The following is a 72,089-nucleotide window of genomic DNA, read 5'->3' on the forward strand; positions in this document are numbered from 1 at the left end:
CAAAAACTTTGTGATGATGTACATGGCGATCTCTTCCTATTTCCACAAGGAATGGGTAACGACTGCATCTTGTTATGGGGTATAAGATGTTCGGCCTTGACTTTCTGACAAGTCAAGCACCGCTCCACAAACCATGCTCCATCCCTCATTATACAGGACCACCAATAACTTAACTTCAGATCTTTATACATCTTCGTGACCCCCGGGTGGATCGAAAACTTCAACTTATGAGCCTCCTCTAGTACTACCTGTCTAACCCCTACAGTAGTCGGGACCCAGACCCTACCACACCAAGTCAACAAGCTCTTACTATCTCTGAAGAAAGATAGAATATGTCCTCTGATTCGCTCGGCCTTCCAATTTTCCTTCTTTAATCCTTCAACCTGAGCCTTCTTGATCATATCAAAAAGAGGAGAAACAACAAGCATCCTCAGACATCTATCTCCAATAGGTGCACTCAATACCTTGTGGCTCAAGCCATCAACCACAACATTATGTTGGATTAGGTGTATAAGTTAATAACTAAATTGGTATATACTTGAACTATTAGCAAAGACATTTTGGGTTGCCGCTAAAACTAGTAATTGAATAAGAAGACTTCGGAGAGAGAGATCGATTTATTAATTTGTTATATGATTAATAAATAGAAATAAAATATTTGTTAACATATTATAAGACTAATATATTAATTAGAAAATTTATTATTTAATTAAGAATTAATCAGAAATTAATTAGAATTAATTTTAGGATTAATTGGTTTAATTAAAAGTACAAGGGCTAAAGCTGTAATTGTTCAATAGTTGAACAAAAGGGATTTCAAAACCTTCCAAGGTGGTGGACGGTTTTAAGGAACTATATTAGGGTTTCTAGAATATTTCATATAGATAATATGGATAAATAGGAAACTAGATAATTACCCGATTTGAAATAATATTATTTTAATTAGTAAGGGTTATCTAGGGTTTTCCTATCAGCTATAAATAGGGTCTTTAGCCTTCATATTTTTAGCCACTAGAAGCTTAAAAGGATAGCCGAAATTTACCTTTTCTCTTCTTGCTCTTCAAGTTTCCTTAGTTGCTAGGATTTTGATGTGAACCATCAGAGGCACGAGGTTTCTGGTGCTTGCTTCCAAGAGCTATTGAAGAAGGAATTCATTGGTTATTTACAAGAATAATAAAAAATATATGTAAACTCTAACTTATTTCTATTTTTCAAAAATACTAGGGTTTCCATAGGGTTCTTTGATGTTCATAGATTATAGCTTTTAATAGTGAAAACATAGATCCAATCAGGTTGCATGTGAACTTAAAAGTTAAGTTATTTTCACCATATGATTTTTGTAACCTATAAAAACTATCATTGGTATCACAACCCAATGTTTTCAATTGCACATGCATAATAGTTGAATAGATCAAATTAAGGTTTATGGAAATTAAACCCTAAGGCAAGGGATTTTCGACTTCGGCTAGGGTTCTTGAAATCCTATCCTCCTCCCTAATTTTCAAAAATATGGTAGGGATATTAGGGTTTTTATTTGATAATTATTGTTTTAATTAGTTAAAATAGAATAATTAAAATTGGATAATCCATATACCCTTAATTATCGAAAATCCATTAGGGTAAGGATTATAATTAAATTCAAATTATTTAATTAATAGTTTAATTGTAAATAATTACTTAATCCTCATATGATTTAAATTAATTTAATTAATAGTTAATTAAAAGATAAAGATTAAATCATATTTGGTTTGTTTTAAATTAAATTGATTTTTTATATTAATTTAAAAAATTAAAATTAAACCTAGTATTTTAGAAAAGTTTTGAAATACACCTTATACTTATGTTATTAAAAGTTTAATATACTATATGTATAAGAAAAGTCAGTCAAATCGCTTGTACACCTCTTTCATGAAACCATGCTATAAAGAGAGTATAAGGAAGCGGACTATAAAATGGATGTTGAATGGGTGTCCACTCTCACCCACCGCTCTCCTGTGTGGTAGATGGTCATTAGCCAAATGGATATGATAGAACATATACACTAACTAAACTATTTTTTAAAATCTCACTCTTAGTTACTTTATAAAAAATGTGAAAAGTATGATAATACATGAAATTACACATTATGCTTTATATGTAGTTAGTGGAGCGTGTGTGGTTATACGACACACTAATAGTAATGGAGAGCGTGTGGTTAACCGACACATTAACTAGAGATGGTAAATGACATCGACGTGTCAATCATATTTGAATGGTTATTTACATTTGGTTTATGATCCTCAGCATCCCAGTCACAAATAAAAGAGCAAAATATCATATTAAACATGTCATTGATAAGATTCAATGAATCTTAAAAGATCTAGGAATTTCATTTTTATTGAAATTGATAAATTGCCTTTACATACCTTCATAAATGCACGATAACATTACAACATCCCTTTTCTTCATTGTGAATTGTTATTTTGGATCCTAGCCTTAAATATTTATTATGGGTTAAAATATTAAGGATTTATTGTCATCTAACTAAAACTTCTTTTTCTATATAGATGTCTACTCCTAGTGATGCTTTTGCTTCTCAAAGCTTTACCCACAACTTCTTGTTACTCTCTATCGTGTCCAAGGTGACATTAGATGACACTAACTACAATGATTGGATGCGCAACATCAAGATGGCTCTTCGATATCAGGGCAAAGAGTATGTCCTTGAAAAATAACTTATTGAGATCGATGAAGCCACTAATAATCCTAAAGAAGTCCTCTCTTATAAGAAACACTACGATGATGCAATAAAGGTTGCTTACAACATGGTCGCCACCATGGTTCTTGAATTGAAAAGGTTCTATGAGGAGTATTAGCCGTACGAGATGAACTTGGATCTTGTGGAAAAGTTTCACAAGAGATCTCATCAATAAAAGTATGAGTTTGTGAAGGCCCTCATGGCTTGCAAGTTGAAGGAAGGAGAGTCGGTCTGTAACCACATGCAAAGGATGCAAAGATACGTGGAGCACCTTGAAAGGCATAATGTGAATTTTGACAAGGAGTTAACCATTGACATGGTCCTCAACTCCTTTTCACCTTGTTATGATCAGTTCATTCTGGCTTATCATATGAATAATATTGAAACCACATTGTCCTAACTCCATAACCTATTATAGACAACCAAGTCAGGTTTAAAGAAAAATCAAAATTATATGCCTACTAGTGCTCATGTCCTTTCTATTTTGGAAAAACAAAGGAAAGAATAAGAAAGGTGCTCCTAAGACAAACTGGAAGCGCAAGACCCATGTTGGATCATCTAGCAATGGCCCAAAAGCAAAGCCCAGTTCTGACATTCCTTGTGTTAGTAATCTTAAGGAGGCCACTTGCTTCTATTGCAATGAAAAGGGCCATTGGAAACGAATTTTCCCCACGTACTTCCATGACATCAAGGATGGAAAAGTGAAGCCATCTTCGTCGGGTATTTACACTATTCAAATTAATAACTCACAATCTACTCGTTCTTGGTCCTTGATATAGGATGTGATTTTCACATTTGTTCTGATTTTCAGGGGCTAAGAGAAAGTAAGGAGGTAGAGCATGGAAGGATGAATCTGATCATGGGAAATAGGTGATTTCTCTTATTACCAATATTGGAATTCATAGTCTTGTGCTTGGTGGTGATGTTTGATTAGATTTAGCTGATTGTTGCTATTCATCAGAAATGACGCGAAACATTATTTCTTTTCATATACTATTTAGACTAGGTTTTCTATATTCATTTAATGATGTGAATGGTTAAATTTTGGTTTATAAAAATGGTATTTTTATGCTTGAAGCTTTACCTTGTAATGGTGTGTATGAAATTGTGATTTATGTTGATAACTTAGGTAATTGTGTATTTCTTATTGATTCATGTAATGGTTTAGATAAGGCATGCTTGTTGAATTGTCATCTTGGGCACATTAACAAGAAACACATTTCCCAACTCCAAAAGGATGGAGCGTTGGAATCATTTAACTTAAGGCCAGATGATGAATGTGAATCTTGCCTTTTGGGCAAGATGACAAAACCATCTTTCACTAGATCGTGTGAAAGAGATGAAGGTTTGTTGGATCTCATACACATAGATGTGTGTGGACCTTTCACCTCCACCACAAGGGATGCTAATCGATTTTATATAAAATTTATAGATGATTATAGCAGATAAGGCTATATTCACTTAATCAAACATAAATCAGAAACCTTTGAGAAATTCAAAGAGTTCAAACATGAAGTCGAGAATCAATTAGGAAGGAAGATAAAGATTATATGATCTAATAGAGGTAGAGAGTATCTTAGTATCTAGTTCGACAACTATCTCAAGGAATGTGGAATAGTTTCACAATTAACTCCTACTAGGACATCACAACTTAATTGGGTGGCTGGGATGCATAATCGGACCCTGTTAGACATGGTTCATTCCATGATGAGTCAAGCTTCTCTTCCTATTTCTTTCTGGGGGTATGCCTTAGAGACAACCACCCATATCCTAAATTTTGTCTCTACTAAGAAGGTTTCCAAAACACCTCCAAAATATGGATAGGGAAGGTTCCCTTGTTAGCACTTATCAAGGTCTGGGGTTGTGAAGTTTTTGTTAGATGAAAGGCTCATGAAAAGTTAGAACCTAGAACTGAGAGATGTATTTTCATTGGCTAACCACAAAATTCTTTTGGATATTTGTTCTATAGACCTAGTGAGAACGTGGCCTTTGTATCACAAAGGGGAGTCTTTAGCGAGAGAGAGCTCATATGCAAATACGACAAAGAGAATACAATTGACCTTGAATAGATTCAAGAGTCAACAAGTGAAGGAACCTTAGAAGATACTAGAGCTCAACCAGAGGATGACACTCCTATTGAACCCATTGATAATTCATTACCTCTTCGATGTTCTAGTATAGTTAACATACCACATGAGTTATATGGTTTCCATATAACTACAGATGGTGACACATTTGTTAGTGATCGTACACTATTAAATTTGGATGATCTAGCTAACTACAAGGAAGAAATGGCAGACCCTGAAGCAGCCAAGTGGAAAGAGGCAATGTATAGCGAGATCAAGTCCATGTATGATAACCAAGATTGGAATTTGGTTGATCAAGAACCTGGTCGAAAAGACAGTGGATTGCAAATGGATCTTCTAGAAGAAGACCAACATGGATGGAAAGGTACGCACTTATCAAGGTATGGGGTTGCCAAAACACTAAATCTTGTCCCTTCTAAGAAGGTTGCCAAAACACCTCACAAAATATGGATATGGGAGGTTCCATCATTAGCACTTATCAATGTCTGGGGTTGTGAAGCTTTTGTTATACGAGAGGCTCATGAAAAGTTAGAACCTAGAAATAAGAGATGTATTTTCATTGGCTAACCACAAAATTCTTTTGGATATTTGTTCTACAGACCTAGTGAGAACGTGGTCTTTGTATCACAAAGGGGATTCTTTCACGAGAAAGAGCTCATTTGCAAAGAGGACAACGGGAATACAATTGACCTTGAATAGATTCAAGAGTCAACAAGTGAAGGAACCTTAGAAGATACTAGCGCTTAACCAGAGGATGACACTCCTATTGAACCCATTGATATTTCATTACCTCTTCGATGTTCTAGTATAGTTATCATACCACATGAGTTATATGGTTTCCATATAACTATAGACGGTGACACGTTTGTTAGTGATCGTACACTATTAAATTTGGATGATCTAGCTAACTACAACGAAGCAATGGCAGAGCCTGAAGCTACCAAGTGGAAAGAGGTAATGTATAGCGAGATCAAGTCCATTTATGATAACCAAGATTGGAACTTGGTTGATCAAAAACCTGTTCGAAAAGCCAGTGGGTTACAAATGGATCTTCTAGAAGAAGACCAACATGGATGGAAAGGTACACACTTATCAAGGTCTGGGGTTGCCAAAACACTGAATCTTGTCCCTTCTAAGAAGGTTGCCAAAACACCTCACGAAATATGGATAGGGAAGGTTCCCTCGTTAGCACTTATTAAGATCTGGGGTTGTGAAGCTTTTGTTAGATGAGAGACTCATGAAAAGTTAGAACCTAGAATTAAGAGATGTATTTTCATTGGCTAACCACAAAATTCTTTTGGATATTTGTTCTACATACCTAGTGAGAACGTGGTGTTTGTATCACAAAGGGGAGTCTTTTGCAAGAGAGAGCTCATATGCAAATAGGACAACGAGAATACAATTGACCTTGAATAGATTCAAGAGTCAAAAAGTGAAGGAACCTTAGAAGATACTAGAGCTCAATCAGAGGATGACACTCCTATTGAACCCATTGATAATTCATTACCTCTTCGATGTTCTAGTATAGTTAGCATACCACATGAGTTATATGGTTTCCATATAACTACAGATGGTGACACGTTTGTTAGTGATCGTACACTGTTAAATTTGGATCATCTAGCTAACTACAAGGAAGAAATGGCAGACCCTGAAGCAGCCAAGTGGAAAGATGCAATGTATAGCGAGATCAAGTCCATGTATGATAACCAAGATTGGAATTTGGTTGATCAAGAACCTGGTCGAAAAGACAGTGGGTTGCAAATGGATCTTCCAGAAGAAGACCAACATGGATGGAAAGGTACGCACTTATCAAGGTCTGGGGTTTCCAAAACACTAAATCTTGTCCCTTCTAAGAAGGTTGCCAAAACACCTCACAAAATATGGATAGGGGAGGTTCCATCATTAGCACTTATCAATGTCTGGGGTTGTGAAGCTTTTGTTAGACGAGAGTCTCATGAAAAGTTAGAACCTAGAATTAAGAGATGTATTTTCATTGGCTAACCACAAAATTCTTTTGGATATTTGTTCTACAGACCTAGTGAGAACGTGGTCTTTGTATCACAAAGGGGAGTCTTTCGTGAGAGACAGCTCATATGCAAAGAGGAAAACAGGAATACAATTGACCTTGAATAGATTCAAGAGTCAACAAGTGAAGGAGCCTTTGAAGATACTAGCACTCAACCAGAGGATGACACTCTCATAGGATCATTTTATGCACCTATTTTGCATGTTATTTCTGTCATTTCATAGCATTCTACTTCATAATTCTTGCATTTAGTTAATTATTTGGGCAATTGCATATTTCATTAAGAATGCCTGCTACTTCACCATTTTTTATTTATCTTGAAGGCATTATGGAGCATGGAACGTGGAGCTTGGATGCATGGATTCTTGGATGCTTGGAGCTTTGGATCACGAGGAGAAGATGAACCGCTCATTCCATAGCAGAAAACATGAAGATGGAACCCGAGTCATTGTGCATTATTATCATAGCAAAGGACTATGTTTGAAACACGATTTTTGTCACACCGACACGGATCGTGTTTGTCCTTTGTCATCTTATATTTGAGCAACGTGACTTGTGGTGAAGTTAGATTGAAGATGGACCCAATAGTGAAGACTTTTTGGAATTCTAGAAAAAAGCATGGGACATGCCAAAAACACATGGTCAAGACAAATGGTCATGCCAAAAACACATGGGCAAAAGGCATGGCCATGCCAAAAACGTATGGTCTTATGGAAAGCATGTGAACTTTAATTAAAAACACAAGAATGTCATTTTGAAGGGGATAACGGTTTATGGAGCAGTTTTGGGCGATCTTGGGCGATTTTGGGAGAATTCTTGGAGCTTTTGAGAAGACCTAATCATTGCAAACACTTTTGATTTCATTTTTGTAAGCATTAAACATTTCAATTTCATCTTTATTCTTGTTTGATTTGTTCTTAGCCATGTGTGGCTAAGAAACCCTAGTTTCTAGTTCTTGTTCAAAACATGTTGATTGCTTGACTTGAAGCATATGATTTGTTGTTTGATTTGTTATTCTATTCTAGTGATTATGTTTTTGTTTAAACTAGAACCCTTAAATTTGATTTATGTTTGATTGGCCACTTTCATGAATTGAATTTTTGTGCAGTTAATTTACTTTTAGGGCACCTAATCATTCTATTAAGTTAATAATCTGTAACAAGAAATAAGTTTTCTTAATGTAAAACATATATCACATGTTTTCACACTCCCGAGCGTATGAGAAGAAATGAACATTGTTAGGAAGCTTATACGAAACTTAATGCAGTTTTTCAATACAATCTAAGAGCATGTTTACGTTGAATTAGTAACGTTAGGTCTAGTCAAAGAGCGTGTTTTATTAGATAATTTGGCAAGCGAGAGGTATTAGAGCGTGTTAATATCTTTCAGTACCAACTTAGAATATCAATCTTGAATTACATCAAGTCATAATCAAGTTGAACAACAACATTGAGAACTAGAACTGGAAACACTTTTACAATTTGTTTACCAATCTATTTCATTTTGTGCATGTTTTTAAAGTAGATTGTTATTTTCATTATTTGAATTTTTCAAATAAATCCCCCTTTATGACCAAAGTACCTTGCGCGAAGAGGTATAGACTTTTATTTCGGGTCTCTGTGGCTCGACCCTACTTGCCTTGTACTACTCTTTAGTGCATTAAAGCAGTGTATTTGGAGTTTGTTGTACCCCTATTATTTTTTGGGTTTGACACACCTAACACGCTCCTATTGAACCCATTAATAATTCATTACCTCTTCAATGTTCTAGTATAGTTAGCATACCACCTGAGTTATATGGTTTCCATATAGCTACAGATGGTGACACATTTGTTAGTGATCGTACACTGTTAAATTTGGATGATCTAGCTAACTAGAAGGAAGCAATGGCAGACCCTGAAGAAGCCAAGTGGAAAGAGGCAATGTATAGCAAGATCAAGTCTATGTATGATAACCAAGATTTGAATTTGGTTGATCAAGAACCTGGTCAAAAAGACGGTGGGCTGAAAATGGATCTTCAAGAAGAAGACCAATATTAATGGAAAGGTACACACTTTCAGGGCATGACTGGTTGCAAAGGGCTTTAATCAAACCCAAGGGATTGACTACGATGAAACCTTCTCACCTGTGGCCAAGATAAATTCTATTAGGATAATGCTAGCCTTAGTTGCCTTTCATGATTATGAAATACACAGATGGATGTCAAAATGCTTTCCTTAACGGGGAGTTGGCTGAAGATGTTTACATGAGTCATCCAGAGGGTTTTGTAGATGCAAAGCATCCTAATAGAGTGTGTAAGATTGAGAATTCTATTTATGGATTAAAACAAGCATCTCACAGCTAGAATCTTTTCTTACATAAGAAATTCAAAGAATTTAGTTTCTCTAGGAGTGAGGATGAGTCATGTGTGTATGTCAAGGCTAGTGGGAGTATAATAACTTTCCTAGTATTGTATGTTGATGACATAATCCTCATAGGAAACAACACTCCGACCTTGTAGGGAGTGAAATATTGGCTTGGGAAGTGTTTCACCATAAAGGATCTAGGGGAAGATGCTTATATTCATGGGATAATAATTTTAAGGGATAGAAAGAAGAGACTAATTGGTCTTAGTCAGAGTACATACTTGGATAAGGTACTTAAACATTTAGTATGGAAAATTCCAAGAAAGGAGAGCTACCTATTTAAAGCAATTCAAAGTTGAGTAAGACTCAAAGCCCTAGTACAAATTATGAGATAGCGAAAATGAGTCGAGTCCCATATGCTTCGGTTGTAGGATAGGTCATGTACGCTATGAAATGTACTTGCCCAGATGTGTCTTTTGCTTTAAGCATGGTTAGTCGCTTTCAGGGAATCCTGGCGGAGCTCATTGGATAGAAGTGAAGTACATAATCAACTATCTACGAAGGATAAAGGACTTAGTTCTAGTCCTTGGTGGAAGTGATATGTTCAGAGTGAGTAGGAATAGTGGTGCCAGCTTTCAAACAGATATGGACAACCTTCGCTCCCAATCTAGCTGGGTGTTCTTATTAAATGTAGGAGCAGTTACTTGGAAAAGTTCCAAGCATGACATGATGGATGGTTCTACTTGTAAATCAATGTAAATAGTAGCAAATGAAGCATCAAAGGAATCGGCTTGGCTGAAAAACTTCATCGTTGATCTCAAAGTAGTTTCGACCATTCAGGAGCCAATGGAACTTTTTTGCGATAATGAAGGAGCAGTTTCTTTCACCAAATAACCGAGACATCAAGGTAAATCCATACATATCAACATAAAGTACCATTATATCAGACAGAGTTGAAGAAGTTCATTTCATAGTAAAGAGAGTGTCATCAGAAGACAATCATGCAGATCCTTTCACAAAGTGTCTAAGTAGGGTTAAGCATAATCAACATGCTAGTATTTAGATGATTAGTTTGAAACTTGTAACAAAATAAATGTAATTGATTTTGGTGATTGAATAATATAGATTATTTATGAGTTTGTTTACTGGCTTTGTCAATTATTTATTCTTGTGTTTCGATTTGCATGTTTTACTTCCTGAATAATTTGATTATTCGAAACTCCACAGTCGCTCATACTTTAGGAAGTAAGTAGTGAATGAAGACTATCATGAATTGGATTGTAAATTTTCTAAGCACATTAGACATAACAATTGTGTTGCTGCAATGTTCATGAGTACTTAAAAATCGAGATTTGAGTATTGGATAAACCCACGCTTAGAGAATTACTTCATGTATTCTATCATTAGTAATTCTGAGACAATAATATCTTCTATTGTTAAAATGGATATATATGAGTTGTAATTTACAAGTCAGTTGTGCATTGGTGTTATGTAAATGCATTAGTAACTCAATGTTATAAAACTTAGTGTCATGCATGATTTGGCGAGTAAAGGATACAAGCATGTGAGTCAAAGTTTATTCGTTTCTTTTTCCCCAACAGGAAAAGAGATATCTTTAGGCCTCTCGGAGATTTGGTGTTAACTTATGGTGTTGGGCCCATCCAAGACTAAATTGATGTGTTCAATTAGTAAGTCTTTTGAGGTCATCACAAATCAGGAAATCGGGAAATAGAATTTTGGACAATGAGATTGATTCTAATATATGTCTTGTGTCCATACGATATCTGGTAGAACAAAGGAATGTTTGATCACTTATCTTAGGATTATTGTCTGATCATATCAGAGTCTGGAGTTGCTTTGGGAAGCACCATTTATTGTTTAATTTAGAAGTTATACTGGAAATTGTAGTTATAGACTTATCTAAGTTGGAGACTATTAGGCTAGGTGTCTAAGCTAATAACTAAATTGGTATATACTTGAATTATTAGCAAAGTCTTTTTGGGTTTCCCTCAAACCTAGTAATTGAATAGGGTTACTTTTGGAGAGACGGACTAATTTATTGATTTATTATATGATTAATAAATAGCAATAAAATATTTATTAATACATTATGAGAATAATATATTAATTAGAAATAATATTATTTAATTAAGAATTAATCAGAAACTAACTACAATTAATTTTGACATTGATTGGTTTAATTAAAAATGCAACGACTAAAGCTGTAATTGTTCAATAGTTGAACAAATAGGATTTCAGAACCTTCCAAGGTGGTAGACGGTTTTAAGGAACTATATTAGGGTTTCTAGAATATTCCATATAGATAATATGGATAATTAAGAAACTAGATAATTACCTGGTTTGAAATAATATCATTTTAATCAAGTAGGGGTTATCTAGGGATTTCTTATCATCTATAAATAAAGTCTTTAGCCTTCATATTTTTTGCCACTAAAACCTTAAGAAGGATAGTCTAAATTTACCTCCTCTTTCCTCTCTCATCAAGTTTCATTAGTTGTTAGGGTTTGGGTGTGAACCATCAGAGACATGAGATTTCTAGTGCTTGCTTCCAAGGGCTATTGAAGAAGGAATTCATTGGTTATCTACAAGAATAATCAAAATATATGTAAAAACTAATGTATTTATGTTTTTTGAAAATATTAGGGTTTCCATAGGGTTCTTCGATGTTCATATATTATAGCTTTCAATAGTGAAAACATAGATCCAATTAGGTTGCATGTGAACTTAAGAGTTAAGTTATTTTCGGCCACATGAATTTTTTTAGCTATAAAACCTATCACATTGGACTTCCCGGGTTGATATAGAATCTCTTTGTCATAATCATGCATTCACCACATCCAACCACCTCTGATGCCTCATGTTAAGATTCTAATGATCCATCAGATATCTAAAGCTCTTGTGGTCAGTGTAAATAGTGCACCTAACCCTATACAAATAATGTCTTCATATCTTGAGGGCGAAAACCACCGTCCCCAACTCCAAATCGTGTGTAGGGTAATTCGCCTCATGAGTTTTCAACTTCCTTTAAAAGTAGGTGATCACGTGACCTCTCTACATGAGTACAACCCCCAATCTCGAGATACACGCATCACATTAACTACAAAATCATCCATGTCATAACGTAGCGGTTGACTAAAGTCAACATGTAATGTCCTGTTCTTGGTACGCATTTAATCTATTTAAATATTTATTTTTTAGAGCTACTCAACGATTTGGTAGCCCTAACTCGTCAAGTAGATGCCAGATTGAACGCGGACCTTAAGTGGTCTACTCGACGAGTCGTAAGCCTTGACTTGACAAGTAGGTCCATCAGGAGGAAACCCTAATCTTTAGGGTTTGCACCCTATTTAAGCATCATAAAAGGTCTCCACCCCAGCCTCCATCACCTCTACAACCCAATCTCGAAACCCTAATCTACCTTGAGTGATCTTGAGCTATTTCTTGCCATTTTGAGTGTTATTTGTGCCTTTTGAAGCATGTTCAAGAAGAAGAAGAAAGAAGCCTCAAGGGGAAAGGAGTAGATCTAGGAACTACACTTCATTAGCTACATTTTCTAGTAATCAAATCTCTAACTTAATCCATCTCCTCTTAGATCTATTTGTTTCCATTTTATGAAGGTTTTAGTCCAAGAACCTTGATTCTTGGGATTGGAACGTCCAAAGTGACTTATATCTTAGATCTGGAGTCTAGGAAGGGTTCCATGGCATAAAGGTGCAAACTTTATGACCATGGAACCCCCATGCAAGCTTATATGCAAGAACATGGCCTTCTTAGCCCTAAAAGACCATGCATGGAAGGAAAGCTCGGAACTTTACGTGTCTAACATATGATATTAGCCTATATCTAGTACATTGTGCCTTAGTTTGGGGAGTTATAACTTGTGGATCAAGATTTATGTCTTAAAGAAGTTAGGGTTTGGGTTGAACCCATTAAAAAGGACTAAGGACGGGTAAAGTTGGAAACTTTACCCTTAAGAGTGGATTTCCAGTATGTAGAGGAAGTTTGGAACATAGATCTGAAAGGTAGGAGCTTAATCCTTTAGGATGGCTCATTCAGACAGGGGAACTCGGCGAGTCCAGAGAAGGACTCGACAAGTTGAAGTGGGTTGTCCCGATGACTATGACAGGAAGAACTCGACGAGTCTGTAAGGGACTCGATGATTTGACTCAGTCAACCACGAGTTAAGAATTATAGTGACTCATCGACTTGAGAGATAACTCAACGAATTGGGTTGACAAGGAGTTGACCTTGACTTTGATTTTGAACAGGATGTTAACTTTAACCAAGTGTAAAATGGTCATTTTACCTTAAGGAGGATTATCAGATTTTTGACTCATTATTATTATGATTTGATAACCGAGGAGACATGGGAGCAGTTATCAGATATTCCTTACCGTGAGATTTCACAGACAGCTTTGCGAGGTGAGTTGTCCTCCAGTAGGAACGGTTTGAAGGCACCAATGTCGGCCCATTTATGTATGTAGAGTATGCCAGACCTCGGTTCGGTGTTGGGGTTAGCCCGATACAGATTATATGTTTTCGGACTTCGGTCCTATGCCGAGGCGGTCCCGAGAAGAGTATATGTATGCTTGATGTCTTTTTGGTTCATTCATGTTATGTGTTATATGTTTCGGGGCAATCCCGATGTATGTTAGTTAGATATTATATGTTATGTGTTATATGTTTCGGGGCAATCCCGATGTATGTTAGTTAGATATTATATGTTATGTGTTTTGGGGAAAGCCCGATGCATGTTAGTTATATGTTATATGTATGTTATGTGTATATGATATATGATATGTTGTGTATGTCCCGGGGTAAGCCCGATACCAGGGTGAGCCCAATGCCAGACGTAGTCTGATTTCGATCAGGAGTCCGATGTCTGGTAAGCCGATGTTAGGTTCGTCCCGATGCAGTTGGGCGGTGTCCCATAGTTATATTATTTGTTATTTGATATATGTGTATGGTATGTGGTAGTTTGGGGGAGCTTACTAAGCTTCATGCTTACAGTTTTCAGTTTGGTTTCAGGTACTTCAGCTAGCAAAGGGAATGGCTCGGGATGATCGCATGACACACACCATAGTATTCATTTTGGGATATTCTAGACTTTAATATTTGATACATGATTTTTTCTAGTATTCTGGATATGATGTTTGAGATACATGGCATGTGATTTTATTATGATGATTTATGACTTATGTGTTTTTGTTTAATGATTAAAAAACAAAACTTTTGGACTATATTTTTGGGATGTTTCACAACATTGGCCGTTGATTTTAACCATTGACTTATGACTTAAGTTGACTTTTGGTCAAACTCCTTGTTTTGGAAGAAGATCTAAGGGGTTATCTGGTATAACTATATAGGTGGTGCATGGTATCAGTATTTCTGGCAGTGAGAACGGTAGCGATTGAGTATTAATTGAGAGTTGAGTCTTCTCGTTGTGCTTGTGGGTTGAAGGCACCAATACTAGCCCACTTGGTTATGTTATGTAGGATGCTATTTGTCTTTGTGACTCTTGCATGTTTGTATGTTGAGTTTAAATAAACCCCAGGGTTGGGCCCATAATTGTATGCTTGAATTGGAAGAAACCCCAGGGTTGGGCCCATTATTAAATGTACGGGTTGGAACAAATCTCAGGGTTAGGCCCATGATTTTATGTTGGGTTAGAATATACTACAGGGTTGGGCCCAACTATTTGTTTGGTATGTGGTACTTTGGGGAACTCACTAAGATTTGTATTTAGAGTTTTATGTTTATGGTTTCAAGTAGTTCTGATATGAAAGGGAATGGCTCGACATGATCGCACAACATCCCCTCATGATTGTTGGATATAGTGTCTAAGTCCATAACTATATTTGGTATGCACTTGACCCGACCCGGCATGGTCCATTTGGGTTGCATGGCATCATGCACTTGGATAGACTAAATGAGAGAAATAAGACGCTTATGGTTTATTAATATATTATAAGCTCTAATATATTAATAATAAGAATAATAATATTTAGTTAGTATTGATCAATAATTAATTTAGAATTAATTATGTGATCAAAAGAAGACTAATTAAATATATGGGTTGATTGTGTCAATCATCCATAACTTATATAGTAGGCCAAGGCTCCATTGATTATCAAGTTGGGTTAAACTCATAAGATGCTCCATGGGGGTTACATAACCCATGGGTCATGGAAATGAAAGGTCATGACAATTAGGGTTTACATGGTGCAACCCTAATTGTAACATACTATATAAAGAAGTTGTTCTTCACTATTTTTGGCTATTAGAGTGAACAAAAGAGGGCTAGCCGAAAATACTAAGTGTTATTATTCTCTTAAGAGTTTATTCCAAGTGTACTTAGTGTTGTGTGAAGCATTTGAGGCATCACACTTGAGGTGCTAGGCTCACAAGGCTTCAAAGGAATCCAAGCTACAAAGAGGTATGTAATTCTTACTAACTATTAGTATAAAAGATCCCCATGTATGCTAGATAGGATTATGAACCTTGGAAAATCATTTTGCATGTATCTTAGTCAAGCATAGATCCAAGGTTTCTAGGGTTGCATGTACACCATAGGAGTGTTAGAATGCTCAAAACCCAACATTGGTATCAGAGCCTAAGCTTGTTTGTTTGCTACTTGATGCAAAATAGCTGAAAAACGAAATTTTTTGTTCACTACCCGCATGAACTCACCGAGTCCAAGGGGAGACTCAACGAGTCCATGAAGAAAAGCATGCAACTCGTCGAGTCAGTTCATGCACTCGATGAGTACATGCTGCAGTTTTCAGATTTTCGAGTTATGCTGCTGGAAATAGACTAGAAACATTACCCTAAACTGTTTTGGTGTTTTAAAACTTGTTTTAGTTGGTGTAATGTTTATGCTAATCCATTTACAAAGGCTATTATCAAAAATTACAAGTTTTATATAAGTTTGTTATGATTCTTGAAATTCTTGATAATCATGTTCTTGAACTTATAAATTTAGATGATCATAAGAATTATTTGTAACCTCCATGTTAGTTAATTCTTGATCATTATGTGTTTTAATGGAGTCCATAACTTGTCCTCAAGTTATGGAAAACCAAGAGTCACACTTGAATTAAAACCATTAAAAGAGCACAAGAGTTATGAAAATGAATAGTCTTCATTTTAATACTCTAATAAACTCATAAGTTATGAGAAATGAAAAGTTTTGAAAGTTTACAAAACTTACCCTCAAGTTTTGGAACAAGTAAAGTCATAATTAAAACTTTAGTTCCAACCCTTAGAATTTTAAATTTTAAAAATTCAACCCTTATACTTTATAATATTATAAGTGAATAATAATTATATATGTATAAGATAAAAGTCGTTTTACTATTAGTAGGCCTCATTCACGAAGCCGGTCTATAAGGGGGTATAAGGTTGTTGCCTATAAAGTGGCAACTTAATGGATGTCTATTCTCACCCACCGCTTCCTTGATCGGTGGAGGGTTGTTAGCCGAAAAGGTAGAACATGGACTATAATTCTCATAATAAGTATTATGAATATACTAAAGTAATTAAACTTTTATTAATTCCCAATCTTAGTTACTTTAGGAAAATGTGAATAAGGTGCTAATCCATGAAGTAACACTTTGCACTTTGATTAAATCGTTAGTGGAACGTGTGTGGTTAACTGGCACACTAACTTGGACTTATCAAGGTAGGCAAAGGGTGACTTAATGTTTATCATAGTATCGTTGGAGCGTGTGTGGTTAACCGGCACTTCAATTGAGGGGTAATACATTAAGTGTACCAAGTAATCTGCATGGTTACTTCACATCTTGTTTTGTGATCCTCGGCATCCCAGTCACAAAACTTGAAGGGCACACTCGAGATTGAAACATGTCATTGAAAAGTTCAATGAATCTCAAATAACCTAGGAAATTCTAAACCAATTAAAACCTAATAAGATTTATTACGTTTTACGGTGGAAATTGGTGAATCGTCATTCACCTACCTTCAAATATTTTATAGCTTGGATTACGGCATCCCTCTTCTAAGTTATAAAATATTGTGTTGGGTCCTAGCCTTAATATAGCATTTGGGTGCTTTATTAAGGACTATCCTGAAATCTAATCTAAACTTATTCTTTCATTTCAGATGTCTTCCAAAAACAATGCTTCTGGCTCAAACCCTACTGGCTCCTTCTCTCTCATGAACCTTTGTGGGAGAGTCATCTTTGATGGTTCCAATTTTGTGGATTGGATCAGAAACATCAGGATGGTCACTCACTATGAGGACAAAGAATATGTCCTTGATAGGGAGCTGAAGGAGATTGATGAGTCAACTGGTACCCCAGAGGAGATTGCTGCATTTCAAGCACATGAATGGGATGCTACCAAAGTAGCATGCATCATGATTGCCACAATGACAGCTGAGCTCCAAAAGTCCTATAAGGACTATTACCCTGTTGAGATGCACATGGACTTGATGGAGCGATACCATCAAAGTGCTCGTCAAGAGAGGTATGAAATAATCTCCTCCATGATAACCACCCAAATGAAGGACAATGAGTCCCTCACGACCCACTTACAGAAAATGAAAAGGTATGTGGATCGCTTGAAGAAACTGAATGCTGACTTTCCTAAGGAGTTAGCAATAGATATCATTTTGCACTCCTTACCTTCATGTTATGATCAATTTAGAATGACATACCACATGAATAAGGAATAAAGTTACACTTAGTAAACTTCAAGGACTCTTAAAGACTGCAGAAAGTAGTCTTAAGGGTAAGTCGGGTGTAACTACTCCTCCTACTCCCACTGCGGCCAATGTCTTGGCAATCGGGCATGGCAAAGGTAAGAAGAGAAAAAACCCTTCTAAGGGTACCAAGGGTAAGACCCTTGAAGGCTCCTCTTCAATCAAAACCAAGAAAGGTTTTATCACTCCTTCTGCTAACCTTAATGAGGCTGAATGCTTCTATTGCCATGAAAAGTCACACTGGAAGCGAAACTGCCCTAAATACCAGCAAAATCTTAAGGATGGGAAAGTAAAACCTAACCATGCAGGTATATACACTATATTGTCTAATAACTCACCTCATTCTAAGTCTTTTGTCCTTGATACAGGTTGTGGAATTCATATATGTTCTAATCTGCAGGGACTAAGAAGAAGTGAGGATTTGGAGCATGGAAAGATAAACCTAATCATGGCGAATAAGAAAGTTTCACCTGTCACCAAGATTGGAGTTTATTCCTTGTTACTAGATAGTGGATTTACATTATACTTGAATAAATGTTGTTATTAGCCAGAAATGGCAAGAAATGTTATTTCCTTTCATGCATTGTATAAACAAGGGTTCACCTTTTATTTTGATAATAAAAGTGGTGGCATTGATGCTTTCTATAATAGTGTTCTTTACTTTAAAGCAATACCTTGTGATGGTGTGTATGAAACTGTATCTGTTGCAGATAACTTAGGAAATAATGTATTGTGTATCGATTCTTCCACTAGCTTAGATAAAGCATCTTTATGGCATTGTCGTCTTGGACATGTAAGCAAGAAATGCACAGGCCAACTCCAAAAGGATGGAGTCTTCGAATCATTTAACCTAAAATCGGATGATAGTTGTGAATCTTGTTTACTTGGAAAAATGACAAAGTCACCTTTTACTGGCACTTGTGCTAGGGGTGAAAGTTTGTTGGATCTCATACACACAGATGTGTGTGGACCCTTCAGAACCGCCACTAGAGATGTTAATCGCTTTTATGTGACTTTTATTGATGATTTTAGTAGATATGGATATGTCTACTTAATCAAACATAAGTCGGAAACCTTTGATAAATTCAAAGAGTTTAAGCAAGAAGTGGAGAATCAGTTGGGCAGGAACATTAAGATGCTTCGATCCGATCGAGGTGGTGAGTATCTTAGTACCGAGTTCCTTTACTATCTTAAGGAATGTGGGATAGTCTCACAATTGACACCTCCCAGAACACCACAGTTGAATGGTGTAGCTGAGAGGTGCAATCGAACCTTGTTGGACATGGTTCGTTCCATGATGAGTCGAGTTTCGCTACCAATCTCATTTTGGGGGTATGCCTTAGAGATTTTCGCCCATATCCTTAACCTAGTCCCTACAAAGAAGGTTGCTAAAACACCTTACGAGATGTGGACTGGAAAAGTTCCAAATCTAGACCACATCAAGGTTTGGGGTTGTGAGGCTTTCATGAGATGCGAGACTCATGAAAAGCTCGAACCTCGAAGTGAGGGGTGTATTTTCATAGGCTACCCACATAAATCTTTTGGTTATATCTTCTACAGACCCAATGACAATGTGGTCTTTGTAGCAAGAAGAGGAGTCTTGAGAGAGAGAGAACTCATAAGCCAAGGAGACAGTGGGAGGCAAGTTGAACTTGAAGAAATTCAATAGTTAAGCGGTGAAGGAACCTCAAACCAGCCCTCAACCTGATGAGGAAACTCCTGTTGAGCCGATTGAAGAGTCCATACCTCTAAGGCGTTCCACCAGAGTTAGGAATGCACCTGAGCATTGTTATGGTTTCCATATTACTGCAGAAGGTGATACCCTTATCAGTGATAATACACTAATAAATATGGAAGAGCCTAACAGCTACACGGAAGCCATGGCAAGCTCTGAGTCTGTTAAATGGAAAGAGGCTATGGATAGCGAGATACAATCCATGTATAACAATCAAGTTTGAAACTTGGTTGACAATGTACCAGGTCGTAAGACAGTAGGGTGCAAATGGATCCTCAAGAAGAAGACTGATATGGATGGTAATGTACACACTTATAAGGACTGGTTGCAAAGGGTTATTCTCAAACTCCAGGAGTTGATTACGATGAAACCTTTGCACCAGTAATCAAGATTAAGTCTATTAGGGTTCAGTTAGCCATTGTTGCATTTCATGAATATGAAATATGGCAAATGGATGTCAAAACCACTTTCCTTAAATGGAAAGTTGGCTGAGGATGTTTACATGGTTCAGTCAGAGGGTTTTTGTAAGTACAAAATACCCTAATAGGTTGTGTAAGCTTGAAAATTCCATATATAGATTGAAACAAGCACCTCGCAGATGGAATATTTGATTAGATGAGAAAGTCAAAGAGTTTGGCTTTTCGAGATGTGAAGATGAATCTTGTATATATGTCAAGGCTAGTAGGAGTATAGTTAGTTTTTTGGTACTGTATGTGGATGACATACTGCTCATAGGAAATGACATCCCAACCTTGCAGGAAGTGAAATCCTGGCTTGGGAAGTGTTTCGCTATGAAAGACCTAGGAGAAGCTGCCTATATCCTTGGGATTAAGATTTTGAGAAACAAGAGTAAAAGACTAATTGGACTTAGTTAGAGTACCTACTTGGAAAAATTGCTGAAGAGGTTCAGTATGGAAAATTCCAAGAAAGGATATTTACCTATTCATTGTAATGTCAAACTGAGTAAAACTCAGAGCCCGAGTACAGATGAAGAGATAGTTGAGATGAGTCGAGTCACATATGCTTTCATTGTAGGCTCGATCATATATGTTATGACTTGTACTCGTCCTGATGTTGCTTTTGCTTTAAGCATGGTTAGCAGATATCAGAGTAATCCTGGCAAGGCTCACTGGACTACAGTAAAGAATATTCTCAAGTACCTACGAAGGACTAAGGACTGGGTCCTTACCCTTGGTGGGAGTGATGACTTGAAAGTGGCAGGGTATAGTGATGCTAGCTTTCAGACTGATAGGGATAATTCCCGCTCTCAGTCGGGCTGGGTCTTTACCCTAAATGAAGGGGCAATTACTTGGAAAAGTTCCAAGCAAGATACAATGGTTGATTCCACTTGTGAATCAGAGTATATAGCAGCAAGTGAAGCAGCAAAGGAGGCTATATGGCTAAGGAACTTCATCGGAGACCTTAGAGTCGTACCAGCTATTAAGGAGCCCATGGAAATTTTATGTGATAGTGAAAGTGCAGTTGTCTTAGCAAAGGAACCAAGGGATCACAGGAGATCCAGGCACATCAACAGAAAATATCATTTCATTAGACATAGAATAGAAGAAGGAATTCTTGTGGCAAAGAGGGTATCATCAGATGAGAACCCGGCAGATCCCCTCACGAAGGGACTGGGTAGGGTTAAACATCTTCAGCATGCTAGGAGCATAGGGCTAAGAGATGATATTAGTTTTTAGAAGTTAGATAATTTTGAAATATGTAAAATGTAATTGACATTTGATGATAAATAAAAGTTGTTATTTATGAGTAAGTGTTGCTATCTCTTGTCAATCATTTACTAGTATTTCTTTTTGCATGTTTTGACTTCCAGAATAATTATGTTATGATATATATCATATTATTCAAATTTTCCACAGTCAATCATATGTTGGAAGTACATATGAATCAAGATTGCCATGGGTTGGTTTGTAGAGGTCCAGGATGTTGGACAAAGGGTGCTACAACACTCATGAGTGCTCATAAGTTCTGAGTATTGGATTCAACCCACGCTCACTGGTATCACTTCATGGAATTTATCTCGAGTGATCGTGAGACGGTAATATCATATAAGTCTTCAAACCTAGACATATGATTTGTTACCTATGAGTTGGTTATGCATTTATTGTATGAAAACTCATTGGTAACTTGATGTTATAAAACATACCTTTATGTGTAATTCAACAAGTAGTAGAGAAAACATATGAGTCGAAGTTTATCTGTTTCTTCTTGGATTAGAAGCGATATCTGGGCCCCTCAATAATTTTTTTTTACCCATGTACCGGGCCCGGTCAGAACTAAATTGATGTGTTCAATTAAGTTCTATGTCAAACAAATCGGAAATCGGGAAACAACTGCTAGACAATAGAAAGACATTGTTCCATGTGTTTGTCCGGGTGATACCTAGAACAGAGGATTATATGATCACTTATCTAAAATGGCACACCATCATCTTCTCAGTTCCGAGAGACCTTGAAAGCGCTACGATTGCTGATCGGTTCCTGAAGTCATACTTGCAACTATAGTTATTAGACTTATCTAAGTGGGAGACTGTTGGATATAGTGTCTAAGTCCATAACTATATTTGGTATGTACTTGACCCGACCCGACATGGTCCATTTGGGTTGCATGGCATCATGCACTTGGATACACTAAATGAGAGAATAAGACACTTATGGTTTATTAATATATTATAAGTTCTAATATATTAATAATAAGAATAATAATATTTAGTTAGTATTGATCAATAATTAATTTACAATTAATTATGTGATCAAAAGAAGACTAATTAAATATATGGGTTGATTATGTCAATCATCCATAACTTATATAGTGGGCCAAGGCTCCATGGATTATCAAGTTGGGTTAAACTCATAAGATGCTCCATGGATGCTCCATAGGGGTTACATAACCCATGGGTCATGGAAATGAAAGGTCATGACAATTAGGGTTTGCATGGTGTAACCCTAATTGTAACATACTATATAAAGAAGTTATTCTTCACTATTTTCGGCTATTAGAGTGAACAAAAGAGGACTAGCCGAAAATACTAAGTGTTCTTATTCTCTTAAGAGTTTATTCCAAGTGTACTTGGTGTTGTGTGAAGCATTTGAGGCGTCACACTTGAGGTGCTAGGCTCACAAGGCTTCAAAGGAATCCAAGCTACAAAGAGGTATGTAATAGGGGTGTTCATGGTCCGGTTTGAAACCGTGAAACCGGCCAAACCGGTCATCGGTTTGGTTTTATGGTTTGTATTTTTCTTTACGGTTTGGCTTGTGGTTTTGAACTTTTCAAACCGTATTGAACGGTTTGGCTTACAGTTTTTAAGATTTCAATCCGTATAAAAACCGGATCGGACCGTAGGATTTGTATATATATTAATTATTTTTTTTATATATAATTAATTTTTATTGTATTATATATTAATTTTTATATATAAATAATAAATTTAAAAACCCACATTATATTGAATTATTACAGCCCAATATTGAACTGGGCCAGTAGTCCACCTCCAGGCTCCAGCTCCAAACAATCGTTCAAAGGTGATTCACTGATTCAACTTGCCCTAATCGACTAATCGAGACATCGAGTAATCGCAAAGAGCCAAATACGCAGACACGGTTTCCACTTTCCAGTTGCCACACTAGTGCACCACTCGTTTTCCCTCCGAGGCTCCGACTTGCAGGCCAACAGCTCGTCGCCTACCCTGCAGCAGCTCCGATTCTACCTCTCATTTCTTTATCGTTGGGTGTTGGCTACTTGGCTGGATTGTTACTCCGATAAGGTATGTTGTGTTCTTAATCAACTGAAGTGATTTATTTATCATCCATCTACACCTGATTTCTATCCATCCATCATCTCTCCTATCATTGTGCATTTGATTTTTTTTTAACAGAAGCCAAGATCGGACGAAACAAAAGTATAAAGTAGTTGCTAACTGCTTGGCTCCGACTACAGGCCTCCCCTGCAGCTCCGATTGTTGCTCCGATAAGGTCCGTTTGACGATTCTAGCTCCGATAGTGCGTTTGATTTTTTTAACAGTAGCAAACATCGGATGAAACCTTTTAATTTTTTATTTCTTTCTAAAACCTGTTGCTAACTACTAAGTCTCATCATCTCTTAATCTTTTCTTTCAGGTCCTTACATGTGCGTTTGATTTTTTTTAACAGAAGCAAACATAGGACGAAACCTGTTGATTTTTTATTTGTTTCTAAACCTGTTGCTAACTTCTAAAACTCATCATCTCTTAATCTGATTTCAGTGAGTACACAATTCTGAATTTTGCTTGCACTTTTTTCTTTCAGGTTCTTACATGGATAAAGATAACATCAATATTTCAAGTAGCAAACCTGTTAACATCATTGATGCTGATGATGATATGGAAGAGATTGATGTAGATGATGATGTTCATGTGGAGCAAAATGGAGGTGCTACTGATAAGAACCAAGGAAGGGGACGAAAACAGTCTATTGTTTGGAAACACTTCAACAAACCTGATCCAGTTCCACCTGAAGGAGCACGCACCGCATGTATTCACTGCAAGAAAAGCTATGTGTATGAACCAAGTCAGAATGGTACTAGTGCTATGTTAAACCATTTGAGAAAGTTATGCAAGTTTGATCCGCTTAAATGTCAAGTAGATAAAAAACAAACAACTATAAATTTTGTTGGAAATGGTACTGATGGAAAGTTACAATGTGGTCGTTTTACAAAGGAATTAGGTAAACAAGCTCTTGCTAAAATGATTATTATTGATGAACTACCATTTAGCTTTGTTGAAAAAGAAAATTTTCGTTATTTTTGTAGTGTAGTTCGACCCGAGCTAGAGTTACCGAGTCGGATTACAATTGCTAGAGATATCTTATCATTATATGTGGATGAAAAGAATAAGTTGAAAGAGCTATTACGAAAATCTTCACAATCCGTTTGTCTTACAACTGATGCATGGACTTCATGTCAAAACATCAATTATATGGTTTTAACAGTCCATTACATTAATGGAGAATGGAATTTGCAAAAAAGGATTTTGAATTTTGAAGTTATTTCGAATCATAAGGGTGACACAATTGGTAAAATGGTTGAGAGTTGTCTAATTACATGGGGTATTGAGAAGGTTTTTACAATCACTGTGGATAATGCAAGCTCTAATGATACAGCTATTTCCTTTCTAAAAAAGAAAATACAAAATTGGGGACATGCGATTTTAGATGCTCAATACTTGCATATGCGTTGTTGTGCTCATGTGTTAAACTTGATTGTGTGTGATGGGTTAAAAGATTATGATCCTGCAATTCAAGTTATTAGAAATGTTGTGAGGTATGTTAGATCCTCACCTTCAAGGTTGGCTAAGTTCAAGGAATGTGTGAAGATAGAAAAGTTAAATGTTACTGGAACTGTATGTTTAGATGTTTCCACTAGGTGGAATTCAACTTACTTGATGTTGGAGTCAGCTTTGAAGTATAGAAAAGCGTTTAATAGGTTGGAAGAAGATGGACACTATGCAAGGTTTTTTAATGTGGGTCCTAGTAGCTTGTTGAATGAAGTGGATGCAAAGAAAAAGTATGATGTCAGTAGAGTGGGGCCACCTAGTGATATTGATTGGGATGTTGCACAAGCATTTATGGTTTTTCTTAAGGTTTTTTATGAAGTGACAAATCGGTTTTCGGGGTCTTTATATGTAACTTCGAGTGCTTACTTTCATGATATGTGTTCATTGCATAGCCATATTGATGAATGCATTGAAAGTGATGATTGGCGGGTGAGTTCGATGGCTATGAATATGAAGGCAAAGTATGATAAATATTGGGGAAATGCTGAAAAGATGAATCCTTTATTGTATGTGGTAGTTGTTCTTGATCCTCGATACAAGTTAAAATATGTCAATTGGAGTTTGGAAGAAATATACCCCATTGGTGATATTGCATGTGACTTGAAAAAGAAGTTAAAAGCCACTTTGACTCGACTTTATGACTTTTATTTGGAAAAAGATCCTATGCATGCCAGAAGTTCTTCTTCAAACAAGAATCATAACAAAAGAAAAGTTAATGAGAATCTTAGCATACAAGAGAAGCGTATGCTAAAATATAAGGCACATTTGGAAGATGAAAAAATAGGAGAAGTGAGTGAACTTGAAAGATATTTGTCAGATAACCAAGAGCCAAGCTATGAGTCATTTGACTTGTTGGATTGGTGGAAGACAAATGGAGCAAAATATAAGATTTTAGGAAAAATTGCACGGGATGTCTTGGCTGTTCCAGTTTCCACAGTTGCGTCTGAATCCGCATTTAGCACCGGGGGTAGAGTTTTGGATTCATTTAGGAGTAGTCTTTCTCCTAAAACAGTGCAAGCGCTTATATGCACACAAAATTGGATTCGAGGTGTGTTTAACAAAAATGCAAAAGTTGGTTATGAAGATGTGTTGAAAGAAATTGAAGACCTTGATGAAATTGAAAATGGTAAGTTTTAAATTTTCAAAAGTTATATATTTTCTCCTACTTATTATTTGTAAATTCTAACAAAATATAACTTGTATTTTAGATTTTGCAAGCAAACTTAATATTTGCACCGACAATATCGAATGAAAGGTACACTTCTTTTCTTGGTTTTATATTGAATTTTTGGTATGATGTTTTAATATTGACTTTTTTAGACAGCAAAAGCTTATGAATTGGATAGAATTTTGGAAGTGGATAGCATTTTGGAAGTGATCTTGCTGATAATGCTTTTTGGATAACAGTTTTGCTGTTTTGGACAGCTTAGTAGGATGTGTGTATTAGTCTAATATTTGATGTAATGGAACAATATTTGATATTTTCATTTACTGTTTTTTATTTGCTGTTTTGGACAACTTTTTTGGTAGTTTTCTTGCTGTTTTTGACAATTTCCCTATTGCAGTATTTTCAACAAACAGTGCAGTTTTTTTTATTTAACTGTTTTAATACCTTTAATAGTGCAGTTTTTTATTATTTTAATACCTCTAATATTGTAGCTTTAATATTATGTAGAATTTTTACTGTTTTAATGCATGTAATAATGCAGTTTTTTTACTAAATTAGCTTAATGGACTCGATTAAAATGGGCCTAAAAAGCCCAAACCGTGAAACCAAACCGGAGCCAAACCGTTAGTAACGGTTTGGTTTGGTTCGGTTTTAAATTTTCAATGGTTCGGCTTTGGTTTTTGCTTGACAAAAACCGTTAGTAACGGTTTGGTTCCGGTTTGACCTAAAAACCGAAAAAATCGGACCGTGAACACCCCTAGTATGTAATTCTTACTAACTATTAGTATAAAAGATCCCCATGTATGCTAGATAGGATTATGAACCTTGGAAATCATTTTTGCATGTATCTTAGTCAAACATAGATCCAAGGTTTCTAGGGTTGCATGTACACCATAGGAGTGTTAGAATGCTCAAAACCCACCAGTGATTCTGCATTTATGACTATTTTTACACTGATGATTTTTGATATATTGTATCGTGGTTGATTTTGAGACATCTGATGTATGGTATTAATGATTTATATGGAAAATTTTACCATAATTTTTGGGATGTTACAAAAAAATAGTCGGGGAAATTCTTGGAATCGTGCAGTGAACTCCTGTCAGAATTCTATTTTCCATTAAGCTCTTAATCCTTTTAGATCAAGGCTCACAACTTCTAGATTTCTTTAAAATATTGACTTAATGGATAAAGTTTCCAACTTTATCCATTTGCATGCATCAAACACACCATTCCATAACCTAGGTTAAAATATAACCCAAAATGCTACTAAGAACATGCATCGACAAAATAGCAATATAGAAGCCTCTCCTTTTCACCACCATGGGTTAGAAGTTAAAAGGATGTAATCTTGAACCTCAAGTTTTCCCAAACTCCAACTCAACATCAACCAAGAGACCAAAACATTCTTAAAACCTAGATCTTCCAAGGAGAACGCATAAAGCTTAGAACTTGAGGACTTACCATGTTCTAGAATATGTTGGGGATGATTGATCTAAGTTGAAACAAAGCTTCCTCACACCAAGAGAATATTCCTTTACGTTCAAGCTTCGTAAAAAAGGGTTCAAACACTCAAAACTCAAGTATGGAAGCTAGGGTTAGGGTAAGGGACATTTGGAGAAGATTAAGGTCGTCAAATGAGGCAACCCTAAGGATTAGAACCTTAAAATAGGTCCCAAAGGCCGAAAATTTGGATTGCTCCACTCATTGAAGTCACATCATGATCACGACCATGTCACGTCGTGACATTCATTAAAGGCTAGTGTCGCGACCAGCCCAAGGTCACATCGTGCATCCATCCAACTTTTGAAACTTATAAATCCCACTTTAATCTTTAAAAACATTTCTGAAAATTGGATGTTATAGAGGTGGTGGTAAAGGTGGTTATGGTGGTTGGTGGCGGTAGTGGTGATGGTGGTTGTGGTGGGTGGTAACTTTGGTCACTGTTGGTGGTGATAACGGTAAAGGATAATATATTAATCTTGTATTTTCTTCATGAACTGGAATTAATTCCCATTGATAGAAAGTTTTTTTTTCATTTATATATAAATAAAAATCTTTAGCAAAAATTGAACCTAACATAAAAAATAAGTGACTATGATTATTTCATTTAACAAATTAATTTAAAATCACTTACAATCCACAATACACTATATTTTTTTGATATATTTTTTCTATATATAATAATTTTAAATATAATAATTTGTAAAGGTTATAACCTACTTGATTGTCGTTGTAGGACATCGAATAAATAACCCATAAAACTCCGTTTCCTTGTCGCTATTAATTCTATCTTTTTCTTTTGGATGTAGTTTGAAATTAGGATACAGTATGATACTGTTCATCACTCATTGTTTTTTACTTGTACTACTTCTTTAGTTTCATTTATTTGATTGACCGAGTCAGATTAATTAAATTACATTACGTATAAAGGGGGCTGCATGGACTTTTCCTCAAGTCAACCCTTTATGAAGAGACGTATTATACCTCTACGTGTGTCGGTATGTGTATTATAAACCACACAAATATCAGCGTTTGTCTATATTATTACTTAAATTCAACTCTACCTTTCCCAGAAAAGATTTGCAGAAAAAGAAAATGAAATTTTCTGTAGGTAACCATGGTGTTGTAGTGTTAGCTCTGATGATGATGCTGATTGCGAATGGTGAAACACAGGGGACACGAGAAATAGGAGTAGGGGTGATTCTTGATATGGATTCCCATGTCGGGAAGAGCATCCGAATCAGTATTTTGATGGCCATTAAAGATTTTTACAGAGACACGAACCACTCCACCACCATCATTGTCCCTCACTTTCGGGATTCCAAACACGATAACGTGGAAGCCTCCTCAGCTGGTTTGTAATTGTAACCCCTCTTCATCTAATTAATATTACAACCGGGATTTTAGCATTTGCTCACATGGTAGGTAAACTATTTTCTTTCTGTTTTGTGTGCAGCCATAGACCTTATGAAAAACACTCAAGTTATGGCAATTATTGGACCCCAAAAATCGTCTCAAACAGATTTTGTTCTTGATATTGCCCAAAGATCGATGGTTCCTGTTATATCTCCGGCAACCAACCCTGATCTTTCCCCAATCCGCAACCCCTACTTCATCCGCATAGCTCATGCTTCGTCAACTCAAGCCCAACCCATTGCAGCTCTAGTCGAGTCCTTTGGCTGGAGGGAAGTCGTGTTTGTTTACGAAGATACTGATTTTGGAAGAGGGCCTATTCCCTATTTATCGGATGCCATGGTAAACATTAGCACTCAGGTTAAATACCGCAGCCTTTTGTCTCCATCCTTCTCGGATGATAAGATTCTACAAGAACTTTACAAATTAAAGACCATGCAAACTAGGGTTTTTGTAGTACACATGTTACCGGATCTCGCTTCACGTTTCTTCAAGAAAGCAGACGAAGCTGGAATGATGGCTCAAGGATATGCATGGATCATCACTGATGTGCTCACTGGTCTCTTGAATCATTTGGATCCAGTGGCTATTGATTCTATGCAAGGTGTACTAGGTGTAAAGCCTTATATCCCACCTTCCAATCAGCTAACCAGCTTCGAGAAGAGATGGAAGAGGAGGTTCCATAAAGAATACCCTGATGACATTGATAGAGTTGAGCTTGATATGTTTGGAATATGGTTTTATGACTATGTTGTTGGACTAGCTATCGCGTTAAAGAGTATCGATCAAATCAAATTAAGTACCACGTTCAAGAAACCAAGGAAGGCCTCGACAGACTTGGCTGCCATTGGAACCTCGGAAATGGGTCCCACGTTCCTTCCAATGATCCGAGATATACGGGTTAAAGGGATGATAAGTGGGGATTTCCAGGTGGTTAATGGACAATTACAAACATCGGCATACCAAATAGTGAATGTGATTGGAAAGGGAGAGAAACCAATTGGATTTTGGAGTTCAAGAAATGGAATATCAAATCGAATAATCAACAACGGAAGTTCAGATTACACGAGTAACAAAGATAATTTAGGAGCGATCATATGGCCTGGGGATACTTCAGAATTCCCTAAAGGTTGGGAGATCGCAACTGGGGGAGACAAGATTTTAAGAGTGGGAATTCCAACAAAAGGTGGGTTTATTGAGTTTGTTCAAGCCAGCATAGATCCTAAGACTAAAGAGGTTAACGCCAGTGGGTTTTGCATAGACATCTTCAAAGCAGTCATAGATGCATTGCCATTTAATGTACGCTACAAGTTCATTCCTTATGTAAATCCTAATGGTGAGCCAATCGGAGATTACAATGATCTTGTGTACCAAATCTTTCTTGAGGTAATTACTTATCCGACGCATGTATATATAGATACATAGTTGAGGTTGGTGTAGTCTTATAATTAGTTAATACTACTAGCTAACATTTTTTCTTTATTATTCGAAACTCGATAGAAATTCGATATGGTGGTTGGAGACGTGACAATCTTGTATAACAGATCAAACTATGTTGAGTTCACTTTGCCATACTCCGAATCTGGAGTTTCAATGCTTGTTCCGAATAAGGTTGATGATAGTAAGAACATGTGGATCTTCATGAGACCTCTAGAAATGGAGTTGTGGATAACAATTGGAGGATTCTTCATCTACATTGGATTTGTTGTTTGGGTTCTAGAGCATCGTGTAAACAAAGAGTTTCGTGGGCCTCCTCATCAACAAGTGGGAATGATCTTCTGGTTTTCCTTCTCCACCCTTGTCTTTGCACATAGTAAGTCCCTTTTTAATCACACACTCAAGCGATTTTTGCAAAATAACGAAAATGTGATTAATTATATGTCTTTCAGAGGAGAAAATGATGAGCAACTTATCTAAATTCGTGGTGATAGTATGGATATTTGTGGTGCTAGTGCTAACCTCCAGTTACACAGCAAGCTTGGCGTCCATGTTAACTGTACAAAAGCTTCGGCCAACTCTTACGAGTATATATGAGCTCAAAGCTAGAGGAGATTATGTCGGATACCAAGATGGTTCTTTCGTAGTTGATATGTTAAAGAAGATGGGTTTCCATGATGATAAGTTGAAGAAGTATACCAACATCCAAGAGTATGCGAATGCTCTTTTAAATGGGACTACAAAGAATGGAGTTTCTGCCATTGTTGATGAGGTTCCTTATCTCAAGATGTTGCAGGCGAAGAACTGTAACAAGTATGTCATGGTGGGTCCAACCTACAAGACAGCAGGCTTTGGCTTTGTAAGTAGTGACTTTTTTTTTAAAGTTTTATTTACCCTATAAGGATATGATGTCAATTGGACATTGGTTGAGTTAATACTTACAAACCCAATGAAGTTTTCAAATCGTTTAAAAAACCTCAATCATGTTTTGTTTGTTTAAAAAAACCCAACAAATGTAACATATTTTCTAAAAAGTCCAACTAAGTTATACTTTCCTGAAAGTCAAATAAGAGAAACAGATGACGTAACTTATTACTGTATCAGAAAAATGACTTGTTAGGCCAACGAAGTTTCCAAAACCTTTAAAAAACTCCAATCATGTTTTGACTGTTAAAAAAAATCCAACGAACTTAAACAAAACAAAATTGGGATTTTTTGAACGGTTTGAAACTTTGTTGGACTTTTTGGACAAAATTTTAAGTTCGTTGGGTTTTTTTGAACAGACAAAACATGATTGGGGTTTTTTGAATGGTTTGGAAACTTCGTTGGCCTTTTAAGTCATTTTCCCTTAATTGTACGATGTTATGAACAGGCATTTCCAAAAGGATCGCCGCTAGTAACGGAGTTCTCAAGAGCAATCTTGAAAGTGATAGAGGAGCAAATGAGAGATATTTCGGACAACTGGATCAGAGATGAAGCGGAATGCCCTGGAAAAAATGTGGATGTTGAACCCTTTGAGAAGCTGACATTAGAAAGCTTTAAAGGTCTATTTATTGTTGCTGGTTTGTCGTCAACTTGTGCTCTAGTCATCTTCCTTTTTATGTTCTTATACGAAAACAAGGAGATACTAGTTTCAGATGATTCAACACGCCATAAGTTGACGACAATCATACAAAACTTTGATAAGAAGAAAGATCTAATAACCTCTGAAACTAAAACAGTCGATGATAGCAATGAGTATATAGAAGATAATATGATGAACTATCCACCGATGAGTCCAGCAATAAGTGATTACCATCAAAGTGAAGGAGTCTTTTCACCTGCTAGTTCAACCTATCAAAGTCCAGCAATAAGTGATTACCATCAAAGTGAAGGAGTCTTTTCACCGGCTAGTTCAACCTATCAATGAGCCAGTGTATCTAAAAGCTAATCATTATAGGATTTAGATTAGTGTATTACATTGTATACATGTATTTAATCATTATACGATTTAGATTAGTGTATTACATTGTATACATGTATTTAATTATTTATATTATAGCCCATGTATATCCGGCCATCTTAAGTGTATATCTCGGCCCTTTTATTTTGATTTGTATACACCTTTTTTTCAACGGTAAGATTTTCACCATGGCTAGTTAGAAGCTGGACAGAGAGAAAAATAACTACGACACTACTCATTCTCTTAAACTTGTTAAGTCGTTGAGGATGTGTGTGTCTGATTATTATCAATAATCTGATCAGTGCACCATCTAATTCATAAATCAAAACTGAAAGTTTCAAAATCCAATAAGATCACTCAATTTGATAATTGTTTTTTGCTTTCAATTTCATATTATTGACTAACCGATTGTTTCAATTTTAGAAATCATAATAGATTTTATGAGAAATCCGATGTTCACTTGTCGTGTTTCAAGTTTAAAATTGTTTGACTTCTGTTATGGCTTGTGTGTTTGATTGTTTCAATTCTAAGCGATAACTTCTCTTAAAACAAGATTTGAACAATATAATACGTATGATTTTTTTTTTAGTTTTTCGTTTTCTAAAAAAATAAAGGAATATGATGACAAAGATCTTAAGTTGTGTTGTAGCCGTCTTGGAGTCACACTTAAGTATGGTAAACGATCAGATATTGACATCAATGAACTTCGTCTGGAGTTAAAGCTGATTGATGAGTTATTATCGAGTGAAACTACTAACTCACCGATGTTTTAATATATATGAAAAAGTCAGTTGTTTTCCTAATGCAATTAATACATATAGAATCTTGTTGAATATTCTAGTAAATCTTGTGTCTGCAAAAACAAGTTTCTCAAAATTAAAGTTGTTAAAGTCCTATGTATGGTCCACAATGTCACAAGAAAGACTTAACGCCTTGGAAATGATAGGTAATGAGAACAGTATATTGGGGAGTATTGATTATGAAGAATAAATGAACAACTTTGTTTCTAAGAATGCTATGAGAGCATCTCGATTCATGTAACTATGTAAAATTATATTCTATATTATCATTCTTTTTTATTGTTTTTCTAACAATTATCAAGTTATCATAGTATTAATGAATCGTGCTTATATATATAATATGTTTAGGGCCCATTTTATTTTCCGCACGGGGTCGCTCAAAATCAACGAGGCACCTCTGAGGTTCACCCTTGTGGCAACTTACCAAAAGTCAAAGACACGCCCACATGAAATGTTGATTTGGAATTAATCACATTGGTCTAGATGATGCACGTATGAGCAACCTCCAACCAGGAAACCAACAACTATCAATTGTTTTTTTGAAAGAGCTAACTATGTAATATTGGCCTCCTTTGATCTCCCAATACCATTTTGTCATATCTAGGGTTGTCATCATCAAAAAAACAAATCTAAAAAACTTACACACACACACACACACACACACACATATATATATATATATATATATATATGTGTGTGTGTGTGTGTTTAGGTTATTATATTCTAACTAATTATTATGTAGATGTAGGAATGATTGTAGACCAATTATTTTAGTTATTTTAAGAAAATCATTTATTTATATTATTAAATTAAAAATAAATAGAATAATACCATTCATATAAAAGAATGGTATAACTGTATATTTCCAGCTATTATCGGAGGTTTATTAGGGATTTCTCCAAGATCGTCGTGCCACTTACCACGATGACCCGGAAGGGTGTTGCATTTTCATGGGATCCGGAGCAGTAGTCCTCATTTAAGACACTTCACCAGAAGTTGTGTGAAGCCCCGGTGCTCGCACTCCCAGAAGGGATGGAGGATTTTGTGGTATACTGTGATGCAATATGGGTTAGGGGCAGTGCTTATGCAAAGGGGACACGTGATAGCGTATGCATCGAGGCAGCTGAAGCCTCATGAGTCGAGATATACCACCCACAATCTGGAGCTGGGGGCTGTGGTGTTTGCCCTCAAGATCTGGCGTCACTATTTGTATGGGGTTCGGTGTACCATATACACTGACCACAAGAGTCTGAAGTACTTGATGGATCAGCCCAACCTAAATATGCGCCAGAGGAGATGGTTGGATGTGGTGAAGGATTATGATTGTGAGATCATGTACCACCCGGGCAAGGCTAATGTCGTAGCCGATGCTTTGAGTCGTAGGGCAGAGAGCACCCCGATTTGAGACGTTTGTATGAGGTTGATAGTGATGACTCCGGTATTGGACACCATCCGAGGGGCCCAGGCTGAGGTTGTGAGACCAGAAAACCGAAAGAGGGAGCGAGTTGTCGGGCAGGTATCGGAGTTCATTACCGATAGTCGGGGACTTATGACATTTCAAGGTCGGATTTGGGTACCGTTTGTGGGCGGGATGCGTACCATTTTGATGGAAGAGGCACATTGATCGAAGTTCTCGATCCATCCCAGGGCCACTAAGATGTATCTGGACCTAAAGAATGAGTATTGGTGGCCCTGTATGAAAAGGGATGTTGCATGGTTCGTTGAGAGGTGCCTAACTTGTCTCCAGGTTAAGGCCGAGCACCAGCGTCCGCATGGTAAGCTGCAGCCGCTGGATATCCCTGAGTGGAAGTGGGAACAGATTACCATGGATTTTATCACCAAATTGCCAAGGACTGCAAGGGGAGTCAATGCAATTTGGTGATTGTGGATAGGTTGACGAAGAGCGCTCATTTTCTTGCTATCAGTGAGAGCTCTTTTGCTGAGAGGTTGGCGGAGTTGTATGTGAGGGAGGTGGTATCGCGACATGGGGTTCCGATGTCGATTGTTTCAGATCGAGACGTACGATTTACTTTTATATTTTGGAAGAAGTTTCACGAGGAGTTGGGTACGAGGCTGCATTTCAGTACCGCATACCACCCACAGATGGACAGGCAGAGTGAGCGGACGATTCATACACTCGAGGATATGCTCCGAGCATGTGTTTTGGATTTTGGCGGAAGTTGGGACACATATTTACCCTTGGCAGAGTTTCCGTACAACAACAGCCATCATTCGAGCATTGGTATGCCACCCTTTGAGCTGTTGTATGGGAGGAGGTGTCGGACCCCCATTTGTTGGGGAGAGGTGGGGCAACGTGTAATGGGTAGTACAGAGATCGTGCTTCAGACGATTGAGCAGATACAACAGGTCAGGCAGAGGTTGTTGACCGCTCAGAGTCACCAGAAGAGTTATGCGGACAGGCGTACGTCCGAGCTCGAGTTTCAGGTCGGTGACCTCGTACTCTTAAAGGTCTCTCCTTGGAAAGGAGTGATCCGATTCAAGAAGAGGGGCAAGTTGGGGCCTCGATATATTGGACCTTTCAGGGTAATCGCGAGGGTAGGCAGGGTAGCCTACCGTTTGGATCTACCTGCGGAGTTGGGTCAGATTCACGACACTTTTCATGTGTCGCAGTTGAGGAAGTGTATAGCCGGCGAGTCGGCAGTGGTACCATTAGAGGATATTCAGGTGGATGCAGGTCTGAACTATGTTAAGAGACCGGTGGCAATTAGGGATCGGAAGGTCAAGGTTTTGAGGAACAAGGAAGTGCCTTTGGTGCAAGTGCAGTGGCAACATGTGAAGGGGTCCGAGCTGACATGGGATTCCAAGTCGAAGATGCGGGAGCAACATCCGGAGTTGTTTTCGGTATAAGACTTCGGGAACGAAGTCTGGTTCTAGTGGGGGAGAACTGCAACAAACCGAAATTCAGGTACGACCATTTAACCCTTCATCTTTTCCAAGATGTCATTTTGGTCCTTTGTGTTGAGTGAGTACGCTGGGCGTACAAAGAGTACGTGATGTGTACTCGCGCGCTTACTTTGTACGCGGTGCCATCCGGATACGTTGGGCGTAACCAGCCTAGACTCAAAACCCTAATATGACTTGAGGGATATAAAAGGAATGAGATGGTCTTGTCCCTCAGTCACCATCTTTCAGAAAGAAACCCTAAGAGAGCATTTCCTTCGTTTTTAGCTTGGGTGTGAGTGTTCTAAGCTTCAAAGTGTCATTTCAAGGTAGTAAAAGAGAAGAGGAGGCCATTGTGGAGGCTAGAAGTTGGTGAACAAGTGTAGATCTGAGGACTACAAAGGTTAGAGCTTCTTCCTGAGGTAAAAAGTTTAGATCTTTCCTTGTAGTTTATATGGTGTGCTTCTTGGACCAATTTCTAGGGTTTTTGGTCCCAAGATGGAGACTTTGTGAGCAAGTAGTCTCCATTGGCCTAGATCTATCATATTCCAGGACTATATGAATTGTATGTTCATAAAAATGCAATCTTGGATGTGGATGTTGAGCCATGCATGAGATCTAGACTCTTGGAGGGGAAAGGAAAGGTGTTAGAAGGTGTAGGGAACCTTTTAGCCATGCCAAGGCTTAAAGGTTTCGACTTTATGGACCAAGAGGTATTATTTTGGCCAGATCTGGGATATGGGGTTATGTCTTAATCATTTAATACATTAGAAGAAGGAAGTGAGAAACTGGGATGTACGATGGGCGTAATCCCAATACGCGCCGCGTAGTGGGACGCGTTCCCTGTTTCTGGAATGCAAGAGTACGCCCCATGTACTAGAGCTGGTACGCCCCGCGTACTGCTTGCTGTAGACTTTTGTTGACTTTTAGGGTTTTGGTCAACATGTGGACTTTTGAGTCAAGGAGGGGTGAAATGGTCTTTTACCCCTCTGTGGGACATTGAAAAAAGGGTGTAGCTTAGTCTTGGAAGCCTATATTAATTAGAATGATTATTTGTTATGAATAGGCGAGGTTAGGTTGTCGTTTCGAGATTCAGAGATATCGAGCACGTGAGATTCTAGACATCCTACGAGGTGAGTCTTCTCACTATACTGTACCTGGAAGGGTATCTATGTGTGACCGGAAGGTCTGGTATGCTATAAGATATATGCATTGTATGTGATTAGTTAACCGTTTTGTATGTGCTATGTATGCTATGCTTGTTATGGGCCGGAAGGCATTATGTTATGGGCCAGAAGGCATTATGATGTGGACCGGAAGGTCAAGGAGTTATGGACCGGAAGGTCGACACGGGTAGGACCGGAAGGTTTACCGGGTTGGGATGGAAGTCCCCTGAGACACTTGGACCGGAAGGTCATGGCCTTGAAGGGCGTATGTGTGTAAGTGGTATTTTGGGGAACTCACTAAGCATTATGCTTACAGTTGTTGTGTATGTGTTTCAGGTACGAGCGAGAATCGTGGGAAGGCGCAGGCATGATCTGTACACACTGACGGAAGATTTATTTTATGATCTTGGGATGTATTTTTATTATGATGACATTTGCTAAACATGAGATTTGAGAATATTGAATGATGGTTTATGTTGTTTGAAAAATGAAAAAAAAATGTTTTGAAAATTCACGTTGTTACAAAACCGTTTATCAATCTCTTGCTTCGTGTCTTGTATCTTTTGCATGTCATCCCCAACAATAATCACATCGTCGACATAAATAAGAGCAACTACAAAACCCTTATCTCCTCACTGAACAAAAACAGAATGATAGGCTTTGGATTGGTAAAAAACAAGTTCAAGAAGAGCATTGGTAAAATTTTGATACCAATTCTGTGAAGCCTGTTTTAAGCCATATATTGATTTCTTCAGCCTGCAACTCTAGTATCTCTTTCCTTTGTAAAACCTTGAGGTGGCTTCATGTAGACTTCTTCATGAAGATCGTCGTGCAAGAAAGCATTGTTAACATCTAATTGTCGAATGCTCCAATCTTTCTTAACCGCTACTGCAAGGAGGATTCAAATGATAACTAACTTGGCGATCGGAGCAAAGGTGTCATGGTAATTAACTCCTTCCATATGATTGAAGCCCTTTGCTACAAGACGAGCTTTGTACCACTCTACTTCACCATTGGGTTTATATTTCACCTTGTAAACCCACTTTGAATCAATCTCACACTTGCCTTTTGGTAAATGTAAAAGAGTCCAAGTACCATTTTCTTAAAGAGCACGGATCTCCCTTTTCATGGCTTCTCTCCACCGTTCGTCCTTTGCAGCTTGATAGAAAAACTTTGGCTCATTGTTGGAGTCAATATTCACTAAGAAAGCCTTGTGAGAATAAGAAAAATCTTTATAAGAGACATAGTTTATTAAGGAATGTACCGTTGAGGAAGACTGATTTGATAAGGCGTGCATAGGGTCTATCGAGGGAGGGAGAGTGACGACGTAATCTTGAAGATGCGTTGGTTGGGATCCGGTTCGTTTTGGACGAGTTTCCTCAGAGACAAGATCACTCTCGTGTTCTTGAGTCGAGTGGTACTCAACATTTGGTTCAGAATTTTCTTGGCTGGTATTGTCAGCAATGACGATAGGTTCACTGTTTTGTTTAATGTGATCCTCGGCTATTTCATCTTCATATGTGTTCTCGTAATGACCTATTGTATCAAGGGGATCTTCTTGACTAATATTATTGTTGGCCTTTAAAGGAAAGTTATTTTCATGAAAACGAACATCTCTGGACAAAATTACCCTTTTACTCTCGATGTCGTAGACCTTGTAGCCTTTTGTTCCTGTTGGATAACCCAAGAAAATCCCAGGTTTTCCTCTTATCTTGAATTTGTCCACTTGTGTCTCAATATTCCTGAAATAGACCGGGTATCCAAAAATTCTCATCATGACATAATTCGGATTTTGTTTGAAAAGTATTTTATATGGAGTTTTGTTGTTAATAACTTTAAAAGGCAAACGGTTGATGATGTAAGTGGCTATCATCACACATTCACCCCAAAATCGTTTTGGAATGTTTGCTTCAAATCTCAAGGCACGAGCTGTTTCAAGAAGGAGTCTATGTTTTCATTCAACTACCTCGTTTTGTTGTGGGGTATGTGGAGAAGTGGTTTGAAGGAGGATTCCTTATTCTTTATAGAATTTTACCATGTCATTTGAGGTGAATTCACCACCATTGTCACACCTGATCCTTTTAACACATTTGTCGAATTGATTCTTGATGATTTTGTGGAAGCTTGTCAAGTGTTTGCTAGCTTCATGTTTGAATTTTAACATAAAAACCCAAATGGTTCTACTGAAATCGTCAACAATAGTCAAGAAATAGCTAGCACCAAAAAGAGTTGGAACACGATAGTTGCCCCATATGTCACAATGTAATAAGTCAAAACAATCAGTACTTTTAATTTCACTATTAGAGGAAGGAAGACTAGTATGTTTCGCCTTGGAACAAGAATCACACTACTTATCGAATAAAAAACTATTAAGGAAACTAGTTTTGGTAAGCTTTTCACCGGAAGTGTGGCCTAGTCTTTTGTGCCAAGTGTCGGCTGTTGTCATCATTGCTTTTCTTTCTTTCCCAATCACTCCCATTCGGTAAAGACCCTTTCTGCATTCACCCACACCAATCAAGCTCCTCGTGTATAGTTTATGCATGACACAAAAATCAAGAAAGAAGGTTATGGCACATTAGAGATCTTTGCTTAAACGACTGACAGATAAAAGGTTGCAGGTGAATTTTGGTATATGTAAAGCTCCATTTAGTTTGGTTCCACTTGGCATAGTGTAATCTCCTTTTCCTTCAATGGGTATGGTTTCACCATTGGGAATAAGAACTGGGCTTTTAAAATGAATTTTGGTTTTGTTTTCAAGGATATTGATGCCGTGCGTGATGTGTTAAGTGGAGCCAAAATCCACCACCCAATCATCATCACTATCCCTTTTACATGTCATGTAAGTTGTTGGTTTCGTATCATCCTTGATGGTACCTCCCTTCTCCTTAAAGTTTTTCAAGAAGGTTTCATATTGGCTAGTTGTTAAACTTGGAATAGGGCTGGTGTTAGCCTCAATGCATGCTGCCTTTGACTTTGTTTATTATCGTTTTCAGTTTCCCGACCACCATTTTGGGTAGCATATTCTTTTGAAACAACCTTCTCGGGAATGTTCGTCTCTCCCACAAGACTGCAATGCTGATCAGCAACATCGGTGGGCTTGGTGTCCTTATAGCTGGGTTTTTCATGACGTTGACTGTTGTTTCCCTCACGTTGACGCGAGATGTTGGTCTTGAAAGCAACAACTTCCATTGAGGGCTTCTTTTCAGAAGTTATAGTTCTCTATCTTTTGTCCTCGGCAACATGATGGTACGTGTTTCCAAGGTTGGAAATTGGGTTAGTTGCAAGTATTTGGGTCCTGGTGACAGCAAAATCGTTATCAAGAGCCATAAGAAATTTGTATAGTTTCTCCTTATCCTTGAGTTGACTCAAACTTTTCTTGATTCTCGTTTAGGTCATGTCCGCTAAAAATTGGTAGATTTAACATTCAAACTCCGGGTTGCATGTTGATAAGCCGTAACTTGGAAAAATCATAAGTTTCTCATACAAAGTCATATTTGGACTTTCTTTTTATGCACTCTCTTGGTTTAACGTATGCTACAACTTTTGTTTAGACAACTAAAGCTAAAAAGTATTGTTTCGTAAAGTTACTTTTTGCATCACACAGTGTCGTATCGGTTTTGTAGCAAAACTTCGACATGTCATAACTTATTCGTTATAACTCGAATATCGACGTTCTTTATATGTACGAAACCCTTGTGACATATACTACAACTTAGTTAAGATTATTTATTCTATTTAATCTTCTATCAAAAAGTCGTTCTCGACACTCATTGTCTATATAATAACTAGCCTATATCTGCGGACGTTACAATAGATCTCAATATATACAGATAATATGCATATATATCACGTAATTTATATAAAATACTTCATATTTATGTGTAAGATGAAAGTAACTATGCACTCACTTGATAAGATAGTGATTCCAACTTGGACAACGCTTCACTTCGACGAAACGAGAGTTTTCTTGAAAAACGAACTCTACGAGGGCAGAGTTCCGAGCCGAAAAACTCTTTTTCTTGGATCATTCGGGAACACCGAGACACTCTTCTAGTGCTAGGGGAGTTTCATAGGATTGAGGGGTGTTTGGGAGGTTTAGAGAGAGTAGAGAGAGAAAGAAAGGGTTTATAGTGTGAAGAATGAAGCAAGCCTCGCACCTCTATTTATAGCTGAATTTTGGCTCAACTCGACGAATTTTGGGCCTCCAACTTGTCGAGTAGGTGCCAAATGTCACCATTTGGCTATTATGCTTCCAAGCATTTTAGCTCCTTATATAGTTAGAATGTAAAATTACCTGTGAGATGGTTGATTATAAATTTAGAAGCATAATAATTTGAGGATGATGATGACATCGTATGAGAAATAAATTAAGAAATCGTTTGAATCGGTAGGTATGAAATAATAAAAATGTTGTATTTTTTTATACAATAATATAGAGTCAAACAAAATTCAAATTATATTAAAATGAAATCTAAATTATATTCGAATGAAATTGAAAATAAAGCAAAATGAAATCAAAATTATATTCGAATGAAATTAAAATTAAAGTGAAATGAAATCAAATTATAAGTGAAATGAAATTAAAATTAAAATCAAATGATACAAGATGTCCAACTCTACAAATAAAAACAATCATATTATATTCTCATTCACACCTAACAATCATCTGATACACACATAATGAATCCAAGTTACTATACACACTTGTTATCTTCGTATGATCCCAATAATCCAAACAATCATCACTAGAAAAATCAGGTTACGTGTAGCTGTTTATTTTGCCCTCCTCAATGACCACCATGTTTTTGATGAACTAATAATGGCTTGAATTATAATTTTCGGCTAATACCTACGATTGTGTAACTAAACTACTACTTCCGTTTTTGACTAACTTAAAAATCATTAAAAAAATATTCGTAATTTCATTCTATTTTGAAGTTAAATTCGTCCCTTTTCCTTTTCACATGGATAAACGAAAATTATTTCCTCACAGACATGAAACTTAAAACCACACGGATTGCGATCCGTATTATCCCGTAATACATAATCCTGACCGTCTATTGAATCTAACGGTCCATGTAATCTGGCGCTCTTCCCCCAAAAATAACTTCAAATTTCGCACAACCCTAATAAATACCACTCTCATAGCGATCGATTACATTCAACATAATCTCACATTCAAAGAAGCAAACATCAGCCTCTCAAAGTTCACTAAACATGGCACGAACAAAACAAACTGCCCGCAAATCCACCGGTGGAAAGGCTCCCAGAAAGCAACTCGCTACCAAAGCTGCTCGAAAATCAGCTCCGGCGACCGGAGGTGTGAAGAAGCCACACAGATTCAGGCCAGGAACTGTTGCCCTAAGAGAGATCCGTAAGTACCAGAAGAGTACAGAGTTGTTGATCCGCAAACTTCCATTTCAGAGACTTGTGAGAGAAATCGCTCAAGATTTCAAGACAGATTTGAGGTTCCAGAGCAGTGCTGTTGCTGCACTTCAAGAGGCGTCGGAGGCTTACTTGGTGGGTTTGTTTGAAGATACTAATTTGTGTGCGATTCATGCTAAGAGGGTTACAATTATGCCTAAGGATATGCAATTGGCTAGGAGGATTCGAGGTGAGAGGGCTTAAATCTCTGAAAACAGTTTTTGTTTGACAACAGTTTGTTGTTAGGGTTAGCGATTTAGGCTTCTTGGTGATCTGTATTGTATGTTACTTATGATTTATGTTTTAATAGAAATCATGCCTTTCTTATTTGAGTTTCTTTATATGGTTTTATTATGTTTTGGATGCTTCCTCTATCTGCTTGATCATAACGAGAGATGAGTTTTTATGTTTTTTTAATTGTCTGCGTTTTTTATCAAGAAATTAAAAATAATCATCTATGGATGATGTATTTCAAAATAAATTGATGTATTTCAAAATAAATTGATAGTAGCAAAAGTCAGAAAAATTGCACAAAATTTGTTCGTTACTTATTTTAAGATTGGAGATCACAGTTGTTACAATGAAAAGTCAATTATTTCCCACACTCCTTTTCCTTTAGAAAAAAACATTAACTAGGTCTAGATTACCATGAAACTAAATGAAACTTCGAAGAATTCATCATGTTTCTGTTTTATCAATGTTGTTTGTCCATATGCAAAAGTAGTAACTAAAGAGAGAAGACAGTAAGTTGGAAGATTGCATTATTAAATCACGTTACATTTAAAAAAATACATTAAATACATCAATAGTTGCAAAAAAAAAAAGTTTTTGATTCAAAAACATCTACAATTCTACAATCCTCTCCAAAAATCCAAACTAGAAAATTTGTTTCAATCGGCTAAATAAGGAGAATATTATGCGACCTCTAAATAAGTAGCTAACAAAAATCGTGTAATTTTCCTTTGACCTTTGCTACAACCAATTTTAATTTTTTTAACGCATTGCCATCTCCGGATTAATAGCGAGCGACACTAACTTGTGGAGTTTAATTGATCGATGAACATGGGATGGAAGGCCGTCCCAGAAGATGGCTAATGCAAGTAAACAGGCTGACAGCGGCCTCTACAAAGCTTAAAGATATGTGATGTTAAACGTTTGTTTGTTTGATATGAAGCTCTCCATGAGTTAAAAAAAGCAATGGTGGTATTGCCTATTTAATTCTTTTTAACAATTATTAAGATTTTAAGTTATAAAAATAGCAAGGGTTGTATTGCCTATTTAATTCTTTTTAACGACAAGTGCTTCGAGTGTCATCGACCAACTAGCAGCCAAATTAGACAACTTGAAGTCGTATTTGGAACAATATTTGGCAGCCATACAAGAGAAATAAAAAAACCGTGTCATGCGATCTTAACAAGAGACAGTAGCGATATCAACGAATGTGAAAAAGAAATGACGGTAAAAGAAAAAGAGAAGATTGCGAAAAAAAAAATACAACATTTAGGTTTTGTTATTTTAGGGATGTGGTTTTGTTATTTAAAATTTTAGGTTGGTAATTTGAAATTCTATGGCTTTTTTTTGTGTGGATGTTTAATTTTTTTCGAAGTTTAATCAAAATTTAGTTTTTAAAAAATAACATGCTTAAAATGTTTATTTTTTATATTAATTGATTTTTTTTAAAATAACATAACAAATATAACAATCCACAATGACAAAAAATTGAAAATGTAGCAAATCTTAGGTGATGTGTACCAAACTTATCACCACTCTAGTATCATTTTAATTTCTTCGTATAATATGATTATATTAATTTAACATAACCATATATTTAACGTTTACATGTCAAATTTGTTATATAAATAGATTTTATATAACAAACTTATCACCACTCTAGTATCATTTTAATTTCTTTGTTCAAATCCTAGCACCATTCAGTCCTTGTGGTTATGGAGATTCGTCTGCAGTGATTCTAGGGAGTGAAACAAAGTTTTATGTTTGTAGCGGAGGATTAATCGGTGCGAAAATGACCCGGAAACTCTGTTAGAGAAGTTCCTTTTGCATAAATAGATTTTATATTTTATATATATTATAGTTTGTCAATCCTCGAATTCACGGGTTATAACATAACATAATATTTTATATAAAAATCTATCATAGACTTTAATAATTATAATATAATTATATTATATAAATGCGATGGTATAAATAACAATTAACTTTTAATAATAACAAATTATTAAAAAAATCACCATTCTAGGGTGGAATTATTTGGTTCCACACGTGAAACAAATGAATCAAGGAGATCAAGGGCACAAGGATCGCGATCCACAATTTCGATCACCATATAATCTGAGCCGTCTATTTCTTACTTCAACAATCTAACGGTCTAGGATTGTTCGCGCTATTCTTCCCCGAAGTTTCAAACCTCCCAAACTTCCGTCACTATAAACCCTAATAAATACAAACATCTTCTCCACCATTTCTTAGAAGTCACAACACTCGATCGATTTCTCCTCACCAAACACAAAAGCAAAAAAAATGGCCAGAACCAAGCAAACTGCTCGCAAGTCAACCGGTGGAAAAGCACCAAGGAAGCAGTTGGCGACAAAGGCGACGAGGAAATCAGCTCCAGCGACCGGAGGAGTGAAGAAGCCACACAGATTCAGGCCAGGAACTGTTGCCTTAAGAGAGATCCGTAAGTATCAGAAAAGCATGGAGCTTTTGATCCGTAAGCTTCCATTTCAGAGACTCGTGAGAGAAATCGCTCAAGATTTCAAGACAGATTTGAGGTTCCAGAGCAGTGCTGTTGCTGCGCTTCAAGAGGCGTCAGAGGCTTACTTGGTGGGTTTGTTTGAAGATACTAATTTGTGTGCGATTCATGCTAAGAGGGTTACAATTATGCCTAAAGATATGCAATTGGCTAGGAGGATTAGAGGCGAGAGAGCTTAGATTTGTATTAAAATTCAGTGTCGGATCTTTTTTGATCGAGAAAGTAATCAGGGCTTTTGGGTTCATGTATGTACTTGATTCAATGAACATTATGTTCAAAATTTCAGATGATTGAATAGAATGTTGAATGATTTATCTTTTCTATATCTTATTCACATAAAAAACGGATTCTCAAATTCAGAATGAATTAAATTAACTACTCCCCAAACATAACAAAGTGGAACTTTTATGACATTCGTATTTGTATGATGTTTTCAATCAATGGAAGCTTATGACGTCTATAGGAGTTCGATTGCCAAAAGTACCTTTTTATCGCTCATATTGTGAAATGAATATCTATTTTTATCACCTTGATAGGATTGACTACCCAATCATCCAACAACGTGCAACTGATCTATTTTGTTTCAGACCTTCATCAAAATGTTGTTTTGGTTGTAAGGTGAGGGACAAATTCTAATTACTTTATGATCAAACTAGAAGTGTACAAAGTGAACAATTTTTCTAAAACCTCCATCAACAACACCCATGCTATGAGTTAGACAAAAGAATCATAATCACATCACAAATCCCAACACATTCTCAACGAATATAATGTTATCGGTAAAAATATTGCAGTTTCCGATTTATGGGGTGTTTGATATTCCTTTTAAAACGCTTTTTGGACTTGGTAACTTTTCCAAAAAATCAAAAAAGTCAAAAAAATATTTGGAAAATAAAAAAGTTCTTTTAAAACAACTTTTTGCAATGAACAAAAAATAACATTTTCAAAAGTTACAAAATCCAATATTTTTAACATCTTACCAAGTAAATTACGTTTATACCCATTACAACTACCAAAACATTTTTTAATGATATTCTTTTTAGTCATTTAAATGTAAAAATTAAGCCAAAAACTTTTTAAAAACAATTTTTGGCTTTTATCCATCAAAAGCTAATACAAAGTTTTTTTTTTTGTTGCAAAAAGTCATTTTACAAAATGGAACCCGACTCTAAAACCTACATAAAAAAACACTAACCTAACTCTCTATATCACATATATATTAAGAATAATTTTTGTACACACATCACGCACATGAAATCATAACAAAAGCATATCAAACAAACTACTTATACAAAACAAGGTGTAAAAACTACTAAGACAATTAGGATTTGTGTTATAGAGAAGACAAAGTAAAAGAATCTCCAAACCCTATCTACTACTAACTATATACATAGCTGGAAATATTACATAACCTTTATTTTTCCTTGACTTCCAGTAATTACACCGATAACCTTTATCTTTCACATATGACACCTATACCTTCCAAACTTGTAAAATACATCTCAACCAAATATAATCTCCACAATACAACTTTTCTTAAATACTTCCACTTTAGTCCTTTAAAAATGCTAGCATGATTCTTTAGCCTTTCATCAACTTTTGTCTACATAACAACCTTTCAACTTCATGGAAAAAACAATATCCGTTGCATTGCTTAAATTTGTTTATACACATTAAGAGCATCAAACTTATTAGTTCAAAGTTTACGATTGATGAATGTGAAGAGATCATCCCAATTTTCAACAACTGTGCATCTATACAAGCAAAATATTTAATCCTAGATAAAGTTTCACTATAAGATTAAGACAAAATTGCAAAAATGGTCCTTACGATATGATTTTTTTTTAGGGTTTTAATCTAAATCCTGATTTTTTCGGCTTCATAGTCCTTTTGACCATGTTTGCTTGTCATTTGGGTTCCTCAGAAAACTGAAAAGACTAAAATTCCTTTTCTGATTAATATTTTTTTACGTTTTTCATTTTAATTTAAAGGAAAAAAAAGGTTTTTTTATCATAAAAGCCCCCATATTTACATAAAAAAACCGGTTATGCCTAAAATCGATTTTTTTTGCCACAGATGTCGTGTTTTTTACCGGTTCCCCTTTACCAACCGGTTACATCTACCCTTTTAACCCCTAAACATAATCGTTTTCTGTTAACATCGATCCAAAGTCTTTCCCTCCCATGTCTTCTATTCTCTCCCTCGTCTTCTACCCTAAGTATCTGTAAAATGTCGACTTCGTCTGCCAAATCAAGCTTCCAAGGTGGTCCAACATTAAGAAAGAAAAGAGTAGTTAGATGTGGCTGTGGAGATGTGTGCAAGGTATCTGTTGCTCGAACACCTGAGAATTATGGAAAGAAGTTTTACGGGTGCCCTAATTACAAGGTAAACAATTTGCCCTAATTTGTAAATTTCTTGATAAGCCTTGAAATGGTACAGTGAAGAAACCTTGAAACAATTTGCCCTAATTTGTATGTAATTAATACAAAGTATTGTTTTTTCTAGGTGGAAGAAGAGGACTGTGGTTTTTTCAAATGGTACAATGAAGAAGATGGCCACATTATCGACCCAACTCACACAAAGCAGATGCAGGGGCAGGGGCATGGACAATTGAAGACTTTGGTAGAAATAATTATAGGTCTTTTGGTTCTTATTTTTGTAATGGTGACAATAGTTGTTTTGAAGAGGTAAATCATTTTGGATTGGCTTTTGGTAGAATGTTTGGGTCGACTTGGCTTTTGGTAGAATGTTTGGATTGATTTTAGTTACAAATGGAAGTACAATGCTGAAGTTGGCTAGTAAGTGTTGTTTTGGAATGGTACAATGTTGTGAAATGGTAAAGTACAATTATGAAATGGTACAATGTTGTTTTGGATGAAGATTTCAGATACAAATTATTTATGAAATGCAAATGGTAAACTACAATTATGAAATGGTACAATGTTGTGAAATGGTAAAGTATAATGAAATGGTACAATGCTGTGAAATGGTAAAATACAAATTATCTGTGAAATGTAAATGGTAAACATAACAAACATATGGTTCATAATATACATTAAATTGCTAAATGGTAAAGTACAATGCTGAATTTGGTTAATTGTAGTTACAAATGATACATAATATAGATGTCAATGGTATGGATTAAAAAAACATTATATAAAATAACAAACATAACAAATATATTATAACCATAATGAGGGGATTCATTACATCATATTCATGTACCAATACAAAAGATTACAAAAGATCAACTAACATGTACCATCCATCCATTTGTACCAAATTGCCAAAAATATATCCCAAAAAGGCAACCTAAAAGGTACATGAGAACAACTGGATGAAAGGTGCACTTAGTGGGTGTATAAACTAAGATGTACAAAATGTACCAAAAAGGGTTTCCTGTGCAAATGCCCAAGTATACCATTCCCACCTAAATCCCCCATATACATAACTAACTACTCCAGATTCACTGGATTTGAACATGTGGAACCACTCCCATCTTTAACAAAAACTGCATTTTTAAGCTTTAGTTTAGTGATCCTCTCTAATGGCTTTCTTTTCCTTGTCTTAGGCACTATCAGATGACCTTCATCATCAGCCACATTCCCATCATCATCAACCTCATTATTTAGAACATCACCAACATCCTTATTCCCATGACTAACACCTTCACCTTCAATCACATCACCATCATCTTGATTTTCAGCACCTTCAACTTTAATCACATCACCATCATTTACAAAGTCAGCTTCGCCTTCACCTTCAATCACACCACCATCATTTAGAACATCATTTACAAAGTCAGCTTCACCTTCATCAACATCAGGCTCATCCTTATTTAAGTCCTGATGCAAGAAATAACAAGGTTAATAAATAACATATATTTAAAATTACAAGGTTAATAAATTACCATCTTAACTGCTGGAGTGTCATCAAGTTCAATTTCCAACCACCCCATGCTTTCAATTTCAGCCATGGAATATCATGCTTCAAGTAAATTTGCTATTTCTTCAACACTTATCTTGATTTTATATGCGAGAACATCTGATGCATGTCCTTCAGTGAATTCAGGTTCTGCACCATGTTCATTCACCAATGGAACATCAGATGCATCTAATGCACTTCCAGAACCATGAATTTGATCAATTGCATCTCCAACTTCATTAAGACTTTGTCTTAGATCTTGGGGAACCTTTACTGGAACATCAACTGCTTCTTCTTCTAGCACCATAACTACTTCTTCTTCTATCACTATAATGTCATCTTCTTCTTCTATCACCTCATTCACCAAAGGAACATCATTAACAGCAGGAAGTTGAGCAACATTATTTGGAATATCATTAACAACTGGAACTTGGTTATTAACTAAATGAACTTCATTAAAAATTGGCTCTGGCACCTTCACTGACACCTCAGTTTCTTCCTCTTCTATCATCTCATTCACCAAAGTGATGGGTTTTGAGCATTCTAACACTTCCTAAGTGTACATGCAACCCTAATAACCTTGGATCTATGTTTGTCTAATTTGTCATGCAAAGTTGAATTCCAAGGTTATATCCTATCTAGCATACATGGGGAACAATTTTAACATAAAGTATAGATAGAATAACTTACCTTGTTGTTGCTTGTGTTCCTTGAAACCTTGTGAGCCTAGCACCTCAAGTGGTGATGCCTCAAATGCTTCACACAACACCAAATGCTCTTGGAAGAACTTATGAGATAATACACACTCTTCAAAATCGGCCAAGCCCCCTTATTACTTAGTGTAACCGATTTGGGAGGAGATCATATTCCTTATATAGTGTTGACACATCTAGGGTTAAACCCTAATGTGTCATGACTCTTCATTTCCATGACCCATGGGTTTGTAACTCCCATGGAGCATCCATGGAGCATCCTATGGGTGTAACCCAACTTGATGATCCATGGAGCCTTTTAGCCCACTATACAAGATATGGATGATTTACTTAATCAACCCATATATTTAATTAGTTATCTTTTGATCACTTAATTAATTCTAAATTAATTCTTGATCAAACTAATCAAATAATATTATTAATATATTAGAACTTATAATATATTAATAATCTCCAAGCGTTATTTCTCTCATTTAGTTTATCCAATTGCATGGTGCCATGCAACCCAAATGGACCATGCCGGGTCGGGTCAAGTACATACCAGAAATAGTTATGGACTTAGACACCTTATCCAACAGTCTCCCACTTGGATAAGTCTAGTAACTATTACTGCAAGTATGACTTCAGGAACCGATCGGCAATCGTAGCTCTTTACAAGGTTTCTCGAAACTTGAGAAGACGATGGTACGCCATTTAAGATAAGTGATCATATAATCCTCTGTTCTAGATATCAGTCGGACAAATACATGGAACAATGTCTTACTTATTGTCCAACATTTGTTTCCCGATTTCCGATTTGTTTGACAAAGAACTTTATTGAACACATCAATCTAGTTCTGACCGGGCCCGGTACATAGGTCAAAACAAAATCATCGAGGGGCCCAGATATCAGCTTCTAATCCAAGAAGGAACAGATAAACTTCGACTCATATGTTTGTTCTACTACTTATTGAATTACACATAAGAGCACGATTTTATAACATCGAGTTACCAATGCGTTTTTCGTACAATCAATGCATAACCAACTCGTAAGTAACAAATCATATCTCTAGGTTTAAAGATTTATATGATATTACCGTCTCACGATCATTCGAGATAGAATTCCATGAAGTGATTCCAGTGAGCGTGGGTTGAGTCCAATGCTCAGAACTTATGAGCACTCATGATTGTTGTAGCCTTGTCCCAGACCTCTACAATCAAACATGACAGTCTTGATTCATACCTACTTCCGACATATGACCGACTGTGGAGGTTTGAATAATATGTTATACCAAACAAAATTATTCTGGAAGTCAAAACATGCAAAAGAAATATAGTAAACGATCGACAAGAGATAGCAACACTTTACTCATAAATAAACACTTTTATTCATCATCAAATGTCAATTACACTTTACAAATTTCAAGATTATCTAACTACTAAATCTAATATCATCCTTCAGCCCTATGCTCCGAGCATGCTGGAGATGCTTAACCCGAGTCAGTCCCTTCATAAGGGGATCTGCCGGATTCTCATCTGATGATACCCTCTTTGCCACGAGGAGTCCTTCTTCGATCCGATGTCTGATGAAATGGTATTTTCTGTCGATGTGTCTGGATCTCCCATGATCCCTTGGTTCCTTGGCTAAGGCAACAACACTTTCACTATCACAGAAAATTTCCATCGGCTCTTTAATAGCTGGTACAACTCCAAGGTCTCCAATGAAGTTTTTCAGCCATAACGCCTCCTTTGCCGCTTCGCTAGCTGCAATATACTCTGATTCACAAGTAGAATCTTCCACTGTCTCTTGCTTGGAACTCTTCCAAGAAATTGCTCCTCCATTTAGGGTAAAGACCCAGCCCGACTGAGAGCGGAAGTTATCCCTATCAGTTTGGAAGCTAGCATCACTATACCCTACAACTCTCAAGTCATCACTCCCACCGAGGGTAAGGACCCAGTCCTTAGTCCTTCGCAGGTACTTGAGAATACTCTTTACCGCAGTCCAGTGTGCCTTGCCAGGATTCCCCTGAAACCTGCTAACCATGCTCAAGGCAAAGGCTACATCAGGTCGAGTACACGTCATATCATACATGATCGAACCTACAGCCGAAGCATAAGGTAATCGACTCATTTCTGCTATCTCAGCCTCAGTGCTAGGGCTTTGTGTGTTACTCAGCTTGGTGCTACTCTGGATGGGCACCTCTCCTTTCTTGGAGTCTTGCATTCTGAATCTCTTCAGAATCTTCTCCAAGTAGGTACTTTGACTAAGTCCAATTAGTCTTTTACTCCGATCTCTCAAGATTCTTATCCCCAAAATATAGGCAGCTTCACCAAGGTCCTTCATAGCGAAACACTTTCCAAGCCAGGACTTTACTTCCTGCAAGGTTGGAATGTCGTTTCCTATGAGTAGTATGTCATCCACATACAATACCAAAAAGCTAACTATACTCCCACTAGCCTTGACATATACACAAGATTCATCTTCACTCCTAGAAAAGCCAAATTCCTTGACCTTTTCATCAAAGCAAAGATTCCATCTGCGAGGTGCTTGCTTTAATCCATAAATGGATTTCTCAAGCTTACACACTCTATTAGGGTACTCGTTACTGACAAAACCCTCTGGCTGACTCATGTAAACATTTTCAGCCAACTTTCCATTAAGGAAAGCGGTTTTGACATCCATTTGCCAAATTTCATAGTCATGAAATGCGGCTATGGCTAACAGAACCCGAATAGACTTAATCTTGGCTACCGGAGAAAAGGTCTCATCATAGTCCACTCCAGGAATTTGAGAGAAGCCCTTTGCAACCAGCCTAGCCTTATAAGTGTGTACTTTACCATCCATGTCGGTCTTCTTTTTGAAGACCCATTTGCACCCTACAGTCTTTCGACCTGGTACATTCTCAACCAAGTTCCAAACTTGATTGTCATACATGGATTGTATATCGCTATCCATAGCCTCTTTCCATTTAGCAGACTCGGGGCCCGCCATGGCTTCCTCGTAGCTGTTAGGGTCATCATGACTTACTAGTGTCTCATCACTAATAAGTGTCTCACCTTCTGCAGTAATATGGAATCCATAGTAATGCTCAGGTGCACTCCTAACTCTCGTGGAACGTCTCAGAGGTACAGATTCGTCAATTGGCTCAACAGGAGTTACCTCCTCAAGTTGAGGGCTAGAATTTGAAGTTCCTTCACCACTTGACTCTTGAATTTCTTCAAGATCAACTTGCCTCCCACTGTCTCCTTGGCTTGTAAACTCTCTCTCTCGAAAGACTCCTCTTCTTGCTACAAAGACCACGTTGTCACTAGGTCTGTAGAAGAGATAACCAAAGGAATGCTGTGGGTAGCCGATGAAAATACACCTCTCGCTTCGGGGTTCGAGCTTATCATGAGTCTCGCGTCTCACGAAAGCCTCGCAGCCCCAAATCTTGATGTGGTCTAGTTTAGGTACTTTACCAGTCCACATCTCGTGAGGAGTTTTGGAAACTTTCTTTGTAGGGACTAGATTAAGGATATGGGCGGCAGTCTCTAAGGCATACCCCCAGAATGAGATTGGTAGCGAAGCTCGACTCATCATGGAACGAACCATGTCCAACAAGGTTCGATTACGCCTCTCAGCCACACCATTCAACTGCGGTGTCCTGGGAGGTGTCAATTGTGAGACAATCCCACATTCCTTTAGATAGTCGAGGAACTCTGAACTAAGATACTCACCACCTCGATCGGATCGAAGCATCTTAATGTTCCTGCCCAATTGATTCTCGACTTCCTGTTTAAATTCCTTAAACTTCTCGAAAGTCTCTGACTTATGCTTGATTAAGTAGATATATCCATATCTACTGTAATCATCGGTAAAAGTCAAATAATAACGATTAGCATCCCTTGTGGCATGTTTGAATGGTCCACACACATCCGTGTGTATAAGGTCCAACAAACCTTCACCCCTTTCACATGAGCCTGTGAAGGGTGACTTTGTCATTTTTCCAAGTAAGCATGATTCGCAACTATCATTTGACTTTAGGTCAAACGACTCCAAGACTCCATCCTTTTGGAGTTGGCCTATGCGTTTCTTGCTTATATGTCCAAGACGACAATGCCATAATGATGCTTTATCCAAGTTATTATTATTAGAATCAATACACAAAACATTATTTCCTAAGTTATCTACAATAGATACAGCTTCATACACACCATCACAAGGTAATGCTTTAAAATAAAGTACATTATTAAAGAAAGCATTAATCGAACCAACTTCATTATCAAACGAAAAGGTGAAACCTTGTTTGTACAATGCATGAAAGGAAATAATATTTCTTGCCATTTCTGGCGAATAACAACATTTATTCAAATCTAAATTTAACCCACTACTTAGCGATAAAGTATAAACTCCAATCTTGGTGACAGGTGTAACTTTCCTATTCCCCATGATTAAGTTTATTCTTCCTTGCTCCACATTCTCACTTCTTCCTAGTCCCTGCAAGTCACAACAAATATGAATACCGCAACCTGTATCAAGGACCCAAGATTTCGAATGGGGTGAGTTATTAGAAATGATAGTGTAAATACCTGCATGGTTGGGTTTGACTTTCCCATCCTTTACACCTTGCTGGTACTTTGGGCAGTTCCGCTTCCAATGAGCTTTTTCGTGGCAATAGAAGCATTCCGCCTCTTTTGGGTCAGAAGAAGGAGTAATGAAACCTTTCTTGGTTCCACTTGAAGAAGAGCCATCAAGGGTCCGAGCCTTGGTACCCTTTGAAGATCTCTTTCTCTTCCTCCCTCGACTCTGCCCGATTGCCAAGACCGGAGTTGTTTCTGGAGTAGGAGTGATAGCAACCGACTTCCCCTTAAGACCTGTTTCTGCGGTCTTGAGAAGTCCCTGAAGTTTGCTGAGGGTGACCTCTTCCTTGTTCATGTGATATGTCATGCGGAATTGATCATAGCACGATGGTAAGGAGTGCAAAATGATATCTATTGCAAGCTCCTCAGGGAAGTTCACATTGAGCTTCAGCAACCGATCCACATACCTTTGCATTTTCTGCATGTGGCTCGTGACGGACTCTCCGTCCTTCATCATGGTTGTTATCATGGAGCAGATGACTTCGTACCTCTCTTGTCGTGCACTTTGATGGTATCTTTCCATCAAATCTTGGTGCATTTCATAAGGGTAGAAGTCTTCATAAGACTTTTGGAGTTCAGCTGTCATGGTGGCTAACATGATGCAAGCCACCTTGGTTGCATCTCTTTCATGAGTATGAAAGTCAGCGATCTCCTGGGGAGTTGCAGTGGACTCGTCAATTTCCTTAAGCTCCTTGTCAAGGACATATTCTTTGTCCTCGTAGCGGGTAATCATCCTGATGTTTCTGATCCACTTATTGAAGTTGGATCCATCAAAGGTGACTTTCCCACATAGACTCATAAGAGTAAAGGAGCCATTAGGATTCGAGCCAGAAGCATTGTTTGAAGACATCTGAAAAGAAGAACAAGTTTAGTTTAGATTTAAGAGAGTCCTTAATAAAACACCCAAATGTAATATTAAGGCTAGGATCCAATCACAATATAATATAACTTAGAAGAGGTATGCCGTAATCTAAGCTATACCATATTTGAAAGGTAGGTGAATGACGATTCACCAATTTCCACCACGAAAACCGAAATATTAAATATTTAGTTTTTATTGGTTTTAGAAATTCCTACATTCTTTGAGATCCAATGAACTTTTCAAAGGCATGTTTCGATCTCGGGAGTGCCCTCCAGGTTTTGTGACTGGGATGCCGAGGATCACAAAACGAGGTGTGAAGTAACCATGCAAATCACTTGGTACCTTTAAAGTTTATCACTCAATCGATGTGCCGGTAAACCACACACGCTCCACCGATACTATAATAAACCTTAAGTCACCCTTTACCTACCTTGTTAAGTCCAAGTTAGTGTGCCGGTTAACCACACACGCTCCACCAACGACTTTGACAAAGTGTAAAGTGTAATTTCATGGATTAGCACCTTATTCACATTTTTCCTAAAGTAACTAAGATTGGGAATTTAATAAACATTTAGTTACTTTATTATATTCATCATACTTTGAATGAGAATTTATAAGTCCTTGTCTTACCCGTTCGGCTAACGACCCTCCACCAGTCAAGCAAGCGGTGGGTGAGAATATACACCCATTAAGTCACCATTTTATAGGCAACAACCTTATACCCACCTTATAGACCGGCTTCGTGAATGAGGCGTACTAGCGGTAAGACGACTTTATTCTTATACATATATATAATTATTAAATTATCATAATATAAGTATAAGGGTTGAATTTTAACTTTTAAAATTCTAGGGGTTGGAACTAAAGTTTTAACTTAACTTTACTTGTTCCAAAACTTGAGGGCAAGTTTTGTAACTTTCAAAACTTTTCATTTCTTGTAACTTATGAGTTTAATAGAGTCATAAAATGAAGACTCTTCATTTTTATAACTCTTGTGTTTTCTTAATGGTTTTTAACTCAAGTGACTCTTGGTTTTCCATAACTTAAGGATAAGTTATGGACTCCATTAAAACACATTATGATCAAGAATTAAACTACCAAATAGGTTACAAATAATTCCTATGATCATCTAAAACATCATAAGAACAAAAACATGAATATGAACATAATCAAAAATTACATAAAACTTTGTAATTTTGATAACTAGTTGTTGTAAATGAATTAGCAAAACATTACACCACCAAAAACAAGTTTATATTTAATAAAACAGTTTAGGGTAATGTTTCTAATTCATTTTCCAGCAACTGAATCGAAATTCTGCACTCATTCGACCCTACTCGCCGAGTGCAAGAACATGACTCGCCGAGTTGGTTGAAGATACACATGGACTCGGCGAGTCCCCCCTATAGACTCGACGAGTCCGATCGCAGACAGCAAATTTCCGATTCTGTTTTCAACTTTTAAGCACAAATAAGAACAAACAAACCTGGCTCTGATACCACTGATGGGTTTTGAGCATTCTAACACTTCCTAAGTGTACATGCAACCCTAATAACCTTGGATCTATGTTTGTCTAATTTGTCATGCAAAGTTGAATTCCAAGGTTATATCCTATCTAGCATACATGGGGAACAATTTTAACATAAAGTATAGATAGAATAACTTACCTTGTTGTTGCTTGTGTTCCTTGAAACCTTGTGAGCCTAGCACCTCAAGTGGTGATGCCTCAAATGCTTCACACAACACCAAATGCTCTTGGAAGAACTTATGAGAGAATACACACTCTTCAAAATCGGCCAAGCCCCCTTATTACTTAGTGTAACCGATTTGGGAGGAGAACATATTCCTTATATAGTGTTGACACATCTAGGGTTAAACCCTAATGTGTCATGACTCTTCATTTCCATGACCCATGGGTTTGTAACTCCCATGGAGCATCCATGGAGCATCCTATGGGTGTAACCCAACTTGATGATCCATGGAGCCTTTTAGCCCACTATACAAGATATGGATGATTTACTTAATCAACCCATATATTTAATTAGTTATCTTTTGATCACTTAATTAATTCTAAATTAATTCTTGATCAAACTAATCAAATAATATTATTAATATATTAGAACTTATAATATATTAATAATCTCCAAGCGTTATTTCTCTCATTTAGTTTATCCAATTGCATGGTGTCATGCAACCCAAATGGACCATGCCGGGTCGGGTCAAGTACATACCAGAAATAGTTATGGACTTAGACACCTTATCCAACACAAAGGAACATCATTAAGAGCAGGAGCTTGAGCAACCTCATTTGGAACCTGGTTGTTGACTTCATCCTGAAATTTGGTTGTTGACTTCCTATTTGGCCTTGTTACAGCCAATTTCTTCCTTTTAACATCTGGGATAGTTACTTCACTTGAACGAGTACCCACAGATGCAATGTCATCAACTCTAAAACTTGGGCCTCTTAAAACTAATTTCCTTATTTTCTTGCCAGTGATAGAACTTGAAGCATGCAGACTGCCCTGTTAACTTGCTTGTTGACTAGGTTGAGTGGTTACAGTTGATGTCACAAGTGGTTGACTGCCCTGTTGACTTGCTTGTTGACTAGATTGAGTGGGTACATAAACATGTGGATTAGATCCAGTTACAACACATTTCCTAGGCCTCCCAATCTTCTTTGGTGGCATAGGAAGTGGTACCTTTTTTTCATTCTTGCAACCTTTTTTATTATGCCCATACTCAAGACAATTAGCACATCTTACTATCCTTGGGGGTTTCACCCTTGAAGTGGAACTAAACTTACTCTCTTTCTCACTTGCATGCCTCCTTCTTTTGGTTCTGGGCCTACCAGGCATTTTCTTACCAACAGGTGGAAAAGGATTGTTGTATCCAGTTAGAGGCCACATATTACTCCCATTCACAGGACTGATGTTTGTTGAGTAGCATTCCTTGAATTTATTCACTGAAAAGTAGTCACTAATATATCCATCTGGATTTTGATGGATATAATTAATGGCTTCTATGGCATGGACACAAGGGATTCCAGACAAATCCCATAATCTGCAAGAACAAACCCTACCATCCAAATCTACCTTGTAACTAGCACATGCTCTTCTCACTTCACATACATTTCCTAAGCTATGCACTATTAACCAAAGCCTGCATGAAGACAAAAGAGTATGTATTAGTCATTATATATCAACTATAATGACAGTTAGAAAAAGAAACAATTATTTTGTGTCTTACCTAAAGTTCTTTCCAAAAAGATTCATCTTCTTAATCACCTCTGGACATATATTACCTTTCCATTTACTGCATTCATCATTCATAAAGGAAAACCTGTCCATTATGTATATCCTTATCTCTTCAAGCATTGTAATCAAAGGTTTTTTCCTATCTTCTACAATTATGGAGTTGAAACACTCTGAAATACCATTCTCCATTGCCTCACAAGCAAACCCTACACTCATGTAAGCTCTGCACCATGTTTTGGGTTCTTTTGACATTAGATACTCATATACACTAGGTCTTATGGTCTTTATTTTTTCCATGTATCTCAAGAAGTTACCTTCAACACAACTCATTGCACAAGCCCAAAACAACTTCTTCAACTCCAATCCAGAGAAAGCTTTATTAAAATTTTCATAAATGTGTCTAGCACATTGCCTATGCTCCACATGTGGAAAAATAACCTTAACAGATTCAAGCAAACTCTTTGAACAAACATATTATCTTAGTATTTATAACCATATTGAAATAATCAAATTGAAATATACTATAATTATAAGGGAACTTACTTTATGTTGATCAGAATTAACAACCAAATCTACACCAGTACCAAGGTCAATATCACCCTTCATAAGCTCCAGAAACCATGTCCAATTATCCTTGTTTTCCACATCAACAACAACCCAAGCTATTGGGAACACCTGGTTATTAGCATCTCTACCTATGGCTATGAGTAATTCACCTTTTACCTGACCCTTTAGGAAGCATCCATCCAACCCTATTACCTTCCTACACCTTATTTTCCAGCAAACACTTAAAGATTTGAAACATATGTAAAACCTTTTAAAATAATTCTTATCATCTGGATTGTTAGTAACACCAACTTTGCATGTAGACCCAAAGTTTGATATCAATAACTCTTGGGCATAATCCCAAATTCTTGCATAGTGTTCATTTAATTTACCCCCAATCAGTTCTTTTGCCCACTGTTTTGCCCTTCTAACCTGTCCCATAGATACCACACATCTATATCTTTGTTTGATGTCACTGATCATCTCCCTAAGTTTAACTTTGGGCTTATTTGCTATCTCAGTAACATAGTGTCTTCCAATTCATTCCGGGGTCACAATAGACCCAAATTTAAACACTCTAGAACAAAGATGCTCATAATTCATTGCTTTAACCTGAAAGGTTCTGTCATTGTACATCCGTGTTGCATAAAGTCTAAAAGGGCATTTATTATCTTCATGTCTCTCACCACATCTTGCAACAATTCTTCTATTGTCACTCTTTTGAAAGTATATTTGGTACCCTCCATTTACTACATAATTTGTCACACAAAATTTCAGTTGTGCAGGTGATTCGAACACGTCCCCTAACTTAGGTTCCATCTTATCCCACCTAACATTTGGATCATGTATTCTGTATTTGTTAGTCACTTCTTCCTCTGCCTCTTCATCATTTTTCAAATCATTATAATGGTCTACTTGATCTTTCACCTCATCAGTCATACGTGCATTTCTAATGTTCGCATCACAAAGTAGAATGTTAAGAAAATGATCCTTACATTTATCAAGCCTTGATACAAACTCATGTCGTGGTTCATGATCCATGTAAATCCCGTGCAGCTCAAAATCCATCTCATTTAACCCAGAAAATGGCTCGTAAATTCCAGCAAATGGGTCGTCGTAACCATCGTCTAAAGAACCCATTTCTATCCCCTGCACAATCGCAACCATTATCATGAAAAGTAAGCAATTTAATGGAGATGATTTCTCGTAAAAACCATGATCATACCGTAATTTCTTACCTCTAAAAAAACCCTAGCTTCAGATAATGAGAATGCTTCACCAAATGGAGTTTAACGTTTGAGTTCCTATTACCTATGTCTGAAGAAGTACTAGCATGGGAGGGCGGTAGGTGTCTCAATGTTGATAGAGTGTTAACAGAGGAGAAACGGAGGAGACGGGCTTAACAATGTTACCGATTGCAAATGGGGATGTAACCGATTAGTTAAAGGGAATCGGTTAAAAACATTAAATGAAACATGATGGGCAAATGTTGGTCATCTGGGGAAAAAAAATCGATTTTGGGCATAACCGGTTTTTTATGTAAATATGGGGGCTTTTATGACAAAAACCCGAAAAAAACAGTTAATCAATATCGGCCCACATCTCTCTCTCTCTCTCTCTCTCTCTCCTTAAAGAATTTCATCTTCTTCGTATTCTCCTTACATCCGCAAATCAACACCATAACTCTTCTTCTTCTAGAATCATTACTTATACACTCAGGAGGTTTTTAGGTATAAATATTACAACATCAGGTAGCGGTGATTTTGGGGGTAGTGTTCTTTACGTTTTTGAAGGTGAAACATGTTAATTTAGTTCAGATTGATAGAGAAGATGATGGTTGTTTGAAGTGTTCTTGTTGTGGTATCGATTTAAGGGGAAAAGCTTTTTCGATTCTTCTTACTTCGTCATTAATTCTTCTTGGGATTTTTTTGGGGTTTTCCAAAACTAGAAGTAGGTTAGATTTTTCTTCCCTATGCTACTACAACAAGTCGTGAAAGGGGTGAAAGAAATACAAATGCATATTTGATAGTATCATGTTCATTAAAACTCCATTTCAGATCTTCATCTTGTTCATCAAAACCCAATACATCTCCCCACCCTTCCCTATTCGGTCACCCCTCTCTACAATTTGTTGTAAAAGATTAGACGATGATTAAGAATCACATAAGAATCAAATACATATCCCAATTCTCTAATACCTTCATGACCTACAATTAATCCTAAAATCGATTTCAAATTAAACCCAAAATCGATTCCATGGCTTCTCAGCTAAGCTTTATGCTATAGATGCTTCTAATCTTGAATATGCTTTGGGGTTCTCTCAGTTATTCCTGAACAAGTTTGTCATCTTTATAGCAAAAGCAAATCAAATGAAACCTAGATCAAACAAAACCAAAACATGAAACACAAATCATAAAAACCAGACATGTAACCAAAATTGTAGAAAAAAAATTGCAGAAACCAAAACCTGTAATCGGGTGATGAGTTCAAATCGACACATTCTACTTTACTATTGATGAACTAAGTGAGACGATGAGTTTATCAGAAGGGAAGGGACGATGGTGGACTTTCATGTATGTGTGTATGAATGTGAATGTGTGTGTGAATCGGAAACCTCTTATTTTCCTCCGGTTAATCCGCCCCTCCTTATTTCTTAATTTTTATTTAATGGCTTCAATAGATTTGATTTCCTACATCTTGTTTTTTTTTCTAGATTGTGTTGAAGCTATGTTGTATCGGGTTAGCTTCACCACCATGAGAAGCTGTTGATCCTGATTATCACCCAGATGGCCTCAAAAACTCGTGCTTGCCACCATTGTTGGATCAAATCACCACAAAGCATGTACTTGGAGATGATTTGGAAGCTAAACTAGCTTCAAAACTATTGATTACTCAATCAGAAACTGCTAAGGTCTCGTATGCATTTTAATTACAGAGGACCCCTTCTTATTTTATAAATTATTAAAAAAAAATTAGTATTAGATTTAAAAAGAAATGATAGAAAAATGAAAAACAAATACCATAAGGGTATTATAGTCATTTCAATTTTCGGATGGACTATTTTTACATACAAACTAGTCTAAAATGACCACAAAACCAAAAAATTTATGATTTAAACTAAAACCTTAAAAAAATGCATAACAGAGATACGGTTTTTGCAACTTTATCTAAAATTTAAACTATTATAAGGTAGTTTCTTCTTTCAACAAAATCAATAAGTGGAGTTAAAGAGTAATAGGCCAATACCAAATAAAATATATTATTTAGGCTGATATTGCAGCCCAATTATTAAGAAAGTTAGTCAAGCGGCTCAGCCCATAGCTGGTCTTATCTTATGGAGCGATGCGCCGATGCCCCGCCCACTCCAACTTGGATCGATTGACGCTTTGCCCCCCACGAAAATCTGATTCCGATCACCGTGTTTTCTTTTTGTTCGATTAAATTCGTTCGTTTCCAAATAATTTTGAATAAGAAAACCCCTGTCTGGATCTGGATCTCAATCTTCTGAGAAAAAATAAATCCGATGGAGAATAGGGTTCAAGAGGTTTGTGAATTGTTTCATTTCAATTTGTTATCAATGTTTTGATATGAATTAAATGTTGGTTTCAGATCATCGAGCAGCAAGTGCTGAGTGTTGCGAAAGCTGTAGAGGAGAAGATCGATGATGAAATCGCGGCTTTGGAGAAGTTGGATTTGGACGACATTGAAGTCCTGAGAGAGCGCCGATTGCAACAGATGAAGAAGATGGCGGAGAAGCGGAGCCGTTGGATTTCCCTTGGCCACGGAGAATATTCTGAGATATTCTCCGAGAAGGATTTCTTCTCCATTGTTAAGGCCAGCGATCGTGTTGTTTGCCATTTCTATCGTGAAAATTGGCCTTGCAAGGTAAATGCCCCTTTTTTCACCTCTCATTTGATGGAATTAAGAACAGAAATCGGGAGAAGCTACCGCTTTTATTGATTCAAAGATTGCATACGTAAAAGAAACAGAGACATCCTATTCATAAACTAGAAAAGAGCGTATCTTACTCAAAGTTTAACAATTTAGGGTTCATACTTCATACATCATATGAAAGTGATTTCAGTTTTTCAGCAAACTGCTTAATTAGATTAAAGATTGTTTGAATATATTAACAGGTAGTGGACAAACACTTGGGGATATTGGCAAAACAGCATATCGAGACGCGATTCATCAAGATTCAAGCAGAGAAAAGCCCATTCTTGGCTGAGAAGCTCAAGATTGTTGTTCTTCCAACAATTGCTCTTATAAAGAATGCCAAAGTTGAAGATTATGTGGTACATTATATATCTATCATGTCTCCCTCCTTTCTTTCTTTCTTTCTGGTGTTTTTTTTTTAATATAAAATGAATGATGTATGAATGATATGATAGGTGGGATTTGATGAGCTTGGTGGGAGTGATGATTTTAGCACTGAAGAACTGGAGGAGAGATTGGGGAAAGGTGAAGTTATATTTTTTGAAGGCGAATCATCCTTAAAACCATCAAAAAAGCCTCAAACAAGAAACGTTAGACATGGCTCCAAGTCTAATGATGATTCGGATTCTGAGTAAATGTGCTTTTGGCCTTTTTACCCCTGTCATGGCTGTATCTGTATGGTAGTTTTATTAAAAAAAAAAGGGTAAGCATAGAGATTCAGCTCTTATATATGTTTTGTGTATCATCACTTGTCCTAAAATAGAGTTGATTTTGAATTATGGAATGTCAATGTTAACTTTTTTGCTCTATAATAAACTCAACTGCTAAGCATTCACTTAAATCTCACATGTTCTAGAAAGGGGATGGGGGGTATTTTGGGTATTTATCTTAATTAGTTTGTTGCAACGGTGCTTATAAGAGGGTAGAACATCTATTTTTGGGTAAAAAAACTATGCACTTACCATCCGAATCCGAATTGGTCTTTTTTTTTTCTTATTATAACCTATGATCCCTCCCCTTAAGAGTTGTTAATTACTAGCCTTAATACCACCAAGAAATCCAACTAGTATATAATCATGAAGTAAATCTTATGTAATGCAATTGAAACAAATATATGGCGAAGAAGTTGCAATAGAAGCAACGTAACTATCATTCGAGTATGTTGGTATTATCGGTAACAACTAAGTATCTTGCTATTATCGAATGAAAGTTCATTGATATTATGGGTTAGGAAATGAAATCACATGGCTATTACAGGTAAAGACTAAAGTATATTCATTACCTATATTGGTATTCAATAAGGTCTCAATAATAATCTATCAAGAACTTATGCATACAAAGTGTTAAACTCAACAAAGAAAATTGTGTTTCCATATTGTAAGTATCTAAAAACACATTCCAAAGAAAACAAAATTGTGTTTCCATATTGTAAGTATCTAAAAGCACATTCCAATCCATATTGTAAGTATATAAAAACACATTCCAAAGAGAAATGGGCAAAAGCATAAACAATAAATAGTAAACAATTTATTTATATGTAACATCCCGAAAATTATAGATAGACTTTTTGTTCATTTTAGAAATATATTACCAATATACATTTGTTTCAAAAAGCATTGAGTAACATTTGTTTGATTGAAAATGTACATTGTCACAGTTAATTTACAAAACCGCGAAAACGAATGTTTTCGATGCGTGTGTACAGTCTCGTCAAACTCTTCTCACGAACGACCTACAATACGTTTAATCCATAAGTGTAATATACCACATATTCCACCATACATACAATACATCCACATACAATCCTCGACTCTAGTATCGAGCAACCAAAAATTCTTATCCACATACATATATCATATATAACAGGTTCAACCCATGGGCCCAACCCAAATCACATAATGGGCCTTGCATAAACATACATAACAGGCCCGCTCAAGGAGTAAATAGGCCCAACTCAAACTCCACTGCCAGGAGCTACATCATGGTCTTCCATGATGTCCTGGTATTTTATAAAATTCATAAAGTCATATGTAGTCGGGGATCAGATAGATAGGCGAACATATGATCCACCCCGAGAGCGAACAATCAGACAATAACATCGCAATAAGTCATTAGACCAAGAGTTCTTAGGTTATCTAACATAAACTACATAGAGCCCAAGTTATTATTATTGTATAATCATGCAACCTAAACATGTACATATACTAACATATTACATACCTTTGACAACTAGCCTTCCTTAGTTACCATGTCATTGACCACTTCTCGATTAAGTCCTTCGTTGGTCAATAATACATAATCCTGATAACTAGCCTTCCCCAATCACCCTGACCAAACATAACCCCTGATTGTATCATACGATCAAAAGGCAAGACCCTGACAGTGTAACATACCATGACACCAACTGTCATACATTTTACACGCATAACAAGAAGTTATCCTATTCAACTAGCATACTTGTATCCAAACATAACTATTTTCTCGTTTTCATAAACCTAAAGACCATTTGAGAGCCACAACATGTTCGAGCGTTCCTCAAACTCCAACAGCATCCATGGAAGGGACCAAAATCATCCAAAAGGAATTTAAACTTGAAACAAGAAGATCAGAGATCAAGGTATGAACTTTATACATTTAATAACTCGAAAACTAGAAGAGGGTGATGGATCCAAGCTAGCTTATTGCTTCCTTGCAACAATATGAACTTCCTCTTTCCTGAAGCTTCATTAAAATTTAAGAACAAGTTCTTCGATCAAGCAAACAAGCTCTTAATCATGCATGAAAGCTAGGGTTTGAAATGAAGAGATGGAGGTTGATGGAGAAGACCTAATCTATGAATTAAGATGATTAAATATGATAGGAACCCTAATAAAGTCATGGGTTAGGGCTGCTACAGCCACCACGTCGTGGCACACTACTTAACACACTGTGGTGTCCATCAGAATACGTGCACAAAACAAGCAATGCCAAGTTGTGTCATTCCATGCACCACGTTATGGCATATGGTTTTCCTCAAAAACCATATGTTTGTCTCCTTTAAGTTACTGACTGATCCCTTCTGGAAAACGAGTGTTACATTATATCACAAAAAGCAACTATCCTCTCCTGTAATGTTTTGACTTAATTTGTTCCAATATCAAGTCACATTCACATATCGTGTATGTATACTAGACACTCGCATATTACTTATTGATTCAACTATAAAAAGTTAACTACAATAAAGGTCGATTATTGTAATTGGTTTTGTTTTTGACATCTATTGTGAGTGTGATGTAATCGAGCGTCACATGTTTTAACTGTGATTTTTAACTTTGTATTGAATGAAGTGCTTGTGACTTCATTATACATGCTACAATATGTTTCTCCTCGTTTTATCCTTTGAAAGCTGGTAGTTGACCGATCAACATTCTAAAAATATACACTATAAAAATAAACTTATAAGTTGAAAAATATTTGTACATATGAATCCATGAATGAATGTAATTGCTTCTACTAAATACTCTATTTCCACGATTAAAATTGTTCTTCCCGTAAGACAAATCAATAGATTAGTCCACACATATAAGAGGTTTGATTTATTTTCAAAAAAGGAAAGATCGCTACTATAATTAGGTATATTATATTTTTGAGTAAATTACACGAACCATCCATCCATTAGGTACCAAAAAACATGTTTAGCCCCCATTTTTAAAAATTAACTCGGACCGTCTTTGTGCTTCTATTTCCTTGCACGGTTAGTCTCCATCGCCGTTAACCGTTAGTGGTTTCCGTTTAAGTGCCCAAAAGCATTTTTAGTCCCTCGTTTCTTTTAAATTTATAATTTTAGTCCCTCGTTTCTTTTTAAAAGACTATATTGCCATTTTTTAAAAATTTTTGCACTTATTTATAACTTATCTATTAAACTAGATTAATTATAAATTTTAAAAACTTATATCATATTCATCTCTCTCTCTCTCTCTCTCTCTTGTTTTCTCTTTATTCACTATCCTCTTTCTCAATTCGGGCAACTTTATCCTATCATCATTGACAACCATCTCCTTTCACCGTAGACACCTTCACCAACCACTAACTTTCAACACCAAGTTTGATTCTATAACCAAAATCTAAAACTTAAACCCAAATTTGATACTAGAACAAGAATCTAGAACCTATAATCAACACTCGATCCCAATATAAAACCTTTAATCAACACTAATTTTCGATATGAAGTCCCAAAACAAAAAACAATCATGAAATCCCTACATCGATGCAAAATCCAGAGGGACTGGGATGTATAATCAAAACCGTAGATTTGTGTCCTATCTTCTTTCTTAGCTTTTGCAACCACCTTTTATCACCACCGGAGAAGAGAGAAGAGTTATCGATATTTAGATCTACGAATGGAGTGTAGATCTTACATCTAGATGTAAAAGGGTTGTTGATGGCATGCCCTAAATCACATATTGAAACATAGAAGACTAGAGAGGACGACAATGAAGGGAGTTGTTGTTGGGGTACCCTAAATTAGATTAATTATAAATTTAAAAACTTATATATATATATATATATATATATATATATATATATATATATATATATATATATATATATTCCTTGTCAACTTTCTCAATTTGGAAAACCACCTCGTATCACTGCCGACAACCAACTCCTTTTCTTGTCGTCCTCTCTTGTATTCTCTGTTTAAATATGTAATTTAGGGAATGCCATCAACAACCCCTTTACATCTAGGTTTCAGATTTATACTCCATTCATGGATCTGAATTTTAACAACTCTTCTCTCTTCTCCGGTGGTGATAAGCGGTGGCTGCAAGAGCTGAGAAAGAAGATAGGACACAAATCTTGGGTTTCGATTCTACATCTCAGTCCCTCTGGATTTTGCATCGAGGTAGGGATTTCATTGATTGATTATAGGTTTTGGGACTTCATCTTGAAAATCAGTGTTTATTAAATATTTTAAATTAGGATTTAGTGTTAATTATATGTTATAGATTATGGTTCTAGTATCAGATTTGGGTTTGAGTTTTGGATTTTGGTTATAGTATCAAATTTGGTGTTGACGAGCGATCGATGGTTAATGAATGTGATGATGGTGAAAGGAGATGGTTGTCGACAATGATAGGAGCTAGTTTCCCGAAATTGAGAAAGATGACGAGAGAGAGAGAGAGAGAGATGATATAAGTTTTTAATATTTATAACTAATCTAATTTAATTGATAAAGTATAAATAAGTGAAAAAATAAAATAAAAAATGGCAATATAGTCTTTTAAAATGAAACGAGTGACTAAAATGATAAATTTAAAATAAACGAGCTTTTGGGGCACTTAAACGGAAACCACTACCGGTTAATGGCGATAGGACTAACCGTGCAAGGAAATTGAAACACAGGGAAGGTCCAAGTTAATTTTTGAAAATATGGACTAAACACGCTTTTTGGTACGTAACCGAGAGATGATTCATGTAATTTACTCTATATTTTTCAAAATATATAAGAACTTACTCGACCATCGTTGCCACCTCGAAGGCAACCATGGCGGGTGTGTTTCTATGTTTCTAATGTTTATTAGTGTCGTGTGTTGCTACTACAAGTCTAACGATTGTGTGTGTGCTCTCTTTTTTGGCCGAAAATCCACTGCCACTATCGTGAGGTGGTGGCTGCCACCGCTTCACCACCACCAGCCGCCATATGGTGGTGGTTGTGTGTATGTTGTGATGTTATGAGTATGTTTAGTAGAATGTGACTTGTTTAAACATTTTAGCAGAATGATTGAAGGAAAAACAACCACCATCGCCGTAAACTGGTGGCTACTGCCGTGTGTCGCCGTTGACCACCACCGCCCGAGGTGGCAGTGGGTGGTGCTCGACATAATAAGGCCCTAATTGACCTAAAAGCCTAAATGTTTGACTAATTGGCATATACTTGGGTTAGAAACCCTAATTAGGGTTTGTAAAACCCTAATTTTGGGAAACCTTAGTTTTGGATTGCCGGGACCCGCGTTTGCACCAGTGGACTGAAGTTATGACTTATGCTGATTCCATTGTATGTTGGCTTGGAGGAATAATGGACTTAATGGGTTAAGTGAGAACACCTAACCCTAATCGTCATTTCATGTGAAAACCCTAATTGTGTTGGGTTTTGAGTTGGGCCTTTTCTGTTAGGCCTAGATGTTTGCACTATTGATGGGCTATCCAAGAACAAATATTAACTAGAATATTGAATCAGGCATTAGGATAAGACCCATTGCAAAGGCTTGAGCCTAATTTGGAAAATTAGGCTATAACTGGCCCTTGATGATTATGAGACATTGGACCATTGGTGTAACACCTCGACTCTCGGGGTATAAACTTTATAGTCTTATATTTTCATTTTGAAAGGTATACTCGACGATTTGGATGCTCTGACTCATCGAGTAGGAGCGTATTTGGCCACATGTTTAAAGTGAGCAACTCGACGAGTTTGAGGACACGACTCGACAAGTTGGAGCTGGAGGATGAAACCCTAATTTTCGGGGTTTTACACCCTATTTAAAGGGTCGTTAGCCTCCCTTGCAACCCCTTTTGAGTCCAAAAACCCTAGATCATTGTTTACTCTTCATTTTGCGTGATACTAAGCTTTAAAGGTGCATTGTGGTAAGAAGAGCTTGATGTACTAGGGCTTAGAACAAGCAGAAGTTGTGGATCTAAGTCCTACTTCATCTTAGCATCATTTTGGAGGTAACAAGTTGTTACCTTGACTTCCTTCTAGCTAGATCTATCCATGCTTGAGATTAGGGTCATTTTAGCATGTTAGTGATTCATTTCAGGTGTTGGGCATGATCTCAAGTTGCAACTTTAGATTTAGGCTCATCTTCATCCTTAAAGTCATAAAGCTTTATCCTTTAGTAAAATAATGCCTTTTCATCACCTAAAACCTCTTCTCTAGCTTGATTTTGGCCCTTATCACCTTGCATGTGCGTAAAGTTTTCAACTCTACATAGGAAGTATGCCCTAGGAGCTTATATATGCAATATGGAGCCTTGGGGTGGCTTATAAATGTCTGAATAGAGAAAAGACTGAAGAGACTCGATGCTTTGCATGGCCAACTCGGTGAGTCCGATGAAGATTAGCCTTTAAGGGTTTCTACATGAACTCGGCGAGTCAGCAGGACGAATCGACGAGTCAATTAGGGTTTTCTCAACTTTTAGACACGCATGGACTCGAAGAGTTGTCTAGAAACTCGATGAGTCAACTGGGGCTTTCACAACTTCTCGAGTTCTGGAAGGACTCGACAAGTCAGTGAGTTGCACTCGACGAGTAGGGTCAACATGGACTGTTGACATTGACCGTTGACTTTGACTTTGACCAAGGGTTGACCAATTTGACTTTTGGGGATATCTTAGTAAAATGGAAATTTATGGAAGTGGTCTTTTGGTAAATATAGGTGGTGGATTATGTGGCTGTGATTTGAGAGTTTGAGTTTATCACTTCAGTTCGACATTTGCGATGTGAGTTTTCCTCACTATACTCAAGGGTCGAAGGCACCAAGTTCGACCCTTTGGATTGTTATCCTGATATGTTATGCTAGTACGATCTGTTATATCAATATCCTGGTAGATAGGATGATATTATGCTATTACGATATGTTAGATTATTATCCTGGTAGATAGGATGTTATTATGTTGCTATGATTCGTTAGATCGGTTTGTTGTCTATAGACTATTATGTGGTTATATGTTATACGTGCACATGTTTTATTGGTGGTTGAGGCTTATCTATTTTGTGTGAAAGCCAATAGACCTGGACATTCCAACCTGATGGTTGTGGGCAGTGAGCATTCCATCCCGAGGATGATTGGACTCGTAGTATGTGGGTATTCCAACCTTTTGGTTGTGGGCTTGGGGTATTCCATCTCGAGGATGACTGGACCCATAATATGTTGGCATTCCAACCGGATGGTTGAGAGCCTGGGGTATTCTAACCCGATGGTTGACTGGACTCTTAGTATGTTGTTTGTGATTATATGTATATTGTTGTGTGTATGGGTATTTTGGGGGAGCTAACTAGGATTTGGGCTTACAGTTTCAGTTTTGGTTTCAGGTACTTCGGATGATCGCGGGAAGGAAAAGGTGTGACCGTACAGCTCCTTACATTTTCTAACTATGTTTATGGGATACTCTGATATATAACCATTTTGAAAACAAATTTGTAATAATCAACGGTTTCTAAATGTTTTAAAATTTTTATTTTTGTAATGATTTTTATAGATGTTACAACTGGATTGCCAAGTGTTTGGACCAGAATATATGGTTAGGCCTTATGGTGAGACCATGTGAGGGGTTTGGGCCCAATTTGGAAAATTAGGCCATAGTTGGGCCTTGGTTGATTATTTGAATTTTTGGCCTTCAACGTATGAGTTTGGGCCTTAATCTTGGACCAAGCTAGGTTAAGGGTAAAATGGTCCCTTTACTCTGAGTAGGGATTTTATAGTTATGGATAGGAAGACCAAATGGTTAATTGGGTTTTGTTTTGATGTTGACAGGTTGGGGATCTGTCAACCAGCAGCCCGATATTAATTCGTGGGACTTCAACAGTGCGAGATAAGTTTTCCTTCAGTAGAATGGGTCGAAGGCACCAAGGGCGACCTACATATGTATGGTTAGTAGCCGAGTGTGGGCAGGGCCCGTATCTCATAGTAGCCGAGTGTGGGTGGGGCCCGTATCTCATAGCTTTAGTTGAGAATGGATAAATGATCGATTGA

The 72,089-nt window shown here is 36.8% G+C and overlaps 6 protein-coding genes across 6 annotated transcripts; 4 read left to right on the forward strand and 2 right to left on the reverse strand.

Moving 5' to 3' along the window:
- The first annotated feature begins 28,723 nt into the window (after positions 1–28,723).
- Positions 28,724–32,577, forward strand: LOC145002172 (glutamate receptor 2.7-like). The gene is made up of 5 exons (XM_078961471.1): positions 28,724–29,022; positions 29,125–30,467; positions 30,582–30,894; positions 30,971–31,377; positions 31,891–32,577. The coding sequence occupies exons 1-5, from the start codon at positions 28,764–28,766 to the stop codon at positions 32,425–32,427; spliced, it is 2,859 nt and encodes a 952-aa protein (XP_078817597.1). The 5' UTR covers positions 28,724–28,763; the 3' UTR covers positions 32,428–32,577.
- Positions 32,578–38,429: 5,852 nt separating this feature from the next.
- LOC145003068 (uncharacterized) lies at positions 38,430–40,516 on the reverse strand. Its single transcript, XM_078962219.1, has 3 exons — positions 40,300–40,516; positions 38,592–39,256; positions 38,430–38,537 (listed from the first exon to the last, which is right to left on the reverse strand). The coding sequence occupies exons 1-3, from the start codon at positions 40,514–40,516 to the stop codon at positions 38,430–38,432; spliced, it is 990 nt and encodes a 329-aa protein (XP_078818345.1).
- A 1,964-nt stretch (positions 40,517–42,480) lies between these two features.
- LOC145003196 (histone H3.2) lies at positions 42,481–43,078 on the forward strand. The gene has a single exon (XM_078962323.1). It carries the CDS (start codon positions 42,545–42,547, stop codon positions 42,953–42,955), a length of 411 nt encoding a protein of 136 aa, XP_078818449.1. The 5' UTR covers positions 42,481–42,544; the 3' UTR covers positions 42,956–43,078.
- Positions 43,079–45,265: 2,187 nt separating this feature from the next.
- On the forward strand, positions 45,266–45,844 carry LOC145001220 (histone H3.2-like). The gene has a single exon (XM_078960576.1). The coding sequence runs from the start codon at positions 45,290–45,292 to the stop codon at positions 45,698–45,700; it is 411 nt and encodes a 136-aa protein (XP_078816702.1). The 5' UTR covers positions 45,266–45,289; the 3' UTR covers positions 45,701–45,844.
- Positions 45,845–58,144: 12,300 nt separating this feature from the next.
- LOC145003069 (uncharacterized) lies at positions 58,145–59,860 on the reverse strand. Its single transcript, XM_078962220.1, has 3 exons — positions 59,417–59,860; positions 58,866–59,332; positions 58,145–58,778 (listed from the first exon to the last, which is right to left on the reverse strand). The coding sequence occupies exons 1-3, from the start codon at positions 59,858–59,860 to the stop codon at positions 58,145–58,147; spliced, it is 1,545 nt and encodes a 514-aa protein (XP_078818346.1).
- Positions 59,861–62,781: 2,921 nt separating this feature from the next.
- LOC145003269 (thioredoxin domain-containing protein 9 homolog) lies at positions 62,782–64,196 on the forward strand. The gene is made up of 4 exons (XM_078962404.1): positions 62,782–62,963; positions 63,029–63,304; positions 63,556–63,714; positions 63,811–64,196. Exons 1-4 carry the CDS (start codon positions 62,943–62,945, stop codon positions 63,988–63,990), a joined length of 636 nt encoding a protein of 211 aa, XP_078818530.1. The 5' UTR covers positions 62,782–62,942; the 3' UTR covers positions 63,991–64,196.
- Positions 64,197–72,089: the final 7,893 nt, after the last annotated feature.

The sequence above is a fragment of the Lactuca saligna genome, chromosome 6 (assembly GCF_052625555.1).
Source record: "Lactuca saligna cultivar CGN05327 chromosome 6, ASM5262555v1, whole genome shotgun sequence".
Lineage (NCBI taxonomy): Eukaryota > Viridiplantae > Streptophyta > Magnoliopsida > Asterales > Asteraceae > Lactuca > Lactuca saligna.

Excerpts from the sequence above, each read along its gene's own strand:
- LOC145002172 (XM_078961471.1), top strand. The coding sequence starts at position 28,764 with ATGAAATTTTCTGTAGGTAACCATGGTGTTGTAGTGTTAGCTCTGATG. Across the intron at positions 29,023-29,124 it reads CGTGGAAGCCTCCTCAGCTG|CCATAGACCTTATGAAAAAC; the intron begins GTTTGTAATTGT and ends TTTTGTGTGCAG. Across the intron at positions 31,378-31,890 it reads AGACAGCAGGCTTTGGCTTT|GCATTTCCAAAAGGATCGCC; the intron begins GTAAGTAGTGAC and ends TGTTATGAACAG.
- LOC145003068 (XM_078962219.1), bottom strand. The coding sequence starts at position 40,516 with ATGGAAGTTGTTGCTTTCAAGACCAACATCTCGCGTCAACGTGAGGGA. Across the intron at positions 39,257-40,299 it reads TGAAAACGATAATAAACAAA|CTCGTGCCTTGAGATTTGAA; the intron begins GTCAAAGGCAGC and ends TTCTTGAAACAG. Across the intron at positions 38,538-38,591 it reads CAAATCAGTCTTCCTCAACG|GCTTTCTTAGTGAATATTGA; the intron begins GTACATTCCTTA and ends TATTCTCACAAG.
- LOC145003196 (XM_078962323.1), top strand. The coding sequence starts at position 42,545 with ATGGCACGAACAAAACAAACTGCCCGCAAATCCACCGGTGGAAAGGCT.
- LOC145001220 (XM_078960576.1), top strand. The coding sequence starts at position 45,290 with ATGGCCAGAACCAAGCAAACTGCTCGCAAGTCAACCGGTGGAAAAGCA.
- LOC145003069 (XM_078962220.1), bottom strand. The coding sequence starts at position 59,860 with ATGGGACAGGTTAGAAGGGCAAAACAGTGGGCAAAAGAACTGATTGGG. Across the intron at positions 59,333-59,416 it reads TTAATTCTGATCAACATAAA|AGTTTGCTTGAATCTGTTAA; the intron begins GTAAGTTCCCTT and ends GTTTGTTCAAAG. Across the intron at positions 58,779-58,865 it reads CTTTTTGGAAAGAACTTTAG|GCTTTGGTTAATAGTGCATA; the intron begins GTAAGACACAAA and ends GTCTTCATGCAG.
- LOC145003269 (XM_078962404.1), top strand. The coding sequence starts at position 62,943 with ATGGAGAATAGGGTTCAAGAG. Across the intron at positions 63,305-63,555 it reads GTGAAAATTGGCCTTGCAAG|GTAGTGGACAAACACTTGGG; the intron begins GTAAATGCCCCT and ends ATATATTAACAG. Across the intron at positions 63,715-63,810 it reads CCAAAGTTGAAGATTATGTG|GTGGGATTTGATGAGCTTGG; the intron begins GTACATTATATA and ends ATGATATGATAG.